The sequence below is a fragment of the Phaseolus vulgaris genome, chromosome 6 (assembly GCF_000499845.2).
Source record: "Phaseolus vulgaris cultivar G19833 chromosome 6, P. vulgaris v2.0, whole genome shotgun sequence".
Taxonomy (NCBI): Eukaryota; Viridiplantae; Streptophyta; class Magnoliopsida; order Fabales; family Fabaceae; genus Phaseolus; species Phaseolus vulgaris.
Window position 1 is genome coordinate 2624681 of NC_023754.2, and position 72089 is coordinate 2696769.

The 72089-nt window shown below is 43.1% G+C and overlaps 3 protein-coding genes across 3 annotated transcripts; 1 reads left to right on the top strand and 2 right to left on the bottom strand.

Annotated features, from left to right (window-relative positions):
• Nucleotides 1-18043: 18043 nt before the first annotated feature.
• Nucleotides 18044-27256, top strand: LOC137833219 (uncharacterized). Its single transcript, XM_068641580.1, has 7 exons — nt 18044-19085; nt 19286-20038; nt 20679-21493; nt 21786-22553; nt 22974-23252; nt 26731-26879; nt 27196-27256. The coding sequence occupies exons 1-7, from the start codon at nt 18044-18046 to the stop codon at nt 27254-27256; spliced, it is 3867 nt and encodes a 1288-aa protein (XP_068497681.1).
• A 9177-nt stretch (nt 27257-36433) lies between these two features.
• On the bottom strand, nt 36434-37504 carry LOC137833220 (uncharacterized). The gene has a single exon (XM_068641581.1). The coding sequence runs from the start codon at nt 37502-37504 to the stop codon at nt 36434-36436; it is 1071 nt and encodes a 356-aa protein (XP_068497682.1).
• A 1902-nt stretch (nt 37505-39406) lies between these two features.
• LOC137833221 (uncharacterized) lies at nt 39407-40465 on the bottom strand. The gene has a single exon (XM_068641582.1). The coding sequence runs from the start codon at nt 40463-40465 to the stop codon at nt 39407-39409; it is 1059 nt and encodes a 352-aa protein (XP_068497683.1).
• Nucleotides 40466-72089: the final 31624 nt, after the last annotated feature.

Below are 72089 nucleotides of genomic sequence, written 5' to 3' on the forward strand. Positions count from 1 at the left end.
TTTTAAATCAACCTGTTGTTTTTATAACAACTTTTTAACTGGTTTTTGAAAAGTGGTTAGAAACTGTTTTCTATAAATTGAAAAGTCTTTCTCACATGAAAAGTAGTTGAGCAATCACGATTTTGAAAGAGTTTAAACACCTTCTGTGTGAGAAGAAGAATTGAATTGAGTTTTTGAAAGGTTTTCCAAAGGGATCTTCAAGTGTGCTTGTTCTAGGAAAACCTTGATCTTGGTGAAGGTGCTGATGCGGTTCTGCAGCAATTGAACTACTGGTTTTGAGTTCTTGCATCTTCTTTTCAGGTGTTATCTTTCCTTTATTCTTGTTTGTAAAGGTGTAAGTGTTAGTCACTCTTTGATAGGGTTTCTTGGAGTGCAAGGTGTGCTGAAATAGGGTTTTTCAACTTTGTTTGTATTGTTCTTGTAGGTTTCAAGAACTGTTGTGTTGTAATTGTTTGGAATTGGTTTTTAGTGGATTTCACCTTCGAGTGAGGTGAAGCTGGATGTAGCTCTTTATGAGTGAACCAGTATAAACCTTGCTTGCATAAATCTTCTCAACCCTGCACTCGTTTCTGGTTTTTGTTTAATCCGTCAAGAACGAAATCTGTTTACTTGAAAATAAACCTGTTAATTCTGGTCTTAATAAAAACTATTCTTAGTGATATGGAAAAGTGGTTCAATCATAAACAAAGCCTTTAACATAAGCTTGTAATTGATTAAAGGAAGAATAGTTTTCTTCATTAAATCCTTGATAAAGATTCATTGTCTTTAAAAGCCTTGTGTTGAATACTTTTGATTGTTCTTTTGGCATATTTTGTGTTCTTCAAAACTGTTAAAAGTGAACCAATATGCTTTTTCCATATTTCACTGTTTGATCTCAATTCTGATTTGAATATGTTTTGCTTGTGTTAAAGGGTTGTGCATAATCAATCTGTTCATTCTAAAAACAATCTGTTCTTTTTCCTCTAATAAACTGTAAAATAGTTTGTGGTTGCGAAAATTTTATAACTTCAATTCACCCCTCCCCTCTTGAACTTAGACACTAATATACGCAACAATTGGTATCAAGAGCTAGAGCTTGTATTTTGCTCAAGTGTATGCATTATGTCTGAGTTTAAAATGCCTTTTGCTGAAGGTGCGTCTATTAATAGACCTCCTATGTTTGGTGGTGTGAATTATGCTTTTTGGAAAATTAGGATGAAGATCTTCATGGAATCTATTGACATGGGTATTTGGGATGCAGTGGCCAGTGGACCTTTTATACCTACGCAGGTTGTTAAAGATGAAACAGTGAAGAAGCCTTGGTCTGATTGGAGTGAAAGTGCAAGGAAAAAGGCTCAATATGACTCTCTAGCCAAGAACATCATCACCTCTGTATTGGATATGGATGAATTCTTTAGAGTGTCCCAATGCAACTCAGCTAAGGAGATGTGGGAAGTGCTGGAAGTAACCCATGAGGGCACAGATGATGTGAAACGTTCAAGGAAGCATTCACTCATTCAAGAATATGAGCTGTTTAGGATGCAACTAGAAGAGAGCATTGCAGATATGCATAAATGGTTTACACATATTTTGAATCATCTCACTGGTCTTGGTAAGGTCTTTGACAAGGAAGAGCTCAACATAAAAGTGCTGAAATGCCTTGATAGGAGCTGGCAGCCTAAGGTAACTACAATCTCTGAATCCAAAGATTTATCCAAGATGTCTACTGCTGCACTCTTTGGAAAATTGATAGAACATGAGTTAGAACTCAAAAGATTGAAAGAACAAGAAACAACAGAGAAAAGAACCAAAGGAATTGCCTTAAAGACTACCATGGAACATGATACAAGTGAGGAAGAGAAGAATTTTGAACATGATGAGACCTTGAGTCTGCTCACCAGAAAATTCAGCAGATTCCTTAAAAGGAAGAATTGAGACAGAACTCAACAAAGAAAAAGGTACTCAAAATCCAATGACTTAAATTCTTCTAGTTATACTTGCTTTGGTTGTGGCAAACCAGGTCACATAAAGGTTGATTGTCCAAACAATCAAAACAAAGAAAAATCAGCAAGCAAGAAGAGTGAAAGAGGCAAAGAAAGAAGAGCTTATATCTCGTGGGAAGAGAATGATGTATCCTCAACAAGTGATTCTTCAATTGGAAGTGAAGAAGCAAATATGTGCTTCATGGTGAATGATGAAGGATCAGTATCTGATTCGGTAAGTGATTTTTCAACTGATTCTGAAAGTTATGATCAGCTATTAATTGCTCTTAAGGAAACACATGATGAAGCAAATAGATTGGCTGTTATATGTAACAAACTGAACAAAGTAAATAGGGTACTTGATGGAGATCAAGATCAAGACGAAATAGAGGCCAAAGATCAAAGACAAGAAGAGGTAGAGACCTTAGTTGAAGAAGCTCAAGGAGACACTACCTTACCTCAAAGGCTTACAAGGAGCAAGTTTAGGAAATTAGGAAGTAGTGGTAGATTGTTTTCTCTTTTTATAGTGTCTTTTGTAAAATGTTTAGATACATAGTCTTTAGGAAGGTGCTTAGAGGGAAACATTAGACACCTCTTTTGTAAAGCATCTTTAGGCTTTAGTTTAGAAAATTCTAGAAGCTTAGGAGTGAGCTTAGGAGGGGGGGCGTGAGGTTAGTAGGGGCGTGAGCTTAGGAGGCTTTTGGGTAGCTTATGGAATAAGCTTTGTAAGCTAATGACCGGCCCTTACTCCTATAAAAGGAGGGCTTAAGTCCTTCATAATTTAGATTTGATGTTTGATGATGGAGATCAAGCTCAAGTGGACATGGAGGCCAATCATCAAGAGCAAGAAGAGGTTGAAGCTCAAATGGAGGACGTTCATGGAGTTCAAAGTCCACCTCAAAGGCTTACAAGGAGCATGTTCAAAGCTTTAGGAGCAAATGGACGTTTATTTTCTCTTTTTGTAATTTCCTTGTTTGAAGGTGCTTGGAGGGAAACATAAGAAACCTCTTTTGTCAAAGCATCTTTAGGTCTTTAGTTAGGAGTCTTAGGAGGGTGTGCGTTTAGTAGAGAGGTGTAGGAGTAATAGGGAGGTGCCAAAGTGAGAGAGGAAGTCACACCTTCCTCATGCTTGGCGCCACTTTCATAAATTTGGGGGGAATTTTGAATTTAATTTGCCTTGCATTTCAACACCTCTAGGCTATAAATAAAGGTGCTTAGCTTGTACAATTCAGATTTGAATTTTGAATTAGAGAAACTCTACTCAATTTGAGAGAGAATTGGAGAGCTTTGTGCCTTCCTCACTTAGTCTTATCTTGAGAGTTCATGGTTACCTCAAGTGGCGGCATAGCACACTCATCTTGGAGTCTCCATCCTCTAAGTGGCGTGTTCATCCAACCATTCCTCCATCTTCATGAGCTTTCTCTTCTCCTTCCTTCCTTCTCTTTTTATGTTCATGTATTAGCTTGCTTCCTTTGCCTTTTCCTTCTTCTTCATTTTTCTAGCTTAATTGTTCGATACATTTCTGTTCTTAAGCTTTTTGTTCGGTGCTTTTGCCTTTTCTTTCATTTTGTTCGGTTCAATTTGACAATACATGGAACTTCCACATGAGTTTGGGTTTTGGTACTAGTCTTGGTGAGTTCTTGATCATAGAACCTTGATCCAATTCTATCATAAAGTGCCTATCTCATATCCAACTCAAGATGATTCCTAAGAATGTCAAGAATCATTCATATTGTGCTATTGGAATCACATCATGTGGTATCATGAGTTTAGGTGTGTTCTTGTTTGATTTTTGAGTTGTGTTGCACTTTAATTTCAAGAGCTCTTTAATTCTTGCAATTTACTTTTCTGTTTTTAGGCTTATTTGTGTTTTATTGCTGTTTTCTTTATTTTGCCTATCATATGTTTGAGTATTTTCCTTTTTGAATCCATAGTCTTAGTCTTGTTTTTCCATAATTGTCATTACTTCTTGTAGTACTTTTATTGAATTTTTTTGTTTCTTGCTTTGGTGTCATATAATTTTTCTGAGTTTGATATTTGATCCTCTGTGCTTTTTCTGTTTTAGAATTGAGTTCATACTTGTATTCTAGACCTATACAAGTTCATATACATCATTTTCCATTATGTCTTTGCTAGTTCATAATTCTGTTTTTCATTCCTATTAGGATTCCTCTGTTTTTCTGAAAACATGCTTACTGTTTTTCCTTATTGCAATTGATTTAATCACTGGAAAATTCTGAAATTCTGGATTTGTGATCTTCAAAGTGTTAGAAAAGAATAGAAAAAAGAAGTACTCAAAAATTCAAAGTACACAAAAAATGATAAATAAAATACAAAAAGTGTACAATTCTGCCGAAAAAAATACGGTAATCTGGCAGCGATTTTGAAAAATTTATCTCAATTAATTGGCTTACTTTTTTTGCGTAATTCCAGTGCCATTTTTGAGCTAAGATCTTGAAGTTTCTGTGGTTAAAATTTCATAATCCAGTTCACTTTATATCGTTCCAGTTAAATCAGTGAACATCAAGCACAGTTTGCATAAAAAATATTTTCCAGTAGCTTGTTTTTGTTTTCTTCATCTACTCTAGTGCTTTTCTTTAGGTATTCTTTTGTGTGCCTACTTTTTCATTGAGTTCCTTATTTTCTTGCTTGTCTTTTGTTCATTAATCTTTGAGTTTGTCATACATCTAGTATTCCTTTTGTTATAGCCTTTTATTGCTTATACCTTTTCTTGTTTGTCTTCATTGCTTCATTGGTTTTGTTGTGGTTGGCTTTGAGATTAGTGTGCCTTGCTTTGACATCTTTCATTTGAGGATTCCTAGACCTCAAGATCAGCTTGGTGCAGGGACATTATTTCTTTGAGAGTGACTTCTTTTTCTAGCCAAATTCACTTCGGCAATTTGGTTGCCAAATTAATTTTTTTGTGCTAACTTTGTTTCTTAACTTGTTTGCTGTTTTGTGTTTGCTGTTTTCATTTGCAAATGGCTGGCTATTCAAGTGGTGAATCTTACAAACAACACTCTCCTTCCAAAGCTTCAGTCCTTGGTGAATTACATGAAGCTCAACGCACCATTCGGCGTTTGGAAGAAAAATTGCAAAAGATGGAGGTGCAACAAGCTAGGCCATGTCACTCTATCAATGATGGGCATCATTCACATAGACCTTCATCAAGAGGTTCTTCAAATGACTTTGGCCGTGCAGAAGACCATAGGAGAAGGCGAACTCCACCACAATTCAATGGACATAGACATCACAACCAAAGGGAGAGACATCACCGTGGAGATGGATACCACCAAGATGCAAAGACTAGACTACCTTCGGTCAAGCTTCCTTGTTTTAATGGTTCTAGTGATCCTAATGTGTATTTAGATTGGGAGGCTAAGTCTGAACAAATATTTGAGATCCATGAGATCCAAGATGAGCACAAGCTTAAGCTAGCCACCTTAGAGTTTAGTGATTATGCCATGAAATGGTGGCATGGTGTTATAAAGGACATTATCTATCACAAGGGTCCTCCCGTGGACTCTTGGAACTCTTTAAAGGATCAAATGCGCGCTAGGTTTGTGCCCCCACATTTTAGGAAAGACCTCATGTTGAGACTCCAACGGTTTCAACAAGGCACGCTAAATGTGGATGAATATTATAAGGAGTTAGAAACGCTTTTGCTTAAAGTTGAAATAGAAGAAAGTGAGGAAGCTATGATTGCTAGGTTTGTGAGTGGTCTAAGGAAGGATATTCAAGATGTTGCTGAGTTACAAGAGTATTCATCATTGGGTTCTTTAGTTCATCTTGCAATGAAGGTGGAAGCCCAACTTGCTAAGAAAAATTTTCAAAAATACTCCCAATGATGGTTACTACAACAATTCTTGGAGGAACAAAAAGTCTTTTTCTAAATTTCCTTCAAAAGATTCATCTTTCAAACTAAAGGAATCTAAGCCATCTACTTCTACGCCTAAATCCCCAATCAAATCGTCTAGTAAGAAATGCTTTAAGTGTATGGGTTATGGTCACATTGCGGCTAATTGTCCTTCTAAAAGGAATATGTTTGTGCATAATGGCATTGTTATGAGTGAGCATGATTCGGATTCACCTAGGCATTCTTCACCTTCTAGGGCATCTAGTGAGAATGAGAGTGAGAGTCCACTTGAAGGAGATTTGTTAGTTGTGAGAAGACTTCTTGGACAAGTTTCACAACCTTTTGATGAAAGTCAAAGGAAAAATATTTTCCATACAAGATGTCTTATTCAAAACAACATTTGTTCTTTGATAGTGGATGGGGGTAGTTGTGCTAATGTGGCTAGTACAAGAGTAGTAGATAAACTTGGATTGCCTACTATCTCTCATACAAATCCCTACAAATTGCAATGGCTTAGTGAAGTAGGAGAAATTGTTGTGAATAAACAAGTCCTCATCCATTTCTCTATTGGAAAATACAAAGATGAGGTATTATGTGATGTTGTGCCCATGGAAGCTACACATGTTCTTTTGGGAAGGCCTTGGCAATTTGATAGAAAGGTTTTTCATGATGGCTTTACCAACAAACTTTCTTTTGATTTCCATGGTCACAAGGTTACTTTAAAATCTCTCTCTCCTAGAGAAGTCCATGAGGACCAAATCATCATGAAAAAAAGAGGGAGAGTGAAAAAGATAAAAAAGATAAAAAAGATAAGAGTTCTAAGCCTACACTCCTTGTGTCTAGGCATGAGATTCAAAGGGAAATAGTGGCTCATCATCCTCTTTTCTTAGCCATCCCTAGAACTCTTAAGTTAGAACCACTTGTTGATAGTCCTCATTATTTGGAAAATTTGGTAGAAGAGTTTCAAGATCCTCCAAAAGGACTTCCACCTTTGAGAGGGATTGAGCACCAAATTGATTTGATACCGGGCTCTTCCTTACCAAATCGTCCAGCCTATAGGACCAATCCAAGTGAAACCAAGGAAATTCGCCAACAAGTTGAGGCTTTGATTGAAAAAGGGTGGGTTCAAGATAGCATGAGTCCTTGTGCTATGCCTATCATCTTAGTGCCTAAAAAGGATGGCACATGGCGAATGTGTTCGGATTGTAGGGCCATCAATAACATTACAATTAAGTATAGGCATCCCATACCCAGGCTTGATGATTTTTTGGATGAATTGCATGGTTCAAAAATCTTTTCAAAGATTGATCTTAAAAGTGGCTACAATCAAATCTGTATCAAACCGGGTGATGAATGGAAGACGGCTTTTAAGACCAACTTTGGTTTGTATGAGTGGTTAGTTATGCCCTTTGGTTTAACTAATGCACCAAGTACCTTCATGCGCCTCATGCATCATGTTCTAAGACCTTTCATTGGTAAGTTTGTTGTTGTTTACTTTGATGATATTCTCATTTATAGCTTATCTTTGAATGACCATAGGATGCATGTTAGGCAAGTTTTAGAAACCCTTAGGAAGGAACATTTGTATGCTTATCTTGCTAAATGTATGTTTGCACTTGATCATATAGAATTCCTAGGGTTTGTTGTGAGTAGCAAAGGGGTCCATGTGGACAAAACAAAGGTGATGGCCATTCAAAATTGGCCTACACCAAAATCTTTGAATGAAGTCCGAAGTTTCCATGGACTTGCTTCTTTCTATAGAAGATTTGTACCAAACTTTGGTACCATTGCTGCACCTCTCAATGATATAGTGAAAAAGGATGTGGTTTTTCAATGGGGAGAAGCACAACAAAAAGCTTTTGAGACTTTAAAGGAAAAATTGACTAATGCTCCCATCTTAGCCCTTCCTAATTTCACTAAATCATTTGAGATTGAGTGTGATGCTTCAAGCATAGGTATTGGGGCTGTTCTCCTTCAAGAGGGCCACCCCATAGCTTATTTTAGTGAGAAATTGAAGGGAAGTCATCTCAACTATTCCACTTATGATAAAGATTTATATGCACTTGTTAGGGCTTTGTTTACTTGGCAACACTATCTTTTTCCTAAAGAGTTTGTGATACATAGTGATCATGAATCTCTTAAGTATTTGAAAAGCCAAAACAAGCTTAACAAGAGGCATGCCAAGTGGGTGGAATTTATTGAGCAATTTCCTTATGTGATCAAACATAAGCAAGGCAAAGTAAACATTGTGGCGGATGCACTTTCTAGAAGATATACTTTGCTAAATCTTTTAAGTTCTCAATATCTTGGCTTTGATCACATTAAGGAAATTTATCATGATAACCTTGATTTTTCTCTCATCTATCAAGAGTGTCTTAAGGGAGGACACAAAGATTTTTTTATACAAGATGGCTTTCTTTTTAAAGGAAAACGTCTTTGTGTACCTCAAAGCTCTATTAGATTATCTCTTGTTAAAGAAGCTCATGAGGGGGGGTTTAATGGGTCACTTTGGGGTTGCTAAAACTTTGGATGTGTTGCATGAACATTTTTATTGGCCTCATATGCATAAACATGTTCATAGTTTGTGTGATAAATGCATAGCTTGTCGCAAAGCTAAATCTAAGATGCATCCCCATGGTTTATATACTCCTCTTCCTATCCCTTCAATGCCTTGGGTTGACATATCTATGGATTTCATCTTAGGATTACCCAAGACATCAAAGGGAAAGGACTCCATTTTTGTGGTAGTGGATCGTTTTTCAAAGATGGCTCACTTTATTCCTTGCCACAAAGTGGATGATGCATGTCATATTACAAACCTCTTCTTTCAAGAAGTGGTTCGCTTGCATGGGATCCCTAGATCTATAGTGTCCGATAGAGATCCCAAGTTCTTAAGTCACTTTTGGAAGACCTTGTGGGGCAAGCTTGGAACTAAACTTTTATTTTCTACCACTTGCCACCGACAAACTGATGGTCAAACCGAGGTGGTGAATAGAACTTTGGGACAACTATTGAGATGTTTCATTTCGGGGGATCCTAGAGTGTGGGAGAATTTACTACCCCATGTTGAGTTTGCATATAACCGTGTAGTAAATTCTACCACCTCACATTCTCCTTTTGAGGTTGTCTATGGGTTTAACCCCTTAACACCTCTTGATCTTCTTCCTATTCCCATTCTTGGAGATGTCTTGTGTAAAGATGGGGATGAAAAGGCTTCTTTTGTGAAAACTTTGCATAAAGACATCAAGAAGAGAATTGAGAAGAAGGTTGGCAAGTATGCTGAACTTGCCAATAAAAGGAGAAAAGCATTGTTGTTTGAGGAAGGTGATTGGGTTTGGCTTCATTTGAGGAAGGATCGTTTTCCTACTCAAAGGAAGTCCAAACTAATGCCTCGTGGGGATGGACCTTTCCAAGTCCTAAAGAGGATTAATGACAATGCTTATGAGTTAGATATGCCTGATACATTCTTAGGTAGTCATACTTTTAATATCAGTGATCTAACTCCTTTTTCTGTAGATCTCCAGAATTCGTGGTCGAATTCTCTCCAACTCGGGGAGTATGATGGAGATCAAGCTCAAGTGGACATGGAGGCCAATCATCAAGAGCAAGAAGAGGTTGAAGCTCAAATGGAGGACGTTCATGGAGTTCAAAGTCCACCTCAAAGGCTTACAAGGAGCATGTTCAAAGCTTTAGGAGCAAATGGACGTTTATTTTCTCTTTTTGTAATTTCCTTGTTTGAAGGTGCTTGGAGGGAAACATAAGAAACCTCTTTTGTCAAAGCATCTTTAGGTCTTTAGTTAGGAGTCTTAGGGGGCTGTGCGTTTAGTAGAGAGGTGTAGGAGTAATAGGGAGGTGCCAAAGTGAGAGAGGAAGTCACACCTTCCTCATGCTTGGCGCCACTTTCATGAATTTGGGGGGAATTTTTAATTTAATTTGCCTTGCATTTCAACACCTCTAGGCTATAAATAAAGGTGCTTAGCTTGTACAATTCAGATTTGAATTTTGAATTAGAGAAACTCTACTCAATTTGAGAGAGAATTGGAGAGCTTTGTGCCTTCCGCACTTAGTCTTATCTTGAGAGTTCATGGTTACCTCAAGTGGCGGCATAGCACACTCATCTTGGAGTCTCCATCCTCTAAGTGGCGTGTTCATCCAACCATTCCTCCATCTTCATGAGCTTTCTCTTCTCCTTCCTTCCTTCTCTTTTTATGTTCATGTATTAGCTTGCTTCCTTTGCCTTTTCAATTCGGTTCTCTAGCTTCTTTTGGCTTTTGCTTCGGTCATTTTATTTATGCTGTGCATCTTTGCTTCTTCTTCATTTTTCTAGCTTAATTGTTCGATACATTTCTGTTCTTAAGCTTTTTGTTCGGTGCTTTTGCCTTTTCTTTCATTTTGTTCGGTTCAATTTGACAATACATGGAACTTCCACATGAGTTTGGGTTTTGGTACTAGTCTTGGTGAGTTCTTGATCATAGAACCTTGATCCAATTCTATCATAAAGTGCCTATCTCATATCCAACTCAAGATGATTCCTAAGAATGTCAAGAATCATTCATATTGTGCTATTGGAATCACATCATTTGATGTAGCAAAACTCTCCCAAATTGGTGATTGAGTGTGTGAGAACTTGTCTTCTCCTCTTCCTTGTCTCATCTTGAGTGCCTTGGTTCTCTCAAGTGGCGGCATTGCACACTTATCTTGGAGCTCTCACACTTCAAGTGGCGTGTCCATCAACCAAGCTCTTCATTCTCATAAGTTCCTCTCTTCTCCATCTTTTCATTTCATCTCCATGTTCATACGAAGCTAAAACATGTCTTAAGTTCCTATTCTTGCAATTTCATTCGGTACTTTAGCTTAATTCTTGTTAAGTTTCGGTTCAACTTTTCTTTGGCTGGTTTCTTTTGGTTCTTCTTCATTTCTTATTGTTTTGTTCGGTTCAATTCAGTTTTTAAGAAATCTATTCGGTTCATTTACATTTGTACACCTTTTAATCGGTTCAATTGGCAAGAAATGGGTCTTCCATGTGAGTTTGGTGTTTGGTACAAGTTTTGGTGAGTTCTTGAAACATAGAACATTGATCCATTTCTATTAAAAGTGCCTATTCATTCTCCAACTCAAGTTGATTCCATAAAATGTCAAAAAATCATCTATATCTTGCTATTGGAATCATATCATGTGGTATCATGAGTCTTAGGTTTGTTCTTGTTTGATTTTGAGTTGTTTTGCACTTTTAATTCAAGAACTCTACATTCATGTGTTTATCATTCTGTTTTTAGGCTTAATTTTGGGTTTTATTGTTGTTTTCTTATTTGTGCCTATCATGTGTTTGTGTCTTTTCCTTTTTGAATCCTTATAAGTTTTGTCATAGTCATGTTTTTCCAAGAATGTTATCAATTCCTTGTGTTCCTTTTATTGTAATTTTTGTTTCTTGCTTTTGTGTAATACAGTTTTTCTGAACTTGTTTCTTGATCCTTTGTGCATTTTCTGTTTTAGTATTGAGTTCATACTTGTATTTTATATCTATACAAGTTCTTATACATCACTTCTATTATGTCTTTGCTAGTTCTTAATTATGTTTTTCATTCCTGTTAGGATTCCTCTGTTTTCTGCAAATGTGCTGACTGTTTTTCCTTATTGCAATTGATTTACTCACTGGAAATTTCTGAAATTCTGGATTTGTGTTCTTCAAAGTGTTATAAAAAGTAGAAAAAAGAAGTACTTAAAAATTCAAAGTACAAAAAAAATGATAAATAAAATACAAAAAGTGTGCAATTCTGCTGAAAAAATACGGTAATCTGGCAGTGATTTTAGAAAATTTATCATAATTAATTGGCTTACTGTTTTTGAGTAATTCCAGTGCCATTGTTGAGCTAAGATCTTGAACTTTCTGTGGTTACAATTTCATAATCCAGTTCGCTTTATATCATTCCAGATAAATCTGTAAACATCACGCACAGTTTGCACAAAAAATATTTTCCAGTAGTTCTGTTTTTTTGTTTTCTTCATCTAATCTAGTGCTTTTCTTTAGGTCTCTTTTGTGTGCCTTCTTTTTCATTGAGTACCTTATTTTCTTGCTTGTCTTTTCTTCACTAATCTTTGAGTTTGTCCTACATCTAGTATTCCTTTTGTTATCTCCTTTTATTGTTTACACCTTTTCTTGTTTGTCTTTCATTGATTCATTGGTTTTGTTGTGATTTGCTTTGAGATTGGAACCTAAAGTTAAGGCTCTTGAGGAAGAATTACACAAAGCTAAAACTGATTTGGTCAGTCTTGAATTAACATGTCTGCATGCATCCATAAAAACCTGTGAAAACTGTAAGAAACTGGAAAAACAGGTTGAATATCTGCTAAAAACATTGTCAAATTTCACCAAAGGGAGAGAAAATATTGAAACACTGTTGGGTTCACAAAATGCTGTTTTTAATAAGAATGGCCTAGGATACAATTCTGAAATGAAGAAAAATGTGAAAAAGCTGTCCAGTTTTTTTGTTCCTTCCAAAACAGGTTTATCTTGTCTTAACAACTCAAATATCATGCATATTGCATCCTGCTTTTATTGTATGAAAAATGGACATATCTCTAGAACATGTAAAGCTAGAAGGTACCTTGTTCCCAAAGGATTGGCCAAATGGCTTCCTAAGGAAGGGTATTAATCATGTTGGACCCTAAACTAGAAAGGGGTACAATATGTGTTAAATATGTTTTGTTTTGCAGAAAAACAACAGGAAAAATCAGTGGTACTTGGATAACGGGTGTTCAAAGCACATGACTGGTGATGTTGCTCAATTCACAAGTCTGAAACTTAAAGCTGAGGAACACGTCACATATGGAGATAATAATAGAGGAAGAATTCTTGGAAAAGGAAATGTTGGTACTGCAGAGTCAACCACAATTGAGAATGTCCTATATCTGGAGGGACTAAAGCATAGTCTCCTAAGCATTAGCCAACTGTGTGACAAGGGCTACAAGGTCAATTTTGAAACCAACACATGTACAATCTCAAGTGAAACTTCTGGTAAGGTGTTGTTCACAGGTAGAAGGGTAAATAACATCTATCTCTTAGATATCATGAATAGCTGCTCTGAAAATGAATGCTTGCTATAAAAAAGTGATGAATCTTGACTGTGGCATAGGAGAATAACTCATATCCATACTAATCACTTGAATAAGTTGAAGTCTAAAGATCTTGTTTCTGGTTTACCAAATATAAAGTTTCAAAATAACAGATTGTGTGATGCATGTATAAAGGGTAAGCAAATAAGAACTTCTTTTAAAACAAAGGATGTGATTTCTACAAATAAAGTTTTGGATGTTCTGCATATGGACTTGTTTGGACCCTCTAGGACTGCTAGTTTAGCTAGAAACTTTTATGCTTTGGTAATTGTTGATGACTTCTCAAGATATACATGGACTTTATTTCTTGCTTCTAAAAATGATGCATATAAAGCTTTTAAGAAACTGGCTAAGGTTTTGCATAATGAAAATGAAAATAGCATAAAACAGATTCGTAGTGATCATGGGGGAGAGTTTCAAAATGCAAAGTTTGATAGGTTTTGTGAAAAACATGGGATCACACATAGCTATTATGCTCCTAGGATACCCCAACAAAATGGTGTAGTTGAAAGGAAGAATAGATCATTAGAGGAATTAGCTAGGACCATGTTAAATGAATCTGATTTACCTAAATATTTTTGGGCAGATGCAGTATACACGGCCTCTTATGTGCTTATCAGAACCTTGATTAGACCTATTCTTAAGAAAACTCCCTATGAATTGTATAAAGGTAGGAAGCCTAGCATTAGTCATCTTAGGGTATTTGGTTGCAAATGTTTAATTCTGAATAATGGAAAAGATAATCTGGGCAAATTTGATCCTAAATCTGATGAAGGAATACATATTGGATATGCTATAAATGGACATGCTTATAGAGTGTATAACAAAAGATTGTTTGCTGTGGAAGAGTCTATGCATGTTGTGTTTGATGAAACATATTGTACTGTGCCTAAATCTGTTCTGGATGAACCTGGTGTGGATGATTTAAGAACCATTCTGTAAAAGAATAAATTTAGTGATCTTAATGCAACTAATTCAAATGTTGTCAAAGAATCTATTGTGAATGCAGGATTGCCAAAAGAATGGAAGACTCTCAGGAATCTCACACTTGACAATGTGATTGGGAAAATTGAGAAAGGGGTTTCAACCAGAAATTCTCTTAACAATTTCTGCAAGACAATGACATTTGTCTCACAAGTATAGCCTAAAAATCTGGAGGAAGCTCTACAAGACAACAACTAGATAGCAGCAATGCAGGAAGAACTAAACCAGTTTGAATACAATGAAGTATGGTCCTTAGTTCCAAGAACACATGAGATGAATATCATAGGAACCAAATGGGTGTACAGGAACAAGATGGATGAACATGGGGCTATCACCAGAAATAAAGCAAGGCTGGTTGCCAAAGGCTACAACCAAGAAGAGGGAATAGATTTTGGTGAAACCTATGCACCAATAACACGTCTTGAAGTTGTCAGATTACTCTTAGCTTTTTCCAGCATACAAGGATTTAGGTTATTTCAAATGGATGTAAAAAGTGCATTCTTGAATGGTTACATTAATGAAGAGGTGTTTGTATCTCAGCCTCTAGGGTTTGAAGACTACAAAAATCCAGAACATGTGTACAAGCTCAAGAAGGCATTATATGGTTGGAAACAAGCACCTAGACAATGGTATGAGAGGCTAAGTGAGTTTTTGCTTTCTCAAGGTTATGACCGCGACAATTTTGATAAAACCTTGTTCATAAAGAAGAAAAGAGAAGACATTATACTTGTGCAAGTTTATGTAGATGTACAAATGAAGAAATGTGTGAAGCTTTTGTTACTGCAATGAAAAGTGAATTTGAGATGTCAATGTTAGGAGAAATGAATGTCTTCCTTGGACTGCAAGTGAAACAACTCAAGGATGGAATCTTCATAAATCAAGCAAAGTAATGTAAGGAGCTGCTTAGGAAGTTTGATATGGATCAATGCAAAGCTATCAACACTCCTATTTCAACAAGCTGTCAGCTGGACTAGGACTGTGGAGGAAAATCAGTGGATCAATCAAAATATAGGGGTTTAATCGGTTCTTTATTATACTTAATTGCTAGCAGGCCTGGCATTATGTTTGCTGTATGCTTATGTGCTAGATATCAATCTGATCCAAAGGAATCACATTACAAAGCATCTAAGAGGATTCTAAAATACTTGCAAGGGACTAAAGATGTTGGACTATGGTATCCAAACAATGTTTCCTTAAACATGACTGGTTTTTCAGATTCTGACTTTGCAAGTTGCAATGTTGATAGGAAGATCACAAGTGGGACTTGTCACATGCTTGGGTCAAGTCTAATCTCATGGCATTGCAAGAAACAAGCCTGTGTTGCACTTTCTACTGCAGCAGCAGAATACATAGCAGCTGGAAGCTATTGTGCTCAAACATTATGGCTAAGGAAACAACTAAGTGACTTTGGGATTCTCTTAAACAAGATACCTATCAATTGTGATAACACTAGTGCTATAAATCTGTCTAAGAATCCTGTCATGCATTCAACAACTAAACATATTGAAAGTAGACATCATTTCCTAAGAGAGCATATAGCTAATGGAATTTGTGATATTAAATTCATTGGCACTGAATTTCAATTGGCCGATCTCGTTACTAAATCTCTTGCTAAAGATAGGGTTTACTTTCTTCTAAACGAATTGGGTATCATTAGCTTAAATTGTCCCTGCAGTAACAATTTCAATATGTTATTGTATGCTTTAACGTGTTCTTTTTCTGTTTCAGAATCACAATTGTGACTAGGAAAGAGAAATAAATATCTTTTTCTCTCTCCTTGACCATTGACTGCTTTTATGGTTATTAACCAGCAGGTTTATGACATTCATGTGTGGATATCCTAACTAATTTGATATCTTGATTGTTCAACAAATTTGATTTGTTAAGTTGAAATATGTTTCCAATATATTCTTACATCATTCAAAATTGCACTTGCTGTACTAAATAAAGAATCAAATCTGCATTGCATCTGTTTTCATTGTTTTTGTTTTCAAAACTCGTGATCCTTGGAATTTGAATTGAGCTCTATATAAATCTGGTTTATATCAATTACATTTCACAGTCTCTCATCTTTGCTATAAGCTGTCCAGGTTCAAATCTGATCCTCTATGAGTTTTGGTTATGTTATTATTGCTCATATAAACTACATACTAACTCTCTTTCTAGTTGGAACTGCCTATTGGTGATTAGGTGCAGGTAACAACAGATTAAGCAATGGCATCCTCTTCACACAGAAAGAAGAAGTCCAAAGAGCAACCTATTAGCAGCCAAGGTATTCTGGAAAACTGGTTTGCTGGAGATTCTGAAGCTATGACAAGGTTCATACATGAGACAAGCAAAAAGCAAATCAATGTACCTAAGGTGCTGGAATTCTCATGGCTGAGAGAAGAAAATCTGACAGAAGCAAAAACTCTTCTCAAGCATAAAAAACTGAAAAGTTTTCTAGAGATTACTAGAAATGTTTATCCAGACCTAGTGAACGTGTTTTATAGCAATTTTGAACAAGATGGTAAGAATCTTGTGTCCTATGTGAAATGAGTAAAGCTGAAAATCACTAGAGAAATTTGGAGCAGTGTTGGTGGAATCAAATACTCAGGGTTGAAAGTGAGCAAAGGGAACACTGCTGGAATACAAGGGTTCAACAAGATGCAATTCTATAGAAGCTGTGTAAGGAACCCTACTGAACCAGTGGCTAGGTTTCATGCATGTAGCTTGACTTTAATTCCAAGACGCTTAGCTCACATCATTGCTTAGCAACTCACTCCTAGAGGAAGCAATCATGTTGTTCTTCATGAGGAAGACCTGATTTTGCTGTACTGCATAATGAGTCAGCTTAAGGTAAATTGGGTAGGCACTATGGTGGAACACATGCTGAAATCCACAAGGCTCCCTGATTATCGCTTTCCATATGAAATATTTGTGTCCAAACTAATTGACTATTTTGAAGTGGATACCACAAATGAAAGAAATGATACTATCAAAGCAGCAAGTGAAATAGATAATTCCACTCATGAAAATGGGATTTCACAAGGAGGAAGATGGCTGGATTTTCAGAAAGAATGCTGCCCATAGAGCTGAGCATGAAGCCTCTAATCATGGAGATGGAGAGGAAGAGAATGCTGGAATGCATAGGGAAGATGAAACTGTGCAGGATGCAGAAGCATCATTCCATAGGATACATCATTCATCATCTCACAGGGTTGAATCACCAGCTCATCACATGGACGAATCACCAATCCACTCCTTCATGAATGAAGATGTTGCTGCCACAGATTACAATGCATTGGTTTCATATCAAGCACCTGAATATAGAGGTGAACCTCTATCAATGTTTGAAAGACAGGTTCTGGATAGGCTGGACATACTCACAAATGATCAAAAGACATATTTCGAAATGACTCAAGCAAGGTTTCAACACTTAGACTATCAGATTGAAGGGGTCTAGGAGCAGCTAGCTGAGCTGTACTATAAGCACATGTGATCCTTTCCAAATCCTTCTCTTTTATGTCGTGTTGAATAATTTGATTTCTTATTTTCTGCACTAGTTATGTTTAGTTTACTGGTTTGTAATAAGAACTTTATGCTGTTTTATTTCTAAAAACTATCATGTATGGCTATGCTGTATTTCTTTTATCCCATGCTCCCATTCTGTTTGATGAATCCAAAGGGGGAGAAAAATAGCTTGATACAGGTTATGATAGTTGAAGAATAGCTCATGTATGTTGCTGATGTGGTTCAATTATTAAACCTGCAGAGAGGTAGCATAATACACAAATCTGTTAAGTTCTGTTTTACATCTAACACTTTTCTGTGCATATACTGGAACCAGCGTATCATATTCAAATAAAAAAAAAAATACTCGTAGTTTTGTTTATCATGTAAGATAGCAGAGAGAATGTGAGAAAGGTGGTTACGTGAAGCATATACGTACTGCCGTTAGGTTTCCGGTGGGGTAAGTTTCTGAAGATGGCTGACACTTCTTTCTTTTTCACAAACTTTCCTGAACACTTTCGGGAGAGAGACTTATGGAGGGTTTTTCAAAGGTGGGGAAGGGTGCTGGATGTTTTTGTTTCAAGAAAGCTCAACACAAGGAATCAAAAGTTTGGGTTCGTAAGGTTTCAGGGAGTGAATGACGTTGTATCTCTGGAAAGAGTTGGACTCAATATGGATTGGTACATGGAAGATGCAGGTAAATCTTCCAAAGTACCAGAGGGCGGAGGGTACAAGGGTGCAAAGAAATGAGGGCTCTGGGGTTGGCTGGCCGCCAAGGAAGAGAGCGACGCAACCCAGGACGAACTGGAATCGGGGTCAGACGGAGCAGCAACAGTCGTTTGCTCAAGTGGTTTCGGGGGAGGTAGCTCAGAGCGGGACTGGAGGGAACGCAGGTGGCGCACATGGAGAAGAGGTTAGTGAACTGACGGTGGCTTTAGAGTCTCCTTCATGGCTCGAAGGTTGTTATGTGGGTAGCCTTAAGGTGGTGTCTTGCATGCAGGCGTTGAAAGAGTGCTTTGTCTTGGGTGGCTTTAGTCATGTCAGTATAAGGAAGCTTGGGGAAAGTTACGTGTTGCTGTCATGTGATGAAGGTGAAGGATTGAGTAAGATTTTAACTGAAAATAAAGCCTGGTTTGATGAAATGTTCTTGACGGTTGCACCTTGGGATGAGTCCTTTGCAGTGAAGGAGAGATCGGTGTGGCTTCGGTGCAGAGGCATCCCGCTTCAAATGTGGTGCGATCAGTGCTTTTTCAGGGTAGGGGAGTTGGTAGGGGAGGTGGTGGAGATAGATGAAGCAACAAAAAAGAAAGAAAAGTTGGAATACGTGCGTATACGGGTTAAAATCCCGTTCAACAACGTAGTTAAAGTGGCGAAGGTCCTCAACATCAATGGAGTTTCGTGCACGGTGTCGTTTGAAGAAGAGGCAAGTTTCCCAGACTTTTTCCACAAGAAGGTTAGCGGTAATTGGGATGGAGGAGGCTCGGAGGTGGATACAGAGGCAAGCTCGGAGGAGGGAAGTGTAGGAGCAAGCTTAGGCGTTTCGGCGAAATCCGAGTTCGAAGCGGTTGGAGGAGGGGAGGTAGGCGACGAAGGAGGTGGTGGAACGGAGGTTTACGGTGGTGGTGATGACGTCCAGGGCAGGCGGGTATCATCAACCCTAGGTAGGGTACGCAAGCAAGGTGAGGAGTGCCTTTTCAAGATGCTTTAAGTGGTGCTTTAATGGAGAACGATTTTCTAGGAGCAAAGGTGGGAAGCGTGAGTTCACCTTTAATGGCTGATGCATGTATTCCCAATAAGTCCAAGGCAACTTCAGATTGGGGTAGGAGGAGCATTGATGAAGGAAGCTCATGCATTGGTGAGCGTGGGTTATGAAGTGTAGAAGAGGAGTTATTAGGGAGTAGTTTCGAAAAGGGTGGAGTGGGTTCCAACGTGGAGGGGAGGCATTCTAGGGGTATTGCAGGCCGTGGGTCCCTTAAGGTGTTGGAAGGAGTTAATGGGGTAGGCGCGGAAATTTGCAATGTGAGTGGGAAGGATTTTGGGTGGGATTCTTACGTGGAGGTAGGACCACAACATGCTTTAATTAAAGAGGTAGGTGGAAAAGTATTGGAAGGTTGCAAAGATGCGGATTACGAGGAGGTAGGCACACAACAGGCTTTAATTAAAGAGGTAGGTGGAAAAGAATTGGAAGGTTGCAAAGATGCGGATACCGAGGCTCTTGCAGAAGACTTTTTGCTGGAACATTTGGGAAGTAAGAGTTGGGTTGGAGAATCAATAAGGCCCGGAATCTCTTTGGAGGTTTCGGAATTAGCAGGAGTAAGGATGGATGAAGAGGGCGAGGACGAGATACCATTTTTAAACAGAAACGAAGAAAGCCACAGTTTGGTGAGTAGAGGGTCGATAGATGGTAACAAGTCAGAAGAAGTGGAGGATTCACGGAGGTTTGAGGCTTTACTTCGAGATAAAGTCGGAAAGCAACTTAAGGTGGACCAAGTATTTTTGGTCCATCAATCTGGTAGTGAGTCGAATTCAATGTTTGCTTCCGATAGTGCTATTGAGAACTGTAATAGGATTTTCTGGGTGAAGACGGATAAGAATGTAGCCTCCAGTGTCTGGGGAGTCGGGAAAGAGGCAGGTTTTTCGTTCCCAGGCCGAGAAGAAGTAGTTTTAAATAGTATTTGCTCGTTGTCTAATCAAGGTGGAGTAACTACGAGAAAGATGTGGAAGGAAAGGAGAAAGGCAGTTAATGAAGATAATTAGTCTGAATATAAGAGGGGCGGGAGGCGTTATAAAGAGGAATTATGTAAGGGATTTGATCAGTAGGGAACAAGTGGATATGGTGTGTTTACAAGAAACAAAGTGCTCGGAGTTTAGCAGGGAGAAGGTGTGTCTTCTTTGGGGTACCAATGAAGTGGATTGGGTGGAAAACAAAGCAATAAATAAAGCAGGGGGAGTGCTTACGATGTGGAGTAAAAAGTCGTTCCAGCTTTCCAGTTTCGTAAATGGGAGAAACTTCACGGTTTTAGAGGGTTTGTGGAAGAGAGGAAATGGTGTACACCTTACCATTGGGAATATTTACTGCTCCGGTACTCTTAGGGAGAAGAAAGAGATGTGGAAGGAGGTTGGCACTTTCAGACAGAGGCAACTCTCAAAGGCATGGTGTATCATTGGGGACTTTAATTCAATAAGAAGGCAGGAGGAAAGGAGGAGTGAGATGTCGGAATCTGACTACTCTAGAGAAATTAAGGGTTTTAATTAGTTTATTGAAAGTTTAGAATTGGCGGATATCCCGTTGGTGGGTAGGAAGTTTACTTGGTTCAAACCTAATGGTTTGGTCAAGAGCAGAATAGACAGGGTGTTGGTATCCAAAGAATGGTTGGATCTGTGGCCTAACAGCCAACAATTTGTATTAAGCAGATCGATCTCGGATCATTGCGCAGTGTTGCTGAAGGAAGTCTCAGTGGATTGGGGTCCGAAACCTTTTAGGTGTTTGGATGTGTGGCAAAGAGATAGCGGTTTTAAGGAGTTTGTGAAATCGAGTTGGGTTTCATACAAGGTGGTAGGAAGAGGAATTTTTGTGTTCAAAGAAAAGTTGAAAAGATTGAAAGCAGATTTAAAGGTGTGGAACAAGGAGGTCTTTGGAGATGCGAATCAGTCTAGTAAGGAAATCCAACAGAGGTTAGACGAGCTAGACTTGAGCGATGATGAAGACGGGTTAGATGAGTCAGAAAGAGAAGAAAGAAAGTCCCTCTTTGCCGAACTATCTGTCTCTAAGTCTAAACAAGAGGCGATTATGTTTCAGAAAGCAAGACAAAGTTGGATCAAGCAGGGGGATCTTAATACGAAGTACTTCCACTCTTCGGTAAAATGGAGGAGGGCTAGGAATCAACTGCACAGGATTTTCGTCAATAATAAATGGAGTGACGATAAGGAGGAGGTGAAGATTAAGGTTTGTGAGTTTTTTGAAGAAAGGTTTGCTTGGAATGATGGTTGTCAGGTCAGAATGGATAACATCGATTTCAATTCCATCTCTGAAGCAGACAATGAGATGCTTGTTGGCGAGTTTTCGGATGAAGAAGTGAAAGCAGCGGTTTGGGGGTGTGAGAGTTCAAAGAGTCCCGGTCCGGAAGGATTTAATTTTGGATTTATAAAATCTTGTTGGGACATTCTAAAAGAGGACGTGGTGTTGGCGGTAAAGGATTTTGCAGGTAACGGCAGCTGGCCAAGAGGTTCAAACGCGTCTTTTCTTTGTCTGATTCCAAAAATAGAAAATCCACAGCAGTTAGGGGAGTTTAGACCTATTTCTTTAGTAGGCTGTCTGTATAAGATCATTTCTAAAGCGCTTTCCTTGCGTTTGAAAAAGGTGATTGGAAAAATTATAGATGCCAGACAGTCGGTTTTTCTTGAAGGAAGAGGTTTATTGGACAGTGTGCTTGTCGCGAATGAGGTTTTGGAAGAATACAAGAGAAAAAGAAAGAGTTGATGGGAGCCCAACTAGGGAGTTCCTTCCTAGAAGGGGTCTTTGTCAGGGAGATCCGTTAGCTCCTTTTCTATTCCTCATTGTAGCAGAAGGTTTGGCTGGGGTGGCAAGGGTAGCGGAGGAAAAGAAGTTGGTTGATAGTTTGGAGGTTGGGAAGGATAAAGTAAAGGTCAACATGTTACAATATGCAGATGATACTTTGTTTTTCTGTGAAGCAAATGTCAAAAGCGTGTTTAACATTAAGGCGATTTTGCACTGTTTCGAACTTTCTTTCGGGTTAAGGGTTAACTTCGGGAAAAGTAGGATTGGTGGGACAGGTTTGGACCAGGGAATGCTCCAGCGGTTTGCAGCTATTCTCAATTGTGAGACGATGGTTGTTCCTTTTATATACTTGGGTATGCCTGTCGGAGGGAGTCATAAAAGAGGGGATTTTTGGAATGGGGTGATCGAGAAGGTTCAGACTAGATTAAGCAGATGGAAGGGAAGATGTTTGTCGATGGCCGGGAGGGTTTGTTTGATCAAGTCGGTGCTATCCTTTATTCCGTTATTCTATATGTCTTTATTTAAATTGCCCTCGGGGGTGGCTGGAAAGCTGATTAGGTTGCAAAGAAACTTCCTTTGGGGATGGGGTGCAGAAGGAAGGAAGATGGCTTGGGCCTCATGGAGTCAGGTATGCAAGCCACGTAAGTTTGGGGGGTTGGGGGTAATTGATGTAAGACTGTTCAATCTGGCTTTATTGGGGAAGTGGATTTGGAAGATGGGGTCGACCGAGAGAGGCCTTTGGAAGGAGATCCTTGAGTCTAAATATGGAGGGTGGAGAAGCCTGGGAGAGGAAGGAAGAGGTAGAAGGTGTTCTCTATGGTGGAAAGATTTGAAAGAGGTGTGGTTCTCGGAGGGTTGGGGGAGAAGTTTTGCAGATGGTTTCAAGTGGAAAATAGGGGAAGGGAAGGATATACTTTTTTAGGAAGACAGGTGGCTGAACGGTGAGTCACTGAAGAGTTCATTTCCAAGGTTGTTTTCTATTAGCTCTTCCAAGAACGCTAAGGTGTTTGAGGTTGGCTTTTGGTCGAATGGTGAGTGGGTTTGGCAGTTGTCTTGGAGAAGACCGTTTTTTGAGTGGGAGAAGTCGTTGGCGGAGCAGTTGGGTCAGCTTCTGTTAGAGGCTCGAGTTGTTTCGGGTGAGGTGGATGGTTGGATCTGGAAGGGAGGGGATTCCCAATCTTATTCGGTTAATTCTGCCTATAATCTTGTTAGAAAGGATAAAGAGACTTCGCTTTCGCCAATTTTCAGTAAGCTATGGAAGAGCAAGGCAATTTCCTCTGCAGCTCTTATGGCTTGGAGGCTGTTGGAAAACAAGCTTGCTACCAGGGTAAATTTGAGTAGAAGAGGGGTTTTGGTGGTTAGCTCGGCGTGTGGTTTGTGCGGGTTGGTGGAAGAGTCTTGTTGTCATTTGTTCTTCGATTGCAGTTTTGCTAGGCGGGTGTGGGGGTTGTGCCATAGGTGGCTTGGGGTTTCGGTGGCGTCTCATATTCATCCAAAGTGTAATTTTGATAATTTCAGGTTGAGCAGTGCCTCAGAAACGGTTAATAACGTCTGGTTCACAATTTGGGTAGGGGTGGTGAGCGAGTTGTGGAAGCACAGGAATAACATTATTTTTAATAGAGGAGTGGGGGATGCTTCTGAAGTTTTTTCTTTGGTACAAGTAAAGGTCTGGTTGTGGGTTTCTATTAACTGTAGGTCAGCCTCGTTTTCCTTTTCTGACTGGTGTTTAGAACCTTTGGTTTGCATGAGGTTAATCTCCTGAGTTAGGCTTGTTTTGTAAGTCTGAAGGTTCTAGGTCGGCACGTGTATAAGGGTTGAACCACCCCTGAAGTGGTTCCTATTTATTTATTTTTTATTGCCGATAAAATAAAAAATTAAAAAAAATACTGGAACCAATTGTAGTGCAAGTATTGATAATGTCTTTCCTTCAAAGCTATGCAAAGCAAAGGGGATTTGTCTCCATCAAACAGGGGGAGATTGTTGAAGATGGATGAAGCTTCTTCTCTACCTAGTCTTAGTGTGTTTGATGTAAAAAATAGCTAGTTTTCTTTGAAGATTGTAATGTGTTTTAGATGATCTTGTATTTAGGCTAGTGTGTGTTTAAGGTTGCCTTTTGCTACATGACCTATCCTAGATACCTAATCAAGGTAGTAAGATCAAGACAATAAACTGGTCAAATGGTTTTCAAAAAGCTTTTTAGAGTTTTCTTCAAAATCAGGATACTGCACAAAAATAAATTCGTTTCTCTGTAAAAGAATGGGTTTATTTTTGGTTTGCTGAAAGGTTTTTCGAAAGTTGGTTAGGGCACCCAAAATGCAGTTCAGTTAGTTATTTCAGTTAAGCTGAGTTGGCGGTTTTCTTGAAAAACAATTTGTTTGTTTTTAAATCAACCTGTTGTTTTTATAACAACTTTTTAACTGGTTTTTGAAAAGTTGTTAGAAACTGTTTTCTATAAATTGAAAAGTCTTTCTCAAATGAAAATTAGTTGAGCAATCACGATTTTGAAAGAGTTTAAACACCTTCTGTGTGAGAAGAAGAATTGAATTGAGTTTTTGAAAGGTTTTCCAAAGGGATATTTAAGTGTGCTTGTTCTAGGAAAACCTTGATCTTGGTGAAGGTGCTGGTGCGGTTCTGCAGCAATTGAACTACTGGTTTTGAGTTCTTGCATCTTATTTTCAGGTGTTATCTTTCCTTTATTCTTGTTTGTAAAGGTGTAAGCGTTAGTCACTCTTTGATAGGGTTTCTTGGAGCGCAAGGTGTGCCGAAATAGGGTTTTTCAGCTTTGTTTGTATTGTTCTTATAGGTTTCAAGTACTGATCCTGCCTGTTGACCGGAGCGCTGGAGAATGCCTCGTCAAAGGATCGACGTGCGCGCCGCTCCTCACTTCCGTTCCTCCTCTGGATCTATCTCAAGAACCTGCAAAGAAACGATACGGCGCCGCTGCGGCCGATCGCACTCCGACGCTTAAGTCAGTGACGGTATCACCAAATACTAAGAACTGGAACCGTGCAAATCTCTCTCACAAACAGCTCTGTCACTCGCAAGCGTAAAGTGTATGAACTGAACGCGCGTACCTTAGAAAATCTGTTAGGAACTCTTATATACCTGGTGATTTTCTCTCTCCTGGCAGTTACTGACTTGGACACGTGGCTCGTATCCAACCGTACACGTGCCATCATCTGGAGGCTCCCTGACTTGGCGCTACTTCTACTCTCATTTTGGCTAAGTTACCTATGCATGGTGCTGCCCAGTGCATAGCTAACTCAGGAGTGCGATCTCTACTGAAACTGGCGAGGTAGGGCCTTCATACACCTTCCCTGTGGTCTCGCCGGCCGCCTTCATAATCTGCTTCTCCTTTAACTTCGGCGATGTGCTTGTTCTGGCGATCTCCGACTGCCTGGTCGCCTGAGTCTGCATCTGGCGACTTCGTCCTCAACCTGGCGATCGCCTATTCTGGTAAGCTGGAGATCGGAACACGCCAACTTAACTATCGGCGACTACACGTGCCTCCCGACTTCCTTCCCAACTGTCAACCTGGCGTCTTGTCAACACGCCTACACTGTAACAGGATGCCACGTCATTGCATCCGACCACCAGGGCGGTACAAGTACTGTCGTGTTGTAATTGTTTGGAATTGGTTTTTAGTGGATTTCACCTTGGAGTGAGGTGAAAATGGATGTAGCTCTTTATGAGTGAACCAGTATGAACCGTGCTTGCATAAATCTTCTCAACCCTGCACTCGATTCTGGTTTTTGTTTAATCTGTCAAGAACGAAATCTGTTTACTTGAAAATAAACCTGTTAATTCTGGTCTTAATAAAAACTGTTTTTAGTGATCTGGAAAAGTGGTTCAATCATAAACAAAGCCTTTGAACATAAGCTTGTAATTGGTTAAAGGAAGAATAGTTTTCTTCATTAAATCCTTGATAAAGATTCATTGTCTTTAAAGCCTTGTGTTGAATACTCTTGATTGTTCTTTTGGCATATTTTGTGTTCTTCAAAACTGTTAAAAGTGAACCAATCTGCTTTTGCCATATTTCACTGTTTGATCTCAATTCTGATCTGAATATGTTTTGCTTGTGTTAAAGGGTTGTGCATAATCAATCTGTTCATTCTAAAAACAACCTGCTCTTTTTTCCTCTGATAAACTGTAAAACAGTTTGCGAAAATTTTATAACTTCAATTCACCCCTCCCCTCTTGAACTTAGACACTAATAGACCCAACAGTTTTGTTGTCACCAAATTTGAAGGAAGAGTAATTGGCTTATAGATCATATCCCAATCACATGTTTCTTTATGTAGCCACTCTCCTAGTGTACGATAACACTCTCTTCCAAAGTTCATGTTGTGCACAGATTCTTCCACCATTTGGGGATGTTTTTTTTTTATTTTCTTTTTAGGGTGGGCTGGGATCCGGGCATGTTCTTGTTTATATAATAAAATAAAATCTTGAATATGTTTTCTATTTTCTAAAATTTAGAATAAATTTACTTTTGGTCATACAAATTTAAAATTATTTTTTAATTATGATAATTTAAAAGTTACTTTTCTAATATCTCTTTCTCAAGTACTGTTAAAATATATACTTACATTGTTAGTAATCTACCTCTAATTTTTTTCATAAGTGGTCACAAAAGTAGATTGGCAACAGCGACTGGTTTTTACTTTGGCAATATAAAAGTTGTAGATACTATAGTTGGTATAGAATTGTTGAAATGGGAAGGGAAGGATTTTTTTAGACCTATCCATCAAATTGTAAAAATTCCAGTAGCTTGAAATGTTGCAATTTTACAATTTTTGTTGCAGAGTATTAGAAGAGAGCTAGCCATCGGCTTAGAGTGTTGTGGCAATGAACAACCTTTGGACAGTTCTTATTTTATAGCAGCAACAAAGTGGATTCGTTTTGTGCTTCTTCAGGGTGAAGGTAGCCAGTTGAGTTTTCTCTATAACGGCTGGTTTTTTGTTTTTATGCTGGATTTTACGCAGAACTTGTTTTATTGGGGTTGCAAGGGTAGTCCTTTAGTAATTAGCTTTGGAAATCTGTATAGTCCATACCATATCGATTACACATAACCATTAACAACATTGTTTGTTTGTTAAGCATATGTATATGAATCCGAAATGAAGCAGAAAATATATGGTGAAATGCAAGCAAAATTCTCTCTATATACGTCAAACAACATTGTCATCTTTTTTTAACAACACATTGAGACAACCATTCTTGGTTCTGTGAAGTGGGTCATGTGGAATATATTTATGTATTTTTTGCAGCTTGAAGGCAACGAAGACTACAAAGACAGTCTTGAAGAAGAATGAACTTATTGATATGTAGTAAAGAAACAATACATTATGTTTTTTTAACTAAGTTTGTAGTTTTAACTTTGAAGACTTGATCATTATCATTATACTTTAAGACAAATTTTTTGATTATGTAGTTTGAACACATCTATTGAAATATGTGAGATTTCTTGTTGAGTCACTTCTATTTCAATACACATTATCCTTCAATATTTATTCTTTCTATCCTGAACTTTTGTATGAGTAATTCTTCTAAAATTAAAGAAATATATTGTTGTTTTTGTCAATACTTTAAGCAACGCTTTTAAAATTGTGGCTATTATCAAGATTTTAGGCAACGATTTTAAAATTGTTGTCTTTATAAAAACCATGGCCTATTCCAAACGACCACGCTCACCTAGACCACAACTAAAAGTTGTTGCTTAAACTTTAGGCCACGATTTTAATGCTTTAGACCACGATTTTATGTTGTTGCCTAAAGTAATAATTGTTGTATATATTTTGGAATGGATACAAAAGAAATAGATGAAAGAAAAGTATAAAAAAGTTGAGATAATGGAGAGGGATTACGGGTAGAATGTATACCTTTACGAATGGAAATAGGAAGAATAGGTTCAACTGTCAGAGCCGTAGGGAGTGAATATGTTGGCACTAAAATAGAGTCATCTGATGGACAATAGGACGTCTGAAGACAACTATACACCTGAAGAGTTGGTGGCGGTGTTGAATATTTAGGTGCACTAGTTACAACATGTTCCTGCCGGTTGACCTGGGTACGTCTTTCTGTGCGACCTTGCCCGCTATGGACACCCCTTTCTGGTAATCTGTGAACACCTGCAAAGAAGTGAACAAATGGGCGCCCTAGCGGCCGTTTGCACTCCGACACTCAAGTCAGCTAACAAGAAACACCAAAACTCTGCACCTTCGTATCGGAGCACCGTGAAAGACGATCTGAAGGTGGTAATGAACTGTATATTGTGTACTGTTTTCTGGTTTTGGCAAACAATCCTTCTCTAGTCCCTTGTTCGTAACCTCAGGGCTCGAGCAAGCAACTAGAGTGTGCTCTGGGGAAAATTTGCCAAAAGAAAATCGATCCCTGCTTCGAACGTTCAAAAACCCTTTTAACGCCACCCTGCATTAAACACGTCTTAAAGTGCATTTAAGGCGCTTTAAGGCGCATTTAACACGTTTCCTTAAAACCTTTAATGGAGGCATTTAAAGCGCTTTAAAGCGTTTAAAGCATTAACTGGAATAAAAACATACCTGATGAGGAAACATTTAATGTTTCCTCATTTACTATCTCTGCTAACTTCTCGTTGACTCACTATCTTTTCTCTGACTTGATTACTATCAAACGTGGAGGGCCTCACGACGCCGTATCCCAATCTTAAGGACATTCTGTCACGTGAGTTTCCTCTTTCTCGAAGTGCCGCTGGCGCAGGGGGTGACATTCTGGGTGCTAACTCATGCTCCCCAGGTTTCAGCCACTCACCCTGGGAGTGTATCTACCTTCCTCTCGCACCACGCACCTGGTTCATCCCTGGGCATGACCCTCTCTTGGGTCGTAACTATCCCAGGGATCACCCTGAATTGGCGTGGACTTCACGAGCCAGGATACTCCCCACTGGTATTGGAACTATGGCCCTGAAGCCACCTCTATCGGTATTATAACTGCGATCTTAAAGCCATCTTTCTCCTCTCTCTAACTTGGCCTCTGGCGATTTCGTCCCCTCCACAGTCTTTCCTACCCGTGGGTATCTGGGGACGACGCCATCAGCGCCTTATGTTGGCGACGCCGTCAGTGCCTTATACCGGCGACTCCCTCTACTGGCGACGCCTCATCTTGGCGACGCCTCATCCTCCTTCCTCGGGCCCCTCAATGGGTCCCACCGTATCTTTGACTTTGACTTTAGTCAACGTTCCGGGGACGGGACGGTACACAAGCCCCCAAGTCTTGAGCTGATGACTTGTCTTCAGCGAAAAGACTAAGGCTTCGCCCACGCCATCCACGTGGCACTCTGGTGACATGTCATCATTCCCCGAACAGTTGACATGACCTTCCCTGAGCAGTTGACGTGACATCTTCTTAATGGCTGATGGGACATCCTCTGAATCGGGAAAAGTGACGCTTTGGTTCACGCTTAATCGCTGGCCACATGACTCATCACGCGGTCACCATTCAGAGCCTCTTGCGCTCCCAGGGAGCGCATGATCCTTCGACACGTGGACTTATTGAACGGTCCTGTTTTAACATCCTTTGGGCTTCCTTCGTAACGTTTAAGTTACCCCAGAGCCCGCGCTTGAAATCACTGTTCCATTCACTCTCTTTCGCACTTCACTGTTCATCTTCTTTCTCTGAACGCTTGAGGCTCTCTGCAACCTTTGTTCTTCCTGCACACTATCCATCTCCAACCACTCCAATACTCAAAGGTACGATCTTTCCCCCTCGATGACTCTTCTTCTTCACTGCCTTGCTTTGTGTGTGAATGAACTGCCTGGGACTGTTTATCTTCTTTCCTTGTCGCACTGTTCTTGTGTTTCCCTGTTCCTATGTCTTTCTCCTCTTTTTCGCGTGGGTAGGGTTTGTCGAGGGTTTCTCTTTTTCCCCTTTTTTTCTTCTTCAAAACCCCCTTTTTGCTGAGCCCTTTCTTTTTCTTCATTCTTCAGCTCTTGAGTCGATGGCGAAAACCAAGACTACTGCTACTCCTCCACCCCCAGGTCCAACTACAAGGAGGAATACCGTTGGGCCTCCGATGAACTTCTTGCGGAGTGCTCCACCTTAACCTCTGTCGAAGACGTTGAGGCCCATAGGGGGGACCCCACACTCTACAATTTCAACGCATTCCACAAGATCCACGACTCCCACATCTTCGTATGTCGTGTAAAGCCGGGGGAACCCGTTTGCATAGACGAAAGGGTCACTGGGGGAAGTCCTTTCTTCTTCATCTACCAAATGGTATTCAAACGAGTGGGCCTGCGCCTTCCCTTTACTTTTTTCGAAAGGGAGTTACTCACCGAGATCAACACTGCCCCTGCCCAGCTTCACCCCAACAGCTGGGCGTTCGTAAGGGGCTTCCAAATTCTCTGCGGCCACCTGGGTATTCCCCCTTCCGTGGACATCTTTCTTCACTTCTTCGAGGTGAAAAAGCAGGGCAAGAGTCTCTGGATGAGCTTCTCCGGCATCGCCGGTCGCATCATCCTTACCCTCTTCCAAAACTCATTCAAGGGGTGGAAGGGAAAGTTCTTCAAGGTGCGTGCCACTAAATTTGATCCCACTGCACTGGAGGGCTTTCCCCTGTACTGGTCGGAGAAGCCCATATCGACCAAGCCCAAGGCCTTGGATGAACTTGCCTCCGCTGAAAGGGAGGTATGCAAGGTCTTAGCTGGGCTCGGGGTGGTTTTTGACACCGCCAAGCTTATTGCCAACGAGTTCAAGGCCCACGGCCTTTCCACCTACTTCGGTATTTGCTTTTGATTACGTCTGCTTGAACTTGCTTGCACTTACTTGCACTTACTTGGTCTTGTTTGAATCGGATTGTCCAAATTGTTGTATGTGAACTTACTGGAATTGCTTGAACTTCAGTGGTTTGCCTACATGTGCTTTCATCCTTTCTCACCCGAGTTAATCTTTGCTTGGTTATTCTGAATGACGCAGGTTCAATAATGGATTCTTCAAAGCGCCGCACACTCGCCAAGGCCTTGAAGCAAATGAAATCCGCCAAAGGGGGTGGGGACTCCCTCGCCCTTGACGTGCCTCCCCCCACTCCCCCGGCGCCCATCGTTTCCCTACCATCTCCATCATCCTCTCCCCAAACATACCAAACTCCTACTTCCCCTTCTCCCTTTGATGCGGTCCCATTGGCCGCGACTTTGACGTGTGCTCCAACACCCCCAGATAAAGGGAAGAGGGTGCTGGAGATAACTTCTGATAGCGAAGACTCGGATGTTGGCTTGGTCTTCAAAAAAAAAAGAAAGGCTACTAGGGTCCCTACCCTGCCAACCGCGTCTCCTGGTGGTGGCGTGGACTCTCTAAGGGACAGCCCTTCAAGTGCCACGTCTCCCCCACCTCAAACAGTCCAAGAAGAACGGGATGAAGGGGCTGAGTCTTCTCCTCCGCCACTACCATTGTCTGAAGCAGTTGCAGCTTCAGGCTCAGCCCTTCCCGCGCCTGCTCCTATTCCTTCTCTCCCCGAGATTCTGATCCCCAACACCGTGTTCAGGCAGTTTGCGCAGGGATTCAACGAGGGGATGTCGCCGGGAAACCCCAACAGGGGAGAAGGCATGCCCTTCTACATGGGGGCCTTCCTGGCGATAGCACTCGACTGGCGCTCCCAGGCCCAGAGCGTCACGACGGGGAGGCAGGCCCTCCAAAGTCTGAAACAGGAGGTGGGGCCACTGAAGGAGGAGAAAAAGGCTTGGGGGCTTAGGGAGGAAACTCACCAAGCTTCATTGAAGATGACCCAAGAGGGGGGCCGAAGCATATGCACACGAGAACGAACAAGCGTATGCAGACCTGCTGGCCCTCTTCACCTACCATCAAATCCAAAACATTGGCCTTCCAGAGGTGGTTCATGCCTTCGAAGTGCAGCAGAAAGAAATTGAAGAGTTGTATGCCGCTCGGGGGCAGAAACTGACCGAGGCCGAGGGTGCCCTGGCGGCAAAGGTTGAGGCTGTCGACCTTATCCAAGCTAAATGTGAGAGGCTCCACACTGAATCCAACAAGCTCCAGGTGGGGAAGGAGTTCTTGGAAAAGCAGCTGGCGTCTAAGGATTCCAGGATCGATGAGCTGGAGAGGGCGAACCAGGAGCTCACCAACGAGATGGCGGGCATGTTCGAGGAAGGCTTCAAGGAGGCCCTGGCTCAAGCATCTTGCGAGAACCTAGGGATTAACATCTCGAACTGCGACCCTACTAACCATATCGTTGATGGGAAGGTGGTGCCTCTTGACCTGGAGGATTGAACCGCAGGCTCTCAGCTTCCATTTTTACCTCTTGTCTTTCCCTTGTTTTGGTGATTTGTAAATATCTGAACACTCGTAGCACTCGACCCTTCTATACATTTACTGGGAACGCAATTTACGCTTTACTTTCGCTATTAATTCCTGCTTTATTGCTCGCCTATTCATGAGAAAACAGATGTCATTAGATTGTGATCTTTGCTCTTAGAGCCTCACCCGGCCCCCCGTATTTTTCTTGTCTTTGGCATCTCGTGCTTTCACGCTTCTTCTTCTTCTTATTCTGCGCTGAATGTCCACGCTCGAGGAGAGACCTGCTCTGGGTGTCCTTAGCGTGTCTGAACACTTGGGACAAAGTCGCGCTTTGGTGCCCACGCCCATGGAGAGGCCTACATAACAGTGTCGTATCGTCCATGGAGTGTCTTAAACACCAAGGCAACTTGTCCCTTAACTCTTGGTGCTTGGCGCCCACGCCTGAGGAGAGGCCTACTACAGCAGTGTCGTATTGTCCTCAGGGTGTCTAGAAACGCCAAGCGTTAGGCGGGCTTGAAGCCTCCCGTGGGGTCACTCCCTCCATGGTCTTTCCTTCCCACGGGTATCGGGGAGCAACACTGCTGGTGACTTGCTTGGCTTCTGGCGATTTCGTCCCCTCCACAGTCTTTCCTACCCGTGGGTATCGGGGGGCGACGCCATCAGTGCCTTATACTGGTGACGCCATCGGCGTCTTATACTGGCGACGCCTCATCCTGGCGATGCCTCCTTCTGACGACGCCCTATCTTGGCGATGCCTGGTGCGATCAATCTGTTGACTTTGGCCTTGACGTTGACTTTGACTTTGACTCTGGTCAACGCCCGGGGGCGGGACATTTGCCTCAGCGAAAAGACTAAGGTCTCGCCCACGCCATCCACGTGGCATTTTCCATATTGCTGATGGGGCGTTCCCCTGTTCGATTTGATCTTGACGTTTTCTGAGTTTTTGACAAGATGTTCTCTTCTTCGCCGGCGCGTCGTACCCTCGGGGACTCTGTCGATATGACACTCTCTGACCAAGAAAAAGTGACGCTAAGGGTCGTCCTCCAATCTCCTGACACGTGGCTTGATCGCACGGTGTCCATTTTCGTGTCCTTTGGCGCCTCAACTGTAATGTTTGGGTCTTTGAAATCCTGTACTTGCACTCATCGTTTCTGTGTTTTCGCATCTTCTTCGCACCGTTCCTCTTCCTTCCAAAGAGTTCTTCCTGCGTTCTTTTCCCGTTGACACTTCCCTTCTGCATTTCTACCGAATCTTTCTTCTTTGATCTTTTAGTTCCTTCACCGACAGCACGTGCCAACATGTCTACCAATCCTCCTTCCCCCAGAGTCAACCCTAAGGATCTTTACGTATGGGCTTCGCGCGAACTTCTCGACGAGTGTTCTAACTTACTCTCTGGCAGGGCCCTGAGGGAACATGTGGGGGACCCGAGTACCTATGACCACCGTGCCTTCGCGAAGAGGCATGATGACGATATCGTCGTGCTTCCTTGCGCCTTAGGGGAGCCGGTGTGTGGGGACGAGCGGGCCAACAATGGAGTTCCCTTTTTCTACTTCTACCAGGTGGTCTTCAAGAGCGTCGGTGTGCGCCTGCCCTTCTCTAGGTTCGAGAGGGAACTGCTGACGAAGATTAATGCTGCACCAGCCCAGCTGTACCCTAACAGTTGGACTTTCGTCAAAGCCTTCAACATACTGTTTGGTTTCCTGGGGTGTGCACCCTCTGTGGACATCTTCCTTCACTTCTTCGAGGTGAAGAAGCAAAGAAACAACCTTTGGGTGACCCTCAACAACGTTCCCGGCAGGGTCCTCCTAACCCCCTTCCAGCACTCCTTCATAGGGTGGAAGGGCAAGTTCTTTAAGGTTTGTTGTTCCGACCTCGTGCCTTCCGCCCTGGACGGCTTTCCACTGTACTGGGTGAGGGAGACAAGAGCCCTGAAGTCCAGGCCTCTTAAGAGGTTGCCTTTGAACGACCAGGAAGCTTGTCGGATTTTGGCTGGGGCGGCGGGTTTTGATGCTGCCGCTTTTATAAGTTTGGAGTACAACGCTGAGGCCTTGGAAAAATATATATGTATGAGAGATTACCTTAAAACCTCCCATTCTTCGCCCTTACTGGATTTTCGCATGACTTATCTTGTGGTGCCTTCACCATGCTTGTCTCTTTTGGTGCAGGTTCGAAGATAAACCGACAACAAAGGTCGCAGTTGGCCCAGGCGTTGAGGTCCGAGAACGAGGCTTCATCATCATCCCATTTAGACTCCGGAGGCCACTAAAAGGTGGCCTGATTTCGCTTTTTCATATGAATATAGGGCGTGTACATGATTGCCCTTTGTCTAATCTGCAGTTATCACGAACTTTATCTGTAACCCTAACTCTTGATCTATACTTTGATTTCGCCTAAGCGCTGCCCATTTTATTTTTGCATATTTGCGTCTACTTCTGCTTCCTCTGCCATGCTGCGTGTGTTACCTCCGGCACTACCCTCCATCGTTTTTAGGAGGGTTTATTTTTCCTGTACTGAGTGTCCACGCTTAAGGGGAGACGTGCTCTGGGTGCCCTTAGCGTGTCTAACACTAGGGACAAAATCGCGCTTTGGTGCCCACGCCCATGGAGAGGCCTGTATAACAGCGCCGTATCGTCCATGGAATATCTCAAACACCAAGGCGACTGGTTCCTTATCTCTTTGGTGCTTGGTGCCCGCGCCTGAGGAGAGGCCTATTACAGCAGCGTAGTATCGTCCTCAGGGTGTCTAAAAACACCAAGGCGAAGTGCTACCATCTGATACTGGGGCTAGTTATTCATACTTGAGGAGGGGGCGTCCCGAAGGAATCCCTTAACCCCTGCTCAAGGACTAAAACTCCCAGGTTTTACCTTGTGTTGGACATACCTGTCATCTTGACCTCTAGGTGAACGCACGTGTTCTTACTACTTGCTTTGGATTCTGATGTCTGCTCCTTATTCGGCGATGCCTACGTTTGGCGACGCCTCACGTTGGCGACTCTTTATCTCGGCGATGTTCTATCTTGGCGGCATCTCCTGTTGCCGACGCCTTGCTTAGGCGATGCCTACGTTTGGCGACGCCTCATCTTGGCGACGCCTGACGCTGCCTTGGGTCTTTGTCTTTTATCTCTTTAACCTTTGGTCTTACACTTTGAGTGGGAGGAGGAAAACTGAGACAAAGTTTTCTTGAACTTCTCTTTTACTTGGGTGACCTCATTAAAAAACCCCCGAGAGGGAAAAAGAGTGTCCCCTTTACAATTCGTATTTCGTTACTCATAGTTTAACTAAAATAAAATTTTAAATTGACCGCATTCCAGCTGCGTGGAATGGGATCTCCGTCCAAAGTCTCTAGATCGTATGAACCATTCCCCTTGGTTTTGGTGACTCTGAAGGGTCCGGTCCATTTGGGAGATAACTTATTCTCTAGCTCATATGGGTGAGCCTTCCTCATGACTAAGTCACCAACCTGGAATTGCCGGGGCTTTACCTTGGAGCTATACTGTCGCTCCACTCTTCTCTTTACTGCCTCGGCCTTTATTCTTGCTTCGTCTAGTAAGTCTAGGTTCACTCGCCTTTCTTCATTGGACTCTTCAGCCACAAAATTCTGGTAATGTGGCGAGCTTTCGGGGATCTCGACTGGGATCATCGCATCTGACCCATATACTAGACTGAAAGGCGTTTCCATGGTGGCGGATTGGGGTGTGGTGTGGTACGCCCATACAATCCTTGGCACTTCTTCTGTCCACGCCCCTTTAGCTTTTTCTAACCTTCTCTTCAGTCCTCTCAGCAAAACTCTATTCGCTGACTCTACTTGTCCATTCGTCTAGGGGTGTTCGACTGATGCGAACACCTGCTTGATGCCTACCTCTGCGCACAGGTTTCTCAGCTGTTGGCTTGCAAACTGGGTGCCATTGTCGGACACCAGCCGCCTAGGTACACCGAAGCGACACACGATGTTCTTCCAAACAAAGTGCTGCACCTTGTGCGCAGTAATCTGGGCCACGGGCTCCGCCTCTATCCACTTGGTGAAGTATTCAATGGCGACGATCAGGTATTTCATCTGTCTTATCGTCAGTGGGAAAGGGCCTAGGATGTCGATTCCCCACGTATGAAAAAGCCATGGGCTGTATGTGGATCTCAACTCCTCTGGCGGCGCCTTGTGCCAATCAGCGTGCCTCTGACACTGCTTGCAGCGCTGGGCGTGCCGCACGCAAACCTCTTTCACTGTCGGTCAGTAGAAGCCGGCACGTATCACTTTGGAAGCTAAAGACCTTCCTCCCACGTGACTCCCGCAGATACCTTCGTGGAGTTCAGCCATTATCCTGGTGCACTCGTCGCCGCTTACGCACGTCAGGATGGGGTGTGTGAACCCGTGTCTGAACAATATCCCGTCTACCAGGGTATATCTTACAGCGTTCCTCTTAATCTTCTTGCCTTCTTCTGGTTCTGCTGGGAGAACCCCATCCGCCACGTATCGTCTGTATGGCGTCATCCAAGTGTCTCCCTCTGCTAAAGCATATATCTGTGTATGCTTTCCTTCCTCGGGTGCGTCCGCATATGTGCTGATGCGGGGTGTCTTCATCGTATCTTGAGTCAAAGAACGATGACTCCTTGGTCTCCCTCTCGCTGTACAAATATGGAGGACGTCCACTCTGTTATCTTCCACGAATTTTCGCAGAGCTTTGAGTGTCTCTTGGATTACTGTCATCTGTCTGCCCCCCTTGCCTGAGCTGGCCAGCTTGGCAAGCAGGTCAGCTCTGGCATTCTGCTCTCTCGGAACATGTACTAGCTCAAGAGTGCTAAATGCTCCCTTCAGCAGCTGGACGTACCTTAAATACGTCGCCATTTGTGGGTCCTTAGCTTGAAATTCTCCCGAGACTTGCCCTGTGATCAGCTGTGAATCACTCTTCACCAGGAGGTTCTGCGCACCCATCTCCTTGGCCAGGAGCATCCCTGCGATCAATGCCTCGTACTCAGCCTGGTTATTGCTCGCTTTAAAAGCGAAACGCAAAGCTTGCTCGATCAGCACACCATTAGGTCCCTCCAAGACTATTCCTGCTCCACTTCCTTGCTGATTGGAGGAGCCATCGACCGAGAGCAACCACTGCGATCCCGACTCCGCCTCTTGGTCGCCTCCGGGTGAGAGCTCTGCAACGAAATCCGCATATACCTGTCCTTTGATAGATCCTCTGGGCTCGTACTGGATGTCAAACTCTGACAGCTCCACCGCCCAGCGAACCATCCTTCCAGCAACGTCAGGTTTCTGCAGTACCTTTTGTATGGGGAGGTTCGTCATCACCATTACTGTAAAACTGTGAAAGTAGTGGCGGAGCCTCCTGGTCGAGAATACCACGGCCAATGCTGCCTTTTCCAGCGACTAATACCTCGTCTCAGGGTCTTGTAAGGCCTTACTCACAAAATAGATGGGCCTCTGTACTTGGTCCTGCTCCTGGACTATCACATAACTGATGGCCCGCTCTGTTACCGCAAAGTATAGTCGGAGCGGCACGCCTGCCACTGGTTTGCACAAGACGGGTGGTGTCGCCAAGTACTCTTTCAACTTGATGAAAGCTACTTCACACTCGTCGGTCCACGCAAAGCGACTATTTCTTTTGAGGTACTGGAAATAGGGGTGTCCCTTCTCCCCTTCTGCAGAAACGATTCTTGATAATGCTGCCATTCGCCCTGTCAGTTGTTGCACTTCCTTCACTGATGTCAGGCTCCTCATAGCGATGATGGCTGTGCATTTGTCAGGGTTTGCCTCAATTCCTCTTTCTGTAAGCATGAAGCCTAAAAACTTTCCTGCCTCAACCCCAAAGACACACTTCTCAGGGTTCAGCTTGAGGCGATATTTTGAGATGGTGGCAAACAACTCTTCCAGGTCTGCTGTATGTCGCCTCCTATCGCGCGAAGTTACCACCATGACGTCTACATAGGCTTGCACGTTCCTTCCCAACATGGGCGCCAGGACCTTGTCCATTAACCTCTGATAGGTGGCGCCCACATTCTTTAACCCAAACAGCATCACTTTGTATCAGTAGCTACATGTCTCTGTCATGAACGCTGTTTTACCCTCGTCCCTCGGGTGCATCTTGATCTGATTGTACCCCGAAAAAGCGTCCAAAAAGCTCAGCATCTCGCAACCCGAGGCATTATCCACCAGGGCGTCAATGCTGGGTAGTGGATATGAGTCCTTGGGGCATGCCTTGTTCAAGTCCGTGAAGTCCACACACATCCTCCACTTCCCGTTTGCTTTCTTCACCAGAACAACGTTGGCCAACCACTCGGGGTATTGGATTTCCCGGATGTGTCCGGCGCTCAACAACTTCTGTGTCTCTTCCTTCACCACGAGGAGCCTTTCTTCGTTAAACTTTCTCCTCCTCTGTCGCACAGGGCGAATTGTGGCGTCCATGCTAAGGTGGTGGCATAAAAAGTCGGGATCGATGCCCTAAACCCTAAACCCTAACCCCTAAACCCTAAACCCTAAGTGGCGTGAAATCACCTCCGCCACTTCATCCTGTTCCTCTTGGCTCAACAAACGCCCCAGTTTGAACGTTTTGCTGCCGATCTCTCTCTCCACCACATTGGCCGTTGGTTGGTCTCTGCTATCCTCTTTTGGGGGCGTTGCCTTATAGTGCTCTCTAGGCGACGCCTCTTCCACGGGCGAAGCGTCGTCATGCCTCTCCTCTGTGCGCGCGTCTGCTTTAGGCGTCGCCTTTACGGGTGCGGCCTTGCCAGGCGTTGACTCCGTAGGCGTCGCCTCGTTCAAGGGCTCTACTTCCATCACAATGTCTGAACTCGGTGGATGTTCGAACACCATGAACACACCTCTCTTTGTCTTTAAACTGTTTTTGTAGCATTTTCGCGATTCTTCCTTATCTGACTTGATGACAATCACCCTGCCACTGAGATCTGGCAGCTTCATCTTCATGTGGCGCGTGGAGGCTACTGCTCTCAGCCTATTCAACGCCGGTCTTCCCAACAGAATGTTGTAAGCCGAATTGGCGTTTACAACTAAGTACCAAATACTTTCAGTACGTGAGGCCACTCCGTCTGTGAACGTCATCCTCAACTCCAAGTAGCCACGTACTTCCACCTGGTTGTCGGCAAACCCATACAAGCACCCAGTGTAGGGCCTCAAAAGGTCGGGAGACAACCGAAGTTTGTTAAATGTCGACCAGAACATAACATCTGCGGAACTTCCCTAGTCGACTAGGACCCTGTGCACCTTCCTTCCAGCCGTGACAACCGAAATGACCACAGGGTCATTGTCGTGGGGGACAACATCTCGTAGGTCTGCCCTTGTGAACATGAGGTCTGACTCCCACGGGTCACCTGAGATTCTTTCATCAATCGAATTTACTCCCCTCGCATATTTCCTGCGTTGGGATGCAGTGGGCCCTCCTCCCAAAAAGCCGCTGTAAATGGTGTGAACTTCGCCATGGACTGGCATCTCATGCGCTTGATCCTCCGCTGGTGCCGACAGAGCCACGGTAGTGGCGGGTTCAGCGAGATAATCCTTCAAGAACCCGCTTTTTACCAACTCGTCTAACTGGTACCCCAGCGACAGGCAGTTGTTGATATGGTGACCGAAAGCTTCGTGGAACTCACACCAAGAGTCCTTGCGAGGCCCCAGCACCTTGTCAGACTTCGCTGGTCGCCTCAACCTTTCGGCTATATTAGGTACGGCGATCAGGTCCTTCAACTCCACCACGAAGTCGTACCTTGTTGGTCTGGCCCTTTCCCTGGCCGAACGATTCCCTCCCGCCTGACCCCTGGGTTGGGGTTTTCTCGCCTCGTAGGGGCGTCTCCCTTCCTGATTCTTCCTTCCCGTCGTGGTTTCGTTGACCCTGACGGGTTGAACCCGTGTCTGTGCCCTCGGGCGTGAGGGTGCGACGTTCGTGCGCTTCTCACACACCTCTCCTTCAGAAGCAATATGCTCCACCGCGCGACGCCTTATTTCAGCGAAGCTCCTGGGGCGATTGCGAATGATGGATTCGCAAAAGGGGCCAGGACACACGCCTTTCCTGAATGCGTACACGATCATGGGCTCTTCCGTAGTACCAGCCTTTACTACTTGGGCCCCGAAACGGTTGATGTACTCCTTCAAAGTCTCACCTTGATACTGTTTCACGTCGAACAAATCATATGAGACGGGCGGCGGGGCCCTGTTCGCTAGGTATTGCTCCCTAAATAATCGCGACAGTTGCGGGAAGGAGGTGATATGGCCGTCTGGAAGGCTGATGAACCAATCCATGGCCATTCCCGTCAGGGTGCTCATAAAAAGCTTGCACCTCACGGCATCGGAGCCGCCTACTAGCACCATCTGCGTGTGGAACGCAGTGAGATGTGCTTCGGAATCCTCCATCCCGGTGAAGATCACCTTGGGCCCTGCGAACGTGTTGGGGATCACTGCTTCCAGAATCTCCTTCGAGAATGGTGTGGAAAACTCCCTTGGTGGGGTGAGACGTTCGGTCTCATATAGGTCACGTCGCCCTTGGTTGTTGCACAAACCACGGCGCAACTCCTCATTCATGCGATGGAGCTCTTCGTTCCTCGCCTGGGAGGCCGCGAGATCCGCCTGCATACGTTCGTGCTCCGCCCTTGATTCTGCCATTTCCTCCTGCAGCCCCTGCATCATGTCCATGACCTGCTGCATGGTCATTTCCTCACTCGTAGCGCGCGTGGAACCTTGTCTCGTGGCCCTCAAGCTTGTTGTTACGGTGGCTTCGATAAATTCTCTGGAACTGTCGGTCTGGAACCTGTGATGGGACTGATGTTTTAAATCGGCCCCACGGTGGGCGCCAAATGTTCCTGCTGGTTGACCTGGGTACGTCTTTTTGTGCGACCTTGCCCGTCTACTATGGACACCCCTTTCTGGTAATCTGCGAACACCTGCAAAGAAGTGAACAAATGGGCGCCCTAGCGGCCGTTTGCACTCCGACGCTCAAGTCAGCTAACAAGAAACACCAAAACTCTGCACCTTCGTATCGGAGCACCGTGAAAGACGCTCTGAAGGTGGTAATGAACTGTATATTGTGTACTATTTTCTGGTTCTGGCAAACAATCCTTCTCTAGTCCCTTGTCCGTAACCTCAGGGCTCGAGCAAGCAACTAGAGTGTGCTCTGGGGAAAATTTGCCAAAAGAAAACCGATCCCTGCTTCGGACGTTCAAAAACCCTTTTAACGCCACCCTGCATTAAACACGTCTTAAAGTGCATTTAAGGCGCTTTAAGGCGCATTTAACACGTTTCCTTAAAACCTTTAATGGAGGCATTTAAAGCGCTTTAAAGCGTTTAAAGCGTTAACTGGAATAAAAACATACCTGATGAGGAAACATTTAATGTTTCCTCATTTACTATCTCTGCTAACTTCTTGTTGACTCACTATCTTTTCTCTGACTTGATTACTATCACACGTGGAGGGCCTCACGGCGCCGTATCCCAATCTTAAGGACATTCTGTCATGTGAGTTTCCTCCTTCTCGAAGTGTCGCTGGCGCAGGGGGTGACATTCTGGGTGCCAACTCATGCTCCCCAGGTTTCAGTAACTCACCCTGGGAGTGTATCTACCTTCCTTTCGCACCACGCACCTGGTTCATCCCTGGGCATGACCCTCTCTTGGGTCGTAACTATCCCAGGGATCACCCTGAAGTGGCGTGGACTTCACGAGCCAGGATACTCCCCACTGGTATTGGAACTATGGCCCTAAAGCCACCTCTATCGGTATTATAACTGCGATCTTAAAGCCATCTTTCTCCTCTCTCTAACTTGGCCTCTGGCGATTTCGTCCCCTCCACAGTCTTTCCTACCCGTGGGTATCGGGGGACGACGCCATCAGCGCCTTATGTTGGCGACGCCGTCAGCGCCTTATACCGGCGACTCCCTCTACTTGCGACGCCTCATCTTGGCGACGCCTCTTGTTCTTGGCGACGCCTCATCCTCCTTCCTCGGGCCCCTCAATGGGTCCCACTGTATCTTTGACTTTGACTTTAGTCAACGTTCCGGGGACGGAACAGTACACAACAAGAGGAATATTAACTTGATTAGATGGACACACATAAGGACAAAGACAAGACTTAAAGTAAAGGGGAAACTCAATGAAGGTGACATATGCTAAAATAAAATAACAGTTAAGAGAATGTGAGAAACATTTATATCCTTTTTATGATCTAGTAAACCCTAAAAAGACACATTGTGTGACATAGCAGATAATTTATCAAGATCATGACTAAAATTATGAACAAGCATGTGTACCCAAAAACTTTGGGAGGTAAGGAGTGGAGAGGGTCATGTGGAAATAAAATAGAATGAGGATTTTATCCTCTAAAATAGAAGATGGCATAAATTAATGAGATAACATGCACTAAGAACAACATCACCCTAAAAATGCTGAGGAACATCACCATGGATTAAAATAGTACGAGTTGTTTCAATAAGATATTTATTCTTGCGCTCAGCTACCTCATTTTGTTGAGGTGTATAAGCACATGAAGTTTGATGAAGAATACCATGAGAAGTCATGAATTTTTTAAAAGAATGAGAAAGATACTCACTCCCATTATCACTGCGCAAAATGCAAATGGAAACTTCAAATTGATTTTTAATTTCATTGTAAAAGATTTGAAATATCGAAAACAAATCAGAACGGTTTTTCATTAAAAACAACCAAGTACATCTAGAATAATCATCAATAAAAGTAACAAATCCTTGATATTTGTTCTTTTGCTGTCAAATTAAGATGATTTTAGCGTAGATTTGTCTAATGCTACATAGATGATAATATAGAAGTGGTTAGATGACCCCAAGTTGTCTCTCAACGAATCCAATAGTAAAGTTAGCAAATCAGTATTTAGAATATATCTGTAAGCATTACAAGTTAGCAATAACAATAATAATAAAAAGGGGGTTGAGATAGTGGTGCATAAAATATAAAAGAGATTAAAATAGAAAGTAAAAGGCGGTTGATCCCCAAGTTCTTTCACCATTGAATTCTTCACATGTTCTCTAAAGATTAATCCTTTCTTAATCCTCCAACAGAGCTAAACTAGATTGAACATGCGCCAATCTGATTCAACTGAAACTCACCAGTAAAACATGTGTCTACTGGTTTAATCAATACCCACTTTGTTCCATGCGTATACTCCATGGGAATGCCTATCTTCTCTCTCTTGAATCATGTGTCCAGGAAATTAATTAGAACAATGCGAACAAACTAAGAAACCAAAGTTTAAGATAAGGAAGACTCTCAATCATTCGTTCAAGTACAACCTCTCACAAAAAACAGTTTTCTAGGAGATTAGAATATTAAAACAATTGCTATAGAGAATTAAAAATCGAAAGTTTTATTGAACAAAACCTCAGAACTCAATGGAAAATTACAAAAGAAGAAACCAAAAAGGTTTACCCTTACATGTGGAGGCAAAAAAAAAAGAATTACAAAGAAGAAAAGAAACTAAGAAAACCCTATGAAGCTCCCCTCTTTCTCCTTGAGACTTGTGTTTATAGGATTTTCTACTCCAAGGATCTTGGGAAAATATTGTAGTTTAGATTTTGTTAACAGTTTCCAAGTTTCTAGAATTCTTGTACTTTGCAGAAGATTTGCTTCCAATATGTTTTTTAGATATTGTAGATTTTATTTCTCTTTCTTCTCCTCAGAAATTGTTTTATGTTTTGATTCAAGAAACTACTTGGATTTTTGCATATTTGGCCCATTCACAAAGGTAGACGCTCCTTCAGACCATTTACTCTAAAAACACAAAATTAACAAAAATAATAGTTAAGGCCCAAATAAACCCAATTATATGAATATTAATTAAAACAATGGATTTATTTATTATTATAGTCCAATAATCCATGATTAAAGTTATTGAGTGTGTGAATAAATATATGTTCATCAATACTGAAATCCTAAATTAGACTTAATATAACTTGGTCCCCAAATGTCAAAGTGAACTAAGACAAAAAGAGTTGAAGCACATTGTGATACACTACTAGGAAAAGAACTACGATTGTGTTTTCCTAACTGATACATCTCAGACAGTAAACTTAATACATTAGACAAACTTGGAACAAGCTGTTACATCTTGGCAAGACTAAAATGACCCAATCGAGCATGAATGAGAGATGGAGAATCGATAATCGTGCCAACATGTGTAGAGATCTCTAGTTGATAAAGTCCATGAGACTCACATCTGGTGCCAATCCTCCACCTCGAACTCTGATCCTATAAAGAAACAAAATCTTTGGTAGAAGAAATAACACAATCAAGGGAATAAGTGAGATGACTAATAGATATTAAGTTAAATGGAGACCCAAGGACATAAAGAACATTATCAATAAATAAAGTGTTAGAAATGTAGGCCTTAAACAAGAGGGGGGGGTGAATTGTTTATGAAAGATTTTTGCAAACTTTGAAGGTATAGAGAAAGCCAATGAAAAATCAAAGAGAAAGGAGTCAAGTTAGCCAAGAAACAAATCTATTTTATTATGTTTCCAGAAATTCAACCGGTTGTTTATGCGATTCAACCTGTTGTTTTTATTAGCAATTAATAAAAACAAGCCAAAACATATTTAAATGAGAGTAAGGATAGAAAGAATCACACAACATATTTATATTGGTTCACTCTTATACCAAGAGCTACATCCAGTCCCCAGAAACCATTGGGTATTCCACTAAGCAATCAACAACCTTGATTACAAACCACACACCAAAGAGGTGATCTTCAACCCTTCAAGAACACACATATCCTTTGGCAAACAACACACTACAGATCATAGAAAACCCTCTGAATCTGCACACAACACGTTTATAGAATTATAGTATTCAAGAGAGAAAAAGGATTGATCACACTTGATTTAGATTGCATTAAAAATTTACAAAGCAATCCTATTCCACTCTTAGACAAATCAATCCAAAGATTGAAGTAAATCTTGGAGAAAACTGATTTGAAAGATATTAGTCTGATATATTAACTACCAGGAGCGTAAAACAAATTATTTAAACTCCAAATGACTCATTAAAACAATTAATGCAAAAGCCAAATCAGTTTTGAATTAATTAAAACAGATTTACCAAACTTAACAAATTATGTTAAGGATTTTAAAAAAAACAATCAGTTGAAATGTCGAAACAACCTACAAAATTGGTTTCACAACAAGGTCAACCAATTTCAAGCTTTGTCAAAACCTGTTTCAAAAACACTAAGTGTAAAACAACCGATTGAAATGATAAAACAACTGGTTGTTTTTCCACTTCTTTGTAAAACAATTTTTTTCAAAAGGACTTGATTTAAACCAACTTTGGATCCTAACTAAGAATGAACATTTACAAATTCAAACTACCCAGAACCCACACACAAGCAGTAGCAAGGCCTTCAACTAATATTCATGGATTTGGAGACATCAAAGCTTATCTTCAACAGAGACATCAAAGCTTATCTTCAACAATCTCCCCCTATTTGATGAAGACAAATCCCTGGTTTGCCTGTGTTGTTCTGTTTGAATTTGAAAGCACCTGCAAAACATACAAAATGCATGTACCAAAGAACAATCATATCCAGGTTCCTCTAGCACCAATGAACCAGTTTTCACTATGTGATTTTCATAAAGAAAACCAACAAAATCAGTGTGAAAAACAAGTGTGAATAAGGTGCACAATCAGAGTTTCTGTAGCAGCATACTAAACCAGTTTAAACCAGACTAAAACATATATGTAGCAACCTATAAACCAGATAATTCTCCCCCTATTTTTCTTCACAAATAAATTAGAAAAAGGGACTAAAACAACATAAAAAAAAAAATTGTTCAACAGTTTAGCACAAAATAAGAATGTAAAGCTCTAAAATGCTTTAGTCATTTATGCCATATTGTAACTCAAAATGCTGATTTTGAACAACTTCAATATGCTCTCCAAGGTTCTGAAAACGTGCCACACAGAACTCATGATGACTCCTTTGGTCATCAGCAAAGTTATCCATCCTTCTCAGCATCAATCTTTCAAATGGAGACATAGAGGTGATGCGTTCTCCCATGATTCCAGCACTTGGACCAGCATCATCATCTCCAGCTTGGAATCCAACATCAACATCACCACTAGCAGTAGCAATATTAGCTTGCTCTTCTCCACCATCTTCAGCATGAGCTCCACTTGAGGATCCAACTTGATCACCATCCTTGCTGATCCACTTTCCACCAATTTTGGTGAAACCTATCTTACTAAGGGAGCCATTGTTGACTTCATGTGATGTTTTAACCACTTTAGATTGCTCCTTCTCAATATCAACTTCAAAGTAATGCAGAAATTTAGAAATAGGGATAGCATATGGATAGTGGTAATCACTTAACCTCATGGATTTCAACATATGTTATTTGATGATGTGGATCCAATTTATCTTGACCTTGTTCATGATGCAATAAATGAAAACAAGATCTTCCTCGGTCAGCACAAAGTGATTGCTTCCTCATAGAGTTAACATCCATGTAACAATGAAAGCCATAAGCCTCTCATTTAACCTCAAGCCCCCCACAAAAAAGTTTCTTTGGATTGTGGATTCTTCAAATAGCTTCTATAGAACTGCATTTTGTTGAATTCCTCAACCACTCCAATGTTCCCTTTGTTTATCCTCAACCCAACATACTTTAGTCCAGTAATGGCATCCAAACTTCATGTGTAATCTCCAAATCAACTTCTTTCACATGAGAGCAGAGGTTATCACCAAGAACTTGAAGATTTGCGTAGAATACTCTCACAAGGTCTAGATAGATATTCTCAGACATTTGTAGAAACCTTTTCAAAAGCTGTTCTTTTAGGAGATTCCTCACTTCAGTGATTTTTTCCCCTTTCAACCAATTGAATGATATGAGCTTTGGATTGTTGATAGTCTTCCTACTTGTTTCATGTAGGTATTTTTCAATCTTTTCATCTTCTCCAGAAAACCAGCTTTCTAGGCGCCCACGATCTTCATTCTTTTGGATGAAGGAGGTGTTGGGTCCATTGAGATAGGAGGAAATTTCAGAGAGGTAGAAGAGAACAACAGTTTCAGAGTGAAAGGAGAGAAAATAATGGGTTGATTATATGAAGGAAAACAACCTAAACAGGCACAGTTATATAAGTTGTTAAAATAGTAAGCAAAATTGGTTTGTAGGGTTGTTTTTTAAAGCAAAAAGAATCTTTTCAGAGAGAATAATGGCGCACGTCAGCCCACAAACAGAATTCACAATACCAACACATGCATATTTGACTTGTCATTAAATTTCTTAAATTTTCAAGAAGATATGGAATATATTCCTATTTATGAAGAAACTAACTCCCTACCAAATTGTATTCAAAGCCATAATAAAAGTAGTTTTGACTCATAAAAACTTTGAGAAGGAATCTGTACCGATCAGGTCATCGGGTGTGATGACGTGGACAAGAGAAAGATGAGTGGTCAAGAAGTCAACATAGTCGCCGTTTGTGGAAGTGGCGTTCTTCAGTGTACATAGTCGATTGTCGCCGGGTTTTCGTGTCATCGCCGTGTTAGATAATGGAAGATCAAGTGGTCTGGAATCGCCACAAGAGGCACATCGCCGGGTTTCCCAGTAAACTTAGTTGAAGCTTGTACCGATTAGGTCATCGGGTGTGATGACGTGGACAAGAGAAAGATGAGTGGTTAAGAAGTCAATGTAGTCGCCGTTTGTGGAAGTGGCGTTCTTCAGTGTACATAGTCGGTTGTTGCCGGGTTTTCGTGTCATCGCCGTGTTAGATAATGGAAGATCAGGTGGTCTGGAATCGCCACAAGAGGCACATCGCCAGGTTACCCAGTAAACTTAGTTGAAGCTGTTGGAGGTTCAGGCGAGTAAGTTCAAGCGTGTAAGTTCAGTAAAGATGATTGTTACGTCAGCATGAAGCGTGAAAGTTAGGTGAGTTGGAGGAAACAGCTTGCTCATCGATGATGGGATTCCCAGAATGGACATTCGTCGATGGCAAGTTTTCCTCAGCTAGAACATGCATGGCGTGGCAGAGAGGAAGGTGGCACCTGCGACAAGCGATATCACAGAGATGGTGTGCTTTGTTGCATCCGATACTCGCCTTGTCGGGTGGCGTTCCAGGGCGTGTTACGTGCTAGGTTACACCTTGAATAGGAGAGTTGGCCGCGTAACTGGATGCTACATAGAAATGACGCTCAAGTTACCCCAGCCCAGATGATGACAAGTGTAGGGTTGAATGCTACATAGAAATGACGCTCAAGTTACCCCAGCCCAGATGATGACATGTGCAGGGTTGGATGCGAGCCACGCGTCCAAAGCGTAACCGTCTAGAGAGAGAAAAAACCTAGGTATAAAAGGTAAACTTAACAGAATTTGCAGAGGTACGTTCATTTGATGGCTCATTATTCTTGTTGAGAACACTTATGCACGGTTCTACAGCACCTAGTTTTCTCTCAGTTTTTGGGTGTTCCTGTTACTGACTTGGGCGTTGGAGCGCCACCGGCCGCAGAGGCGCCATACTGTGTTTTCAGGTTCTCAGAAAGACAATCTGTAGCGTGGACTTGAAGCGCACGTGGTGTTGAAGCTGATGAGGAAAGATCGTGACGAGGCATCGTTCTTCCGCTTGGTCAACCGGCAGGATCAGAATCAACAACAAAAATAATGCACAGAGATTTAAAACATCTTCAATGAAATGCTGTTAGGGATGAAACAATCGGTTGTTTCGTGAAAACAATCGGTTTTTTTTCTATGACAACAATTTGTAAGTTTCATGAATCAAAAGCTTTGACAAAGATGAAAATTCAGAATGCTACACATATATATTATTGTATGAAGATTGAAAGGAGAGTTTATTTAACACAAAAAATGAACTAAGTGTACAAAATGAAGAAAATGAGTTCATAGCTTTTTAAAATGTTTTCAATCAAAGAAACATAGTACATGAGTCAAGAATGAACTCCACAAGACTCTCAAGAACAATGTGTAATTAAAAGTTGTACAACAGAATTCAATGCTGATCATTTCCTTTGTGACTTGATTCTTTAATCTAGTGATTCTTGGTCTCTAGGAATACCTGCACAAGAATAATATCAAGTAGCAAGATTTGGTCCCCTTACAAATTTATGTCCATCAACATTAATTGGATCATTTGAATCCTTAGAATTCTTAGGAACCCATTTAAGAATACCTTTGGGAACAGAAAACTTCCTAATTTTACAGAATCTGACAGAATGGCTCTTTTTCATATAGTAAAAGCATGAAACAACCGGTTGTTTCGACTTTTCAATCAGTTGTTTTTCCTTAATGGTTGAATAAGGCTTTGAAATACACTTTTCTTACTCTGTGGCTTAAAACTCAATCTAGATTTTCTAAAAATAGAATTTTGATATGCCAGAACAGTCTTAAAATTTGATTTTCCTTTTGAAAGCTTATTCACAGTTTTCACAAGATAGTGAACCTTCTTTTCAAGAGATTCACAATTTTCACAAACACTAGAGTCACATTTGCAAGAAGAGTTTTGTAAATAAATTCCAGATTTTCAAAATCATTTTTCAAATTTTCTAGATCTTCTTCCAATGCTTTGACTTTATTTCCCAACCAATTATTCAAGCCTTTCAAGTGGTTATTTGAAAGGGCCAGCCTATTAGCTTCTTCATGAGTTTCTTTAAAAGCATTAAAAAGTTGGCTGTAGTTTTCAAAATTTATTGAAGTGCTGGAACTTACACTGCTTGATTCCAATTCATCCTTTGCCATAAAACATATATTGGCTTCTTCATCTTCCTTTGATGATGAGCTTATGGATGAATCATCATTGTATGCACTTCTTGATTTCCCTTTCTTTTCATACTTCTTGTACCTTTTTTCTCTTTATTGGGCAATCAACTATAATATGTCCCTATTCATCATATCCAAAGCAGGTATATTTGTTAAAATTAAAATCATTAAGTTTCTTGCTATTATACCTGTTGGAAGATTAATTTTTCTTGTTGTTTTTCTTCAGGAATTTGTTGAATTTCTTGGTTAGCAAACTTAGAGTTTCTCCTTCACTGTTATCACAAGAATCTTGACTGTTTTTGTGTTCAGCAGCCTTCAGGGAAATGTTCCTCACATGCTTATCCTCATTCCCTTGAACATTCAGCCTGTTCATCTCTAAGATAGCTGTCGTTTTGCTGTCAAATTAATATGATTCTAGCGTAGACTTGTCTAACACTAGAGAGCTGATAGTATAATTGTGGACAAATGTCCCCAAGTCGTCTCCCAACGAATCCAATAGTAAAATCAGTTGATCAGGGTTTAAAATCTATCTGCAAGCAATAAAAGTTAGCAATAACAATAAAGATAAAAAAGGGGTTTGAGATAGTTGTGCAGAAAATATAAAAGAGATTAAAATAGCAAATAAAAAGCAGTTGATCCCAAGTTCTTCCACCATTGAATTCTTCACAGGTTCTCTAAAGATTAATCTTTTCTCAATCCTCCAACAGAGCTAAACCAGATTGAACATGCGCCGATCTGATTCAACTGAAACTCACCAGTAAAGCATGTGTCTACTGGTTTAATCCATACCCACTTTGTTCCATGCATATACTCCATGGGAATGCTTACCTCCTCTCCCTTGAATCATGCGCCCAAGAAATTAATTAGAACAATGCGAACTAACTAAGAAACCAAAGTTTAAGATAAGGAAGACTCTCAATCATGCGTTCAAGTACAACCTCTCACAAAAACCAGTTTTCCAGGAGATTAGACTATTAAAACAAATGCTATAGAGAATTAAAAATCAAAAATTTTATTGAACAAAACCTCAAAACTCAATGGGGAATTACAAAGGAATCAACCAAAAAGGTTTAGCCTTCCATGCGGAGGCAAAACAAAAGAATTACTAAGAAGAAAATAAACTAAGAAAACCCTATAAAGCTCTCTCTTCTCTCCTTTATGCTTGTGTCCTTTTATAGGCTTTTATGCTCCAAGGATCTTGGGAAAATATTGCAGTTTAGATTTTGTAAACAGTTTCCACTTTCCATAATTCTTTTTATTTTGCAGAAGATTTGCTTCCAATTATGTTTCTGGAATCTTGTAGCTTTTATTTTCTCTTTCTTCTCCTCAGAATATTTTTTCTGTTTTGGTTCAAGAAGCAACTTGGACTTTTACATATTTGGCCCATTCACAAAGGTGGATGCTTCCTCTGGATAATTTACTCTAAAAACACAAAATTAACAATAATAATAGTTAAGGCCCAAATAAACCCAATTATAAGAATAAAAATTAAAACAATGGATTTATTTATTATTATAGTCCAATAATCTATGAATAAGGCTAGTGAGTGTGAATAAATATATGTTCATCACTAATGTTCTCTGAGCTTCCGAAACAATGAGGCAGTGGTCATAGAGGTTAAATCATTAGACTCAGAGATAACAGTGACCTTGGGCTGCAAAGATCTGTCTAGGCACTTGAGGATTTTGATGTTGAGTTCCTCTTTTTCAAACATCTTCCCAAGACTCATGAGGTGGTGGACAATATGAGTAAACCCCTTTTGTACCTCAACAATTGTATCCCCTTTCTGCATCCTAAATATCTCATATTCTTGGATGAGAGCATGCTTCATTGCTCTCTTCACGTCATTTGTTCCTTCAAGAGTGAGAGTATCCCACATTTCCTTTGCTGATTCACATTGAAACACCCCAAAAATCTCACCAGAACTTAAGGAAGATGTAATAATATTCTTTGCAATACAATCATATTGAGCCTTTTTTCTTTCATGCTCAGTCCATTAGGACCAAGGTTTTTCAGAATCTACACAGGCTCAATCTGCACACAACACGTTTACAGAATTACAGTATTCAAGATAGAAAAAAGATTGATCACACATGATACAGATTGAATTAAAAAATTACAAAGCAGTTTTATTCCACTCTTAGACAAATCAATGCAAAGCTTGAAGTAAATCTTGGAGAAAACTGATTTGAAAGATATTAATCTAATATATTAACTACCAGGAGCGTAAAGTAGATTATTTAAACTCCAAATGGTTGTTAAAAACATTTAATGCAAAAGCCAAATCAATTTTGAATCAATTAAAACAGATTTACCAAACTTAAAAAATTTTGTTAAAGATTTTCAAAAAACAATCGGTTGAAACGTTGAAACAACTGATTGAATTGGTTTGACAACAAGGTCAATCAATTTCAAGCTTTGTCAAAATCTGTTTCAAAAACACTAAGTGTAAAACAACCGATTGAAACGATAAATCAACTGGTTGTTTTTCCACTTCTTTGTAAATCACTCTTTTTCAAAAGGATTTAATTTAAACCAACTTTGGATCCTAACTTAGAGTGGATTTACACATTCAAAATACCTAGAACACACACACACAAGCTGCAGCAAAGCCTTCAACCAATCTTCATGGATTTGGAGACATCAAAGCTTATCTTCAACATAAAGAAGGAAAAAGATTAATAGTACCAACACCATGTGATGGTACCTAATAAGTGTTAGATTTTAGTAATATTTCATATTAAAATATAGACACTTATAGATATTAATTGATAAAATAAGCATAAAATAACCCCTAATTTATGAATTTATACCTTTTAACATATTTTGTGATTTTAATTTAATTAAGAATGATTTATTCCAAAATTTGTGTTAATTTCAGGATTATAGGGAAGAATGGAGATGATTGGGCAAGAGGAGATTATACAAAGCTAAAAAGGGAAAGCTGGAACGCACCAAGCACTCACCAAAGCTCACCCAAAATCGCCTAAGCCAGACGCCACGAAAGAATCTCGCTCAATCTCGCCCAAGTGAGATTGCTCCAGTAACGTTGGGCCTTTTTTCGTGTTTCTCGCCCAAGCAAGCCCAATAACGCCCAAGCGAGAAGTCACTTAGCCCAAGAAAATTAGGTTAAATATAAGGCTTGTGGAAAAACCCTAGTGTGCAAGATTGAGAGGAAAACATCATTGAATGGATTGTAATCTAATTGGGAGAATAAAAGGTGTTAGAAACCCTAGAGGAGGCAACCGTCAAGGAGAAGCATCTGAAATCTTCTTTTCTCGCTCTCCCTGTTTGTAACAACCATCATGTGTGGCTAATTCTACCCTTTGAGATTGGGAGTAATCTATTCCAACTCTTATGTATTGAGGTGATATCTAAACATAATATTATGTTCTTGATTGATGATTGGTATTATCATTTTGTTAATAATGCTTGTTTGCCTTGATCTCAAAATTTAGATTTGACTGGAAAGTACTTCTATGTTTCTGACCCAAATGATAATACTTAACATATTTGAATGCTAGGAATAGATTTGAAATGTTAAGTGATATCAATGTCTAATCTTACTAATAAGAAGTTTTTATAAATATGCGAGAAATCGATATAAATGATTTTTATACGGGCATCAATATCAATCAAAGAACATAATATTTTCATGCTAATCATAATACAAAAGAGTGAGAAAGATGAACCCCAATCCCTATTTTTTCAATTCAAACAACAAACTCTTTGACTTGTTTTCTTAATAATCATTGCAATCATAACAAATCCCAACAAACTTTATTATTCTGTTTTATATTTAGTGAATCTTTGACTTGATTATTCAACTATTCCTTGTGGGTTCGATACCCGTCCTTAGGGACAAATTATTACTTCTGACAACACGGTGCACTTACCGTAAAAAGTCATCAAGTTTTTGGTGCCCTTGCCGGGGAACAATTGAACTTTTTAGTATAAATTCCTAAATATTGTGAATATTCTAACTGTTTTTATTTTTTTGTTAATAGTTCTTAATTTTTTTTTATATTTGTTTATTGTGTTTATATTTGTTTATTGTTTTTATTTTTGTTACATATTTGTTTTTATTTTATTTTTGTTTATTTTAATTTACAGATATGCTTTTACTAGTTTTAATTTATTTTCATATTTATTTTAAATTTATTTATTTATTTTCATATTTAATTTGAATTTATTCTGTTTATTTTTAAATTTCCGAAAGAAAAAAAAATATTCTACTAGTGTTAGGGAATCCTTGTTCTAACCCTTGATTTAGTTGTCTTATATGATATTAAGAGATCAAGTTCCCAAAGACCAATTATTATTTGAAGTAGAGATTGAAAGGGCAATTAAAAGAAAAAGAAAAACAACAAATACAAAAAGAGAGACAAGGAGACACTAGAGAGGAGTCATTAACCACTTTTTCTTTTCCCACTAATAATTTTTAGGAGGAAAGCAACATGTCAGAAGAGCAAACACCACCTCTTAGGAGGACACTTGGTGATTCTGTCATGCACCAAGGGCACGACATTCTTCTAGTATTGCAATACATGCTACCACCAGGGCCTTGGAGATGAAATCTGCTTTCCTTAATCTCATCAGTACCCATCAATTCACAACAATGGATCATGAGGATCCATATACACATTTCGCTACATTTTATGAATTGGTGGGAACAATGAGCTTCCAATCAGGTCATATTGAAAATGTTTATATGTGTTTGTTTCCTTTTTCATTGGCAGGAAAAGCTAAAGAATGACTCAAATCACATCCAAATTAGAGCCTCACTAGCTGGAAGGATGTAGATGAAAAATTTCTGCAAAGATTTTTTCCAATCTCTCGCTACATTAAAGCAAAGTCTGAAATTTATATGTTCAAACAATGAGCAGAGAAAGCTTTCTGTGAGACATGGGAGATATTCAAGATGATGTTGAGAAAATGCCCAAATCATGGGTTTGAAGATATTGCTCAACTAAGCATATTTCTTAATGGTCTCAGATCTGACACGAAGATGCTCCTAGATGCTTCAATTGGCGGCACAATGATGGTTGTTGATGTGGAACAAGCGACAAGGATTATTGATGCATTGACATCAACTAATTATCAAGCCCAACATGATAGATAAGGTATTCAAAAGAAAGAAACATAGGGTTGTGTTTATATAGAAAAAAGAACATATGGACTAAGCCCATTACATAAATAGAAAGATCTAATTATATCTATAATATCTCATAATGTCTAATAACATCTAACAATTATGAACCTCCTAATGCATGTTTATGCTAATTTTAACTTATCAAACCCTTTTTAGGTTATTAACACATGTTAAACGATCTTAAATATAATTGTATAAAGCGCTAAATAAAAACTATGTAATCATTAATGCTTTCTACAATTAAAATGAAAGTACAGTTGGTAAGTTTATATATTAAATTTTCAAATACTAAGTGTTAAAATGTAATTCATGTATATAAATGATCCTGCCTGTTGACCGGAGCGCTGGAGAATGCCTCGTCAAAGGATCGACGTGCGCGCCGCTTCTCACTTCCGTTCCTCCTCTGGATCTATCTCAAGAACCTGCAAAGAAACGATACGGCGCCGCTGCGGCCGATCGCACTCCGACGCTCAAGTCAGTGACGGTATCACCAAATACTAAGAACTGGAACCGTGCAAATCTCTCTCACAAACAGCTCTGTCTCTCGCAAGCGTAAAGTGTATGAACTGAACGTGCGTACCTTAGGAAATCCGTTAAGAATTCTTATATACCTGGTGATTTTCTCTCTCCTGGCAGTTACAGACTTGGACACGTGGCTTGCATCCAACTGTACACGTGCCATCATCTGGAAGATCCCTGACTTGGCGCTACTTCTACTCTCATTTTGGCTAAGTTACCTATGCATGGTGCTGCCCAGTGCATAGCTAACTCAGGAGTGCGATCTCTACTGAAACTGGCGAGGTAGGGCCTTCATACTCCTTCCCTGTGGTCTCGCCGGCCGCCTCCATAATCTGCTTCTCCTTCAGCTTCGGCGATGTGCTTGTTCTGGCGATCTCCGACTGTCTGGTCGCCTTAGTCTGCATCTGGCGACTTCATCCCCAAACTGGCGATCGCCTATTCTGGTACGCTGGAGACCGGAACACGCCAACTTAACTATCGGCGACTACACGTGCCTCCCGACCTCCTTCCCAACTTTCAACCTGGCGCCTTGTCAACACGCCTGCACTATAACAGGATGCCACGTCATCGCATCCGACCTCCAGAGCGGTACACAAGCCCCCCAGTCTTAAGCGAAGACTTGTCTAGCGAAAAGATTGAAGAAGCCTTCGTTAACACCGGTCTACGAGGCACGGGCGCAGAATTCCAAGCGGTAGTACTTTCTGCGCTCTGACGCTCCACCAAACCCTTCGCGCATCGCTTGACACGTGGCTCTCATCAACGGCTATCTTCATCTACCGTTAGCGCTTCCCCAAACCGTTTCGAAAACCCTTAAACCCCTTACGCTCCTACTGTTCCATCACTTTCTTCACACTTGCGTACGCTCTTATTTCCCTCTACGAAAGCTCTCGACGTTCCTCGACGCTCTAGATCACCACCTCCCTTCAACATTCTCCCGATCATCGAAAGGTAACTACTTTCTCTCATCTGCTGTGTTTTCTCGCATTTTCACCGATTTGCATCATCCTGTAACTGTCTGGTGCATACGCTGTGGGCTGTTTTCCATTTCTCCTTCTCGTAACTTAGGGCTCTGCCGATCGTCGCAACGAACTCACATTCGTTCGTCTTTCACCTTCCCTCCCTGATCGAGTCAGCCTTCGTAACCCTCCTGATTATTTTTCCTTTCTTCTTCGTTTGCAGTTTGCTACCATGACCCGCACGAAGATCACCCCGAACCCCCCTCCGTCAGCGCGAAACCCTCCTTCTCAAGCACACGACTCTACGCAAGTTCGTGGTGCCCCCTCTTCGCAGGCTGTGAGGCCCGCGTCTTCTCAACCCACTCTGGCCCAGGCGACTCCACCAAACGCTGGAGGAGCCCCCACCCCACTGCCAGACTTCAAGACGTTATACTCATGGGCTAACTCAACCCTTTTAAAGGAAACGTCGTCGGTGAACACCGCGGGAGCGGTTCTGCGATTGACCAATGGGGACGAGGCCTTCCAATCATTCCACAAGGAGCACGACGAAAGAATGATGGTGCTACCTTGCCCAGCCACTCTGCCAGTGTGTGCTGATGATAAAGTGAGCGCCGACGGGCCCTTCTGCTTCGTCTACACCACTCTCTTTAAGAAAGTTAAACTTAGGTTCCCTCTTACTCGATTTGAGAGGGAACTCTTAACCGAGCTCAACATAGCTGCCGCCCAGCTTCACCCCAACAGCTGGGCGTTCGTCCGAGCTTTTGAGGTAACATGCGCCCACCTGGGGTTGCCTGCGTCAGTGGACGTATTTTTATTTCTGTTTGAGGCCAAACACCCAGGCGATCGCCTTTGGGTCAGTCTGAATGCCATCGCTAGGAGATCCATCTTCACCATCTTCCAGCAGTCGTATAAGGATTGGAAGGGGAAGTTCATCCAGGTCCGCGCGAACGACAAAGACCCCTCCCTTCTCGACGGTTTCCCCTTGTACTGGGTGGACAAGGGGAAAAAAGAGTCTAAGAGCTGCTTCAGGAGGCCGAGAAGTCCTGACAGCATGGGAGCTTTGGACAGAGACCTTTGTCTCTTCTGGAAGAGGGTGGCAGATGCCCACATAACGTTCTTGACCCCCACCCTGATTTCCTTCGAGTTCTTTGAGGACCAGTTGGAATTTCAAATAGGTCAGGACACTACATCCTTGTCTTGACATGCTTCTGATATTGTTTCTGGGCGTCTTGTGCGACACACACAAGACTTTGGTTTTATCTTTTCTGCATATGCCTGCTTTTGCTGTTTCATTACCTTGTATACTTACTCCATTCTCCTTTAAGCTAACTTATGCACTTTCATTTCACGCAGATACCATGCTGGGAAAGAATATGCTCGCCGATCTAAAGGCGCTCGCCCGCAACCACGGGTTGGCGACCGGCTCCCAGACGGTCCCCAACTCGGCGGTCGAGAAGGCCATCATACAGGGGCGATCACCGCCTAAGGCGCCCGCCCAACGAAAGAAACTGGTCCTTAAGAGGCCAAAGCGGAAAGCCCCCCAAGTTGTCCAAGAGGATGAGGAGGAGGACGACGAGGTCACAGAGGATGGCCTTGTCACAAAGAGGAAGAGGGTGGCACCATCTTCTCCACCTGCCCCGCCCCCTCTTCCAGCTTCAACGCCGCCGTCTACACCCGCCCCTCCTTCTTCTCCACCAGCACCACCAGCCCCTTCACCACCAGTCCAAGCAGTCCCATTGGCCACCGCGCCACCTGCAACTGAGGCCCAAGAGCCAAACTTCTTAGAGGACCCCCCGAGCGCTTCCACTCCACATATATCAGCAGGAGGGGGCCCTCCTTCCAACACCTCAGCTGCAGGAATCACTCCAATCGGGGATGAGGTCGCTCACACCTCTCCAATCCTAATCACCGAGTCCCCGATTGCGTCGCCGCGCCAAGAAGCAAACACCGAAAATATTGCTAAGGAAGGCGGCGACGAGAACCCCCAACAAGCCCCCCTGGCGCCTCTCCAAGCTGCAAATCTTTCCCTCGAGGTGACGAGGATGTGGGAACCTCTGACTGCTAAACTCAAGACCATTGCAGAGGACATCCACTCAATCATAACGAGAGCTGTGGAGAGCTCCACCAGGCGGCTACAGGATGACATCTACAACCTCAAGACCGAGAACAACACAATGAAGGTCGAGGTGGAGAAGGTGTCATTCAGCCTGACGCTCGCGGAAATGGAACATTCTCGAGTAGAGGATGCCCTAAACACCAAGCTCAGGCTTGCGCGCAAGGAAGCTGTCGACCTGCGCCGCAAAGTCCACGAACTTGCCCAAGAAAAGGTCGAACTTGAAAGCAGAATCGTCCCTCTACGTACCAAGGCGAGCGACCTGGAAGCTCAAATTCAAGCCAACGCCGATAAGGTACAGAAGCTGGAGCAAAGGTCGATCGACCGTGAGAAGCTGCTTGGGCAAGTAGAGAAAGCAAGAGATGACGCCATGGCTGATCTCTCCGAGGCAAACAAAGAAAAGGTGAAGATGGCTGCCGAGCTGGCCCAGGCTCAAACAGAATCTAAGAAGGTGGCTGACGACCTTCTTGAAGCTCAAGAGACCAACAAACAACTCCGAAAACAGGTCGAAGAGCTGGAGCAGCAGAACAAGGAGCTTAAGCAGCAGGTCGAAGGATTTCAGAAGCAAATTGAAGAACTTAGGCTAAGCTCTGCTCAGATTCTGGTTGCTGGGTTTGATGCCGCTCGAGAACAGTTTGCATGCCTCTTCCCTGATCTTGACCTCAGCATGGTGTCACTAAACAATGAAGTAGTAGATGGGAAAGTCGTTACCGCCGAAGGCTCAACCAATTCCACCCCATCTGCTTCTTTATAAATTCACTTGTATTTACTTTGTAAAGACTCTTGCACATGTATTTTGAACAGCTACTTATTTTGACAGCGAAATTTGGATATATCTTCTGACTTCTTTTGAGTGCTTTACCTTCTTTGTATGTTTAACTCTGCTGCGTTTAACTTAGCGATTTTGCAAACATGACCTTTGGCGTAACTGCTTCGAGCCAATTCAAACTTAAGCAATAATCGCTTTAAACAACTTGTACCCCTGAGGCACTAACCTGATCGTAAGGAAAGTTTTAAGCACCGAACTGTGGTTCGATCATCGGTTCAAACAACGTCCCACTTGACCCGCTTTAACAAACAAGTCTTCCAACCTTCTCACCGTGTTTGAACTTTCCGCGATCACTTAGACCTCTTGGCAGCACCAGCTTTCCTTAGCCTCAGGCTTTGGCAGTCATTTCTTTATCTGAGGCAGAAATGCCTTCTGGGATCTTCCTTCACCTCCCTGAACCCCAGAGCTAGAGACTGGCTGGCTAGGCGCTCTCTTCGAACCTACCTTAGCCACCTTTCAAGCTTCTTCCACCCTCTTCGCCATACCTGAACTCGTTCAAGACGAGAAGGATTTTGCCTTGCCTATACTCGCACATAAGCGAGAAGGTCTTTTAACTCGCCTGAGCTCGCTCAACGGCGAGAAGGACTTTACTCGCCTGAACTCGCTCAACGGCGAGAAGGACTTTACTCGCCTGAACTCGCTCAACGGCGAGAAGGACTTTGTCAGGTGCCTCAACTTGCCCAGGGTGTACATCTCCTCTCCCCTGGATGCACTGAGGACCTTTTCTTTCTCACGCCTGCACTCGCTCGACGGCGAGGAGGTCTTTGATGGGCCTTAGTTCGCACAACGGCGATAAGGGCTTTATCCGGTGCCTCAACTTGCCCAGGGCGTACATCTCCTCCCCCCTGGATGCACTGAGGACCTTTCTCGCCTGCGCCCGCACAACGGCGGGGAGGTCTTTAACTTGCCTCAAAACGCGCGAGGGCGTTGAGGTCTTCCATCTGGTGCCTCCGATCGCCGAAAAGCGATGAGGACTTTTTAAAAACTTAACTGGTGCCTCTAATCGCCGAAAAACGATGAGGACTTTAAAACTTAACTGGTGCCTCTAATCGCCGGAAAACGATGAGGACTTTAAAACTTTAAAAAACACGCGACATATCTTTTCGTGCCTTAAATCATGTACGAATGACAAGGTCTTTCTTCGAAACTTTTGGAAATAACACATATGCGATTTGGAAACACCTTATACTTCAACAACTCTTCTTTATTGGGTGGCCTCATTAAAAACCCTCCTTAGGGAAAAAAGAGTGCCCCCTGAAAACTGTTTTGCCAGAGACATTGCAATGTAATATTTGTGTTTGTCTTTACTTACAAAGCTCTTAGCTATAGTACAACTTCAGGTGTGTGGCGTTCCAGGTACGAGGGATCGCCCCCCCTTCCAACGTTTCCAAGCGATAGGCTCCGTTCCCGAGTGCCTCGGTTATTCTGAACGGTCCAGTCCACTTGGGTGATAGCTTATTCTCCATCTCGTACTGGTGGGCCTTTCTCATCACCAGATTGCCTTCTCTAAACTGCCTTGGCATCACCTTTGAGTTGTACCTTCGCTCGACCCTTCTCTTCACCGCTTCAGCCTTCAGCCTTGCCTCCTCCCTGACTTCGTCCAGCAGATCCAGGTTCAGTCTTCTCTCTTCATTCGAGTCTTCCTCTACAAAGTTCTGGAATCTCGGCGAGCTCTCCTGAATCTCGACTGGAATCATGGCATCACACCCATAGACCAAGCTAAACGGGGTCTCATGGGTTCCTGACTGCTCGGTGGTGTGGTACGCCCAAACTATACGGGGTACCTCCTCGGCCCAACTCCCCTTGGCTTTCTCGAGCCTCCTCTTCAAACCTCTCAGCAACACCCGGTTAGCTGATTCCACCTGGCCATTAGTCTGAGGGTGCTCGACGGATGCAAACACTTGCTGAATTCCGACCCCTTCGCAAAGCTTCTTCAACAGGTGGCTTGCAAACTGAGTCCCATTATCTGATACCAGGCGCTTAGGCACTCCAAACCGGCACACAATATTCTTCCATACGAAGCCTTCGATCTTGTGCGCGGTGATCTGGGCAACCGGTTCTGCTTCGATCCACTTGGTGAAATACTCAATCGCCACCACCAAGTACTTCATCTGCCTGATCGCCAGTGGAAAAGGTCCCAGGATGTCGATTCCCCAAGTATGAAACGGCCAAGGGCTATAGATCGACTTCAACTCCTCGGGAGGCGCCTTGTGCCAATCGGCGTGCTGCTGGCATTGTTTGCAGCACTGGGCGTACTTCTTGCAATCTTCTCTCATGGATGGCCAATAGTAGCCTGCACGGAGAGTCCTTGCGGCCAGAGCTCGACCCCCGACGTGACTTCCACATATTCCTTCGTGGAGCTCTGCCATAATTCTCGTGCACTTCTCGCCGTGTATACATTCCAGGAGTGGGTGAGTGAACCCAAACCTGTACAGATCGCCATCAATCAGTGTATACTTGCTGGAATTTTTCTTTACCTTCCTAGCTTCTGTTGGATCTAACGGGAGGAGGCCATCCGCCAGGCATCGCTTGTACTGTGTTATCCACGTATCTGGCTCATGGGTGGCGCAGACCTGCATCACGTCCACCTTCTCTCCTCGACAAGCTCTAATTCTTGGCGATCTCAGGGTTTCTTGCGTCAAAGACCTATGGCTTCTCGCTGCTCTCTCCGTCGACCTGCTTATCTGAAGGACCAGGTGATCTGCTACAAATGCCCTCGGCGTCTTCAAAGTTTCTTGAATCACTGTCCTCTGCCTACCCCCCTTGCCCGAATTGGCGAGCTTAGCAAGCAAGTCAGCTCGGGCATTCTGTTCTCGGGGCACATGCACCACTTCAAAAGAGGCAAAGGAACTCTTCAATTCCTGCACATACGCCAAGTAAGCCGCCATTTGTGGATCTTTGGCCTGGAACTCGCCTGTTACTTGCCCTGTGACTAGCAGCGAGTCACTCTTAGCCATCAGCACTCTGGCTCCCATCTCTTTAGCCAGCAGAATCCCGGCGATCAGCGCCTCATACTCTGCTTGATTGTTGCTGGCTTTGAAGGCGAATCTCAACGATTGTTCGATCAGCACGCCGTTGGGTCCTTCCAATATGACACCAGCACCGCTACCCTGCTGGTTTGACGATCCATCCACCGAGAGTACCCAACGGAAATCATCTCCTTCAACCCGCGTCGCCTTTGAAGAGAGCTCGACTACAAAATCTGCAAAGATTTGCCCTTTGATCGGGCCTCGAGGCTCATATTTAATGTCGAACTCTGACAAGTCGACTGCCCACTTCACCATTCTTCCTGCAACGTCAGGCTTCTTCAAGACCTTCTGGATGGGCAGGTCAGTCATCACCAGTATCGTGAAGCTGTGGAAGTAGTGGCGCAACCTCCTTGCCGAAAACACTACCGCCAGCGCAGCCTTCTCCAGGGCTTGATACCTCGTTTTTGGGCCCTGCAACACCTTGCTCACAAAATAGATAGGCTTCTGAGCCTGATCTTGGTCTTGGGCGAGCACCGCACTCACCGCCCTCTCAGTCACAGCAAAATACAATCTGAGAGGGATTCCCGCCAGTGGTTTGCACAGGACCGGCGGGCTCGCCAAATATTCCTTCAGCTTGACGAAAGCTTCCTCGCACTCTTTCGTCCAAGCGAACTTGTTATTGCGCCGCAGACACTGGAAATAGGGATGTCCCTTTTCTCCGCTTGCTGACACGAAGCGGGATAGGGTCGCCATCCGACCCGTCAGCTGCTGGACTTCTTTCACTGTAGTCGGGCTTCTCATCGCCAAGATGGCGGAACACTTGTCCGGGTTGGCCTCTATCCCTCTTTCAGTCAAGAGAAAACCCAAAAATTTCCCAGCCTCCACGCCGAAAATGCATTTCTCCGGGTTGAGCTTCAACTTGAACTTGGCGATCGTCGTGAACAATTCTTCCAAGTCTGCAACGTGCTTGCTTTTCTCCTGCGAGGTCACGACCATGTCATCGACGTAAGCTTGCACGTTCCTTCCCAGCATCGGCGCAAGTACTCGATCCATCAGCCTCTGGTACGTGGCCCCCGCGTTCTTCAGCCCGAACGGCATCACCTTATAGCAGTAGCACGACCTCTCCGTCATGAAGGCTGTTTTTTCTTCATCCATGGGATGCATCTTGATCTGATTATAGCCCGAGAAGGCATCCAGGAAACTCAGCAGCTTGCACCCTGCAGCACTATCAACCAGGGCATCAATGCTTGGCAAAGGATACGAATCCTTTGGGCAAGCCTTATTCAGGTCGGTGAAATCGACGCACATGCGCCATTTCCCGTTGCTCTTCTTCACCAGCACGACATTCGCCAACCACTCAGGGTACTGGACTTCCCTGATGTGGCCTGCGGCGAGGAGTTTCTGGGTCTCATCCTTGATCGCCTGCCTCCTTTCTTCATTAAATTTCCTCCTTCTTTGCCGCACCGGTCTCACCATGTTGTCCATCGCCAGATGATGGCACAAGAAATCGGGATCGATCCCGGGCATGTCCGAAGCAGACCAGGCAAACGCGTCCAGATGCCGTTCAATCACCTTGGCGATCTGGTCCTGGAGATCGACCTCTAGGGATCTTCCGAGCTTGAAGACCTTCCCCCCGATCTCCTTCTCGAGCCACTGCTCGACGGGTTTAGGCCTGGACTCTCTGGCGATCACCGCCTTGGCGATTCCGAGTTCCCTTGCTTCCTCCGGGCGATTCCGCGCCTCTTCCTCCTCCAGGGCAGCATTCCTCTCCCCCAGCTCAGCATCTACCATCTCTACATCCCTTCCAGCGGCCTCCTCCATTATCGGCGGTCTGGGTTTCACACCGGGCGGTGGGGTGGTTGTGACATAGCTCACTGATCTTTTATTTTTCAGGCTATTTTCATAGCACTTTTTCGCTTCCTTCTGATCAGACTTTATCGTGATTACCACCCCTTCCATCGATGGCAACTTCACCTTCATGTGCCGAGTCGATGGAATCGCGCCTATCCTGTTGAGAGTGGGCCTTCCCAGCAGGATGTTATACGCTGAAGGGGCGTTTACGATGAGGTACTTGATTTTCTCCGTCCTCGACCCAGCCTCATCGGTAAACGTGGTTCTCAGCTCGATGTACCCCCTGACCTCCACCTGGTCGCTAGCGAACCCATACAAGCACCCTCCATAGGGCCTCAGCTGGTCAAGGGGCAACTCTAGCTGCGTGAAAGTCGGCCAGAACATTACGTCTGCCGAACTTCCTTGGTCCACCAGAACTCGGTGAACCTTCCTCCCCGCCGTGATCAACGAAATAACAATGGGATCGTTGTCGTGAGGCACAACGTCCCGAAGATCCTGCTTGGTGAACGTAATGTCCACTTCGGGCGAGTGATCTTCAAACATGTCCACCGACATCACCGATCGTGCGTACTTTTTCCTCTGCGATGCGGTGCATCCACCACCCGAGAAACCCCCTGCAATGGTGTGGATCTCCCCATGGATAGGCATCTCATGTTGCTGGGCTTCTCCACCTGCTGGCTGGGAACTCGACGCCCCTCCGGTCCTTCTGTCCAGCAGATAGTCGTTTAGGAACCCACTCTTGACCAGATCGTCGAGCTGGTATCCTAAAGACAAACACGAGTCCAGGTTGTGGCCAAAGCACTGGTGAAACTCGCACCAGACGTCCGGCTTCGACCCTAGCACCTTGTCGCCCACCTTCTCGGGCGCCTTCAACCTAGCAGCTATGTTAGGGATAGCGATTAGGTCCGCTAGTCCCATGACGAATTTATGCTTAGGCGGGCGATTGTATTCCCGGCGTGCTGGTTGTTGGCGTGCTGGCGGTTGGCGCGCTTGGCTTCTTCCCTTATTCCTCCTATCGTAAGGATAGCGAGTCCTGTGGTCCTTTCTGGCCGCCGCTGCCGTTTCAAGCACTCTCTGTGGCTGGATCCTGGTCTGGGCGCGTGGCCTAGCGGGAACCACACTGCCTCTCTTCTCGGCGACCTCACTCTCGTCGGCGATGTGAGCCACCGCAAGTCGCCTGACTTCAGCAAAGGTCGCTGGATGAGCCCTGATCAAGGCTTCGCAGAATGGCCCTGGCTGCACGCCCTTCTTGAAGGCATAAACCAGCATTTCTTCATCCTTGGCCGGCGACCTGACCATCTGCGCTCCGAAGCGATTGAGGTAGTCCCTGAGGGACTCCCCATGGTACTGCCTTATATCAAACAGGTCATAGGACACCCTGGGCGGTGCCTTGTTCACAATATACTGCTCGACAAAGATCTTCGAGAATTGCTGAAAATTAGTTATGTGGCCATTAGGCAGGCTCACGAACCACTCCATCGCCGTTCCCTGGAGCGTGCTCACGAACATCTTACAATAGACGGCATCCGACCCTCCCGACAGCATCATATGCGTGTGGAACGTGGTCAGATGAGCCTCTGGATCCTTCACGCCGGTAAACACAGCTTTAACCGGAACCACGCTCGTGGGAATTGGCGTGTCGGTAATCGCCTGAACGAAAGGCATTGGGAACACACGAGGCGGCGTCGACGGTGCCACCTCTTCAGCTGAAGAACGACCCTGCTGCTCCTGAAGAGCTTGACGTAGCTCTTCAGCTACTTTGCTGAGCTCCTCGTTCCTGGCGCGAGAGGCGACCAGGTCTTCATGTATCCTCGCCTGTTCGACGCGCAAGGCTTCTACAGTGGCCTGCAATGAACGCATCATTTCTGCCATCTGCGCCATGGTCATGGCGGCGTCGCCTTCAACTGCGACGGGAGCCACGGGACTGGAACGATTGCTTCTCATCTTTCTCATTAACTTCAGCGAACCACAGAAGTACAGCAAATAACACTTCAATCACGAACGAATCAGCGATCAACCGGAGAAAACTCAAGAAACCGCGCAAGAACTTCAAGAACACCGCAAACCTTCGAAGAAAACCACCGAAGAACTCGAACCTTCACCAGACAGATTGCACGCAAGCAACAAAAGACCTTACTCCACCGATTGGAAGACAAACAAACGGCACAAACACAAACTCACCGAACGAAACTCAAAGAAACCAAGAACGACGGTTGCACCAGCACACAACCGCACAGAAAACCTCGAAAACCTCCACGAACTCACGCTGTGGATGGGAGCACGTTTTACACGGCCCCACGGTGGGCGCCTGATGATCCTGCCTGTTGACCGGAGCGCTGGAGAATGCCTCGTCAAAGGATCGACGTGCGCGCCGCTTCTCACTTCCGTTCCTCCTCTGGATCTATCTCAAGAACCTGCAAAGAAACGATACGGCGCCGCTGCGGCCGATCGCACTCCGACGCTCAAGTCAGTGACGGTATCACCAAATACTAAGAACTGGAACCGTGCAAATCTCTCTCACAAACAGCTCTGTCTCTCGCAAGCGTAAAGTGTATGAACTGAACGTGCGTACCTTAGGAAATCCGTTAAGAATTCTTATATACCTGGTGATTTTCTCTCTCCTGGCAGTTACAGACTTGGACACGTGGCTTGCATCCAACTGTACACGTGCCATCATCTGGAAGATCCCTGACTTGGCGCTACTTCTACTCTCATTTTGGCTAAGTTACCTATGCATGGTGCTGCCCAGTGCATAGCTAACTCAGGAGTGCGATCTCTACTGAAACTGGCGAGGTAGGGCCTTCATACTCCTTCCCTGTGGTCTCGCCGGCCGCCTCCATAATCTGCTTCTCCTTCAGCTTCGGCGATGTGCTTGTTCTGGCGATCTCCGACTGTCTGGTCGCCTTAGTCTGCATCTGGCGACTTCATCCCCAAACTGGCGATCGCCTATTCTGGTACGCTGGAGACCGGAACACGCCAACTTAACTATCGGCGACTACACGTGCCTCCCGACCTCCTTCCCAACTGTCAACCTGGCGCCTTGTCAACACGCCTGCACTATAACAGGATGCCACGTCATCGCATCCGACCTCCAGGGCGGTACAATAAACAAAAATGTTTTACATATTGAGCTAAGAAAGGAAACAATAGAAACATGAAGCAATTAAATTGATTATATCGTATTACACCTTTATTGTATATATTTCAATTGTTTCTAGAATAGCTTTGTAGAATCTATGAAAATCCAACATTCCAATTATGTTTCTAGACAAATGGTAATCAAGTCAGGCAACACTGATTTTAAGAAATTAGCCAAGATTGTGATATTAAAGAATTCCTTGAAGTCCATAAGCAAAGATCAATTTCATGATGACTGTATAAGAAGACTCAAATGTCAAGAGAAGAATACACACTAAAATATGTTTGAAAAATACAAGCTTACATACTTTATCTAAGCGTTCTAAGTTTTTTTGGAGAGCTAAAACCTTTGTATTATTCACTTTGTGAAGTCATCTATTGAGCTTAAGTGGTTATCTCTTTGAGACATTCTTTTTTATATTTTCTTAAGATCTTAATCTTAGGGGAAGATTGAGATAGGCTAGCAAAAGTGATTTGTGTACTAATTATAACCATAAGTTGTTTGTGTACTCGTTGTATCCATGAGTACTTTGTGTACTCTTTGTAATCAATAATTGATTTTTGGAAAACCTTAAGAATTTTTCTTAAGGGAGAATTGGATGTAGCATATGAGTTTAGATAAACCAATTTAAAATTTCGTATTATTTATTTTGGTTGTTAGACGGTCTATTATTTTCCAAGAAGAGTCTAGGCTTGTTTCAACCTTACATTCTAAAGCTATTTATTCCTATTGTTGGTATAAAAGATAACCTTCGGGGTTAGTTATTGAATAAGACTCGAGGAAAGAAAAGGTCAAGTCATCAATCGTCTATCATTGTTCAAAGATTAAGACTATGACTAGGAAAAGCTACAGATGTTAGCTTATTTTGAATCATGTCATGTTGATATGTTACACGTGGTGGAGAAGGGTGTTCATTTCCTTATGATGAGAATCAATAACCTACACCACAGGAACTTAAGACTGAGAATCAAAAGTATAGCTATCAAATAAATGTCAGAGCTTACAACCTTCTCATGTGCATCATCTCGAATGAGAAAATCTAAAAAAGATAATGGTTTAAAACCTCACATAATACTTCACAAAGTGAAAAATACAAAGGTTATAACTCTCTTACTAAAATTTGGAACACTTAGAAGCTTTATGAAAACTTTGAAAATTGTGAATGTCTATTTTCTTCTTCAATTATACTTGGACTGCTATTATATAAGTTTGATGGATCATCGCTGATGAATTCATTTTTGAAGTTAATTCATTGGAAACAATTTTTGTTAATCACATAGAGTCAATGTTACACTCCTTGATTTGTGTTGTTGATTATAAACTAAATTTGAACCATTGAAAACCTTTAACATTACAAATCATAACAAAAAAAAAAATTCATAATTTTGCAATAAAAGCATGATATGACCATTGATCCTGCCTGTTGACCAGAACGCAAGAGCCTTGCCTCGTCAAAGGTAGCTTCCTCTGGATTGGCTTTGCACCGTGTTAGCTTCCGTCCTTCACCTTGATTCACCTCAAGAACCTGCAAAAGACAGAACGGCGCCGCTACGGCCGATCGCGCTCCGACGCTCAAGTCAGCGACTGAACCACCAAAATACTAAGAGGAAAACTAAGAACTTCAGGAACCGTGCAATGTTCTCTCTCAGCGTACTCAAGTTCTCGCAAGCGTAAAAGAAGTATTCTAAAACGCGCGTACCTTAGAAGTTCGTTAGAATCTCTTATATACCTGTGCACTTTCTCTCTCCTGACGGTTACACATCTGGACACGTGGCTCGCATCCAGCTATACACGTGTCATCATCTGGAGCATCCTCTGCTTGAGCGTCACTTCTTACTCTTCAGGCTTATTCGACTAAGTTATCCATGCAAGGAGTAACTCGGTGTATAACTGCCTTGGAGCGTGATCTCTTCTGTGAGGCGAGTACGGGTGTCATCATACACCTTCCCTGTGGTCTCGCCGGCCGCCATCATCATCTACTTCACTTGCTTCATCGTGCATGCTCGGGTAAGCTGTTCCCCGACCTCAACCTCTGGCTAGCTAGGGAATGACCATCTGACGACTTCATCCTCTGCTTCGAAAGCCTGGAACAAGCTTTCCTGATCCTTCGGCGATGTCCTCCTTTCGGCGATCTCTGATCACTTGGTCGTCTGGGTTCGCATCCGGCGACTACATCACAAACCTGGTGACCGCCGGTTTAGGTATGCTAGAGATCGGAGCACGCCAACTTAACGACTGGCGACTACACAAGCCCCCCGACTTCCTTCCCTTCTGCCAGCCAGGTGTCCCGTTCAACACGCCTATATTATAGCTTGCTGCCACGTCATCACTTCCGACTACCTGGGCGGTACACAAGCCCCCCAGTCTTAAGCGAAGACTTGTTCAGCGAAAAGACTAAGAGGTCACATCACTGCCGATCTACGTGGCGCTGGCACGGAATTCCAAACGTTCGTACCCTCTGCTTTTCTGACGCTCCACCAAACCCCTTTTTCCAATCGCTTGACACGTGGCTTCATCAACGGTCATCTTCAGCTGTCGTTTGCGCTTCCAAGAACGTTTGAAAAACCCTTAAACCCCTTCATTTCTATTGTTTCATCATCTCTCTGCATTCTCAAAACGCTCTGAGTTTTCTCTGCAAACCCACAACGCTTCTCAGCTCCCTCAATCTCCAACTCCCCTCAACGCTCATCTGATCATCGAAAGGTACCTCTTTTACATCTTCTGTTGATACTTGCTGCATTTTAACCGATTCGCATCATCCATTATCTGTCTGGTGCATACGCTGTGGGTTGTTTTCTCTTCTTCTTCCTTCTCGTAACTTAGGGCTTCGTCTTCCATTACATTCATCACAACGAACTCCCGTTCGTTCGTTTTCCATTCTTCACCCACAATCGAGTCGATCTCTGTAACCTTTGTTCATCCTTTTTCCTTTTTCCTTTGCAGTTCCCGCGATGGCTCGTACGAAAACCACCGCGAATCCTCCTCCTTCATCACGAAACCCTCCACCCCAAGCGCATAACTTACCACGAGCATCTGGTGCTCCTTCTTCCCAGGCTGAGAGGCCTGCAACCTCTCACCCCAACCTCGCTCAGGCAACTCCACCAGTCGCCGGAGGAGCCTCCACTCCCACACAAGACTACAAGAAACTCTACCCGTGGGCCACCCCAACTTTGCTGAAGGAGAACTCTTCAGTAAACTCTGCGCTGGCGGTGCTACGGTTGAAGAAAGGGGACGAACCCAACCTCTCGTTCCACAAGAAGCATGACGACAAACTAAAGGTGCTGCCTTGCCCTCCCGACGTGCCAATCTGTGCGGATGACAAGGGGAACAACGACGAGTTGTTCTGCTTCGTTTACACCACTCTATTCAAGAAGGTGAAACTCAGGTTTCCCTTCACCCGTTTTGAACGAGAGCTACTAACCGAGCTCAACATTGCCGCTGCCCAGCTCCATCCCAACAGCTGGGCATTCGTGCGGGCATTTCAGGTCATGTGCGCGCACTTGGGACTACCGGCCTCGGTAGACGTTTTCCTTTTCTTGTTCGAGGCCAAGAATCCCGGAGATCGCCCCTGGGTGAGCTTAAACGGGATTGCTGGGAGATCGATCCTCTCAATCTTCCAGCAATCTTACAAAGACTGGAAAGGAAAGTTCATCCAAGTGCGCCAAAACGATCAAGACCCCTCGCTGCTCGATGGCTTCCCCTTGTACTGGGTAAACAAGGGAAGTAAGGACTCCAAAGAAAACTTCAGAAGGCCAAGAAGTCCTGACAACATAGGCGAGTTGGACAAGGACCTCTGCCTTTTCTGGAAGAGGGTGGCTGATGCCCAGATCAACTTTCCTACTTCTTCAATAATCACCTTCGAATTCCTCGAGGACCAACTGGAGGCCCACATCGATAAACCCCACCTCACCATCAAATTTACCAACTTAGCATTTTTCTCCGTTCTACTTTGGCATTCCGTTATTAACTTATGTGCTGCTTGTGTTACCCCTGTACAGACATGCTTGTATCTTCTGCTTCTGTTTTAATTGCTCACCTATCTTTTGCCCTGTGCAGATAACATGCTGGGGAAAGGCAAAATGGCTGAATTGAGGGCGATCGCCCGAACTCACAAACTGGCGGCGGGCTCCCAAACCGTACCAAACTCGGTAGTGGAGATCGCCGCTGCCCAGGGAAGATCGCCTCCTCAAGGTCCAACTCCTCTGGGGACACTACCCGCCCCTCAACGAAAAAAGCTCATCTTAAGGAAACCAAAGAGGAAAACTCCTCAAGTGGTCCAAGAAGATGAGGATGAGGATGATGAGGCGACTGAGGATGGCCTTGTCACCAAAAGGAAGAGGGTGGCACCTTCTTCACCACCCGCTCTCCCAACACCAACACCGCCCTCTCCCCCAGCTCCAATACCGCCCTCTCCCTCAGCTCCAACATCGCCGGTCCAAGCAACACCCTTGGCCGTCGCGCTTCCTGCGGTTGAAGGCAACGAGCCCAACTTCATGGAGAACCCTCCTAGTGCCTCCACGCCGTTCGTATCTGCTGGAGAGGGTCCTCCTTCAATCGCCTCGATTGCTGAAGCCGCACCAGGTGGGGATGAAGGTGCTCACAACTCACCGATACTCA

Coding starts and splice junctions, on each gene's coding strand:
- LOC137833219 (XM_068641580.1), top strand. CDS start 18,044: ATGACGTTGTATCTCTGGAAAGAGTTGGACTCAATATGGATTGGTACA. Junction 23,253..26,730: donor AAAACAAGCTTGCTACCAGG/GTAAATTTGAGT, acceptor TTTTTGTTGCAG/AGTATTAGAAGAGAGCTAGC. Junction 26,880..27,195: donor AGTTTTCTCTATAACGGCTG/GTTTTTTGTTTT, acceptor TATTTTTTGCAG/CTTGAAGGCAACGAAGACTA.
- LOC137833221 (XM_068641582.1), bottom strand. CDS start 40,465: ATGGCCATGGATTGGTTCATCAGCCTTCCAGACGGCCATATCACCTCC.
- LOC137833220 (XM_068641581.1), bottom strand. CDS start 37,504: ATGGTGATGACGAACCTCCCCATACAAAAGGTACTGCAGAAACCTGAC.